The sequence below is a fragment of the Vigna angularis genome, chromosome 4 (assembly GCF_016808095.1).
Source record: "Vigna angularis cultivar LongXiaoDou No.4 chromosome 4, ASM1680809v1, whole genome shotgun sequence".
In the NCBI taxonomy this organism is placed as follows: Eukaryota; Viridiplantae; Streptophyta; class Magnoliopsida; order Fabales; family Fabaceae; genus Vigna; species Vigna angularis.
In genome coordinates, this window is record NC_068973.1 from 1540882 (window position 1) to 1611676 (window position 70795).

A 70795-nucleotide genomic window follows, 5' to 3' on the forward strand; every position below is an offset into this window, starting at 1 on the left:
TTGAAGGGGCAGTTATCATAAATTTGGTTGAATAGATCGCAGAAAGAAAGATAGAAATTATTAACATTGATTGATGGGTTGAAGAGAGAGAAAACAGAGAAGAGGAAGAAGATGGTATATGTGATAATAATAATAATAATAATAATAATAATAATAATAATAATAATAATAATGGAAGCAAAAACATAAACAATCCACATCATGATTGCATCACTTCTCCAGTGCTCATCTCATCATTCACAGCTTGCAATATGCAATTTGCATGCTCACACACTCACAACCTCACTTCACTCTCTCATCTCAATTCAATTCAACTCAACACGACACAGAACAGAACACAACAAACAAAACAACCACTAACTAACACCGCAGACCACCGTCCAATTCTCAATCCGGCAACACTGCTCAACACAATGCGTTCTCGATCTCACCATGGAATTTCGATTACCCAAAATGCCCTCGCCCTGCTTTATTTATTCTGCATCCTCACCAACCCACCTGCGTCCACGGCTCTCAACTTCACCGCGCTGCTCTCCACCGTCCCGGACCTCTCCCAATTCACCGCGCTCCTCGCCTCCGCGACGCCTATAACGGCGGATCTCTCCGACCGCTCCTCCCTCTCCATCCTCGCCGTCCCCAACGCCTTTCTCGCCGCCGATGACCACCTCGCCCGCCACCACCTCTCCCCCGCCGCCCTTGCTGATGTCCTACGCTACCACGTCCTCCTCCAGTTCCTCTCCTGGTCTGACCTCCGCGCCCTCCCCTCCTCCGGGAAACTCGTCACCACGCTCCTCCAGACAACCGGACGCGCTACCGACAACTTCGGCTCCGTGAACCTCACGCGCGACCCCCAATCCGGCCTCGTCTCGATCCGCTCCCCCGCCCCTTACTCCCCCTCAAACGTCACCGTTTTGTCCCTCGTCAAAACCCTACCCTACAATGTCACCATCTTCGCCGTCAATTCCCTCCTCATTCCCTACGGCCTCGACCTCATGGCGTCCGAAACCCGCCCCAACATCGTCCTCAACATCACCAAAGCTCTAATCGACGGCCACAACTTCAACGTCGCCGCCTCAATGCTCGCGGCCTCCGGCGTAGTTCAGGTAGTGTTGGTGATTCAGATACTGAGTTTGAATTTTATTAGCTAGTTTTATGTTACGATGTTACTGATGTGAGGCTCTCTATCATATATACATTATTTAGACTTTGACATTTGACTAACTGTTTAATTTCCAATTTTAGGAATTTGAGGCTGATGAGGGTGGTGCTGGAATCACTCTTTTCGTACCGGTGGATGATGCCTTTGCTGATCTTCCACCCTCTGTGGCCCTTCAGTCTCTACCTGCAGATAAAAAAGGGGTGGTTCTTAAATTCCATGTCCTCCATTCCTATTACCCTCTTGGCTCGCTTGAATCGGTTGTTAACCCCTTCCAACCCACCCTCGCCACTGAGGCCATGGGTGCTGGTAGTTTCACACTCAACATTTCGCGTGTGAATGGCTCTGTTGCCATCAACACCGGCATTGTACAGGCCTCAGTCACGCAGACCGTCTTTGATCAGAACCCTGTTGCCATTTTTGGGGTTTCCAAGGTTCTCTTGCCGAGGGAGATTTTTGGCAGGAATCCTACTGTCACTGCCAAGCCTATTGAAGGTGCTCCTCCGCCAGATGAGGATGCGCTGTCACCAGAGAATTCGCCGGGATTAGATGGACAGCCCTCGCATCTATCATCACCGCCGGGGTTTCGCGAAGATGTGCGGTCACATGGTGGTGGTATAGGATTGTCCTTTGCTGTTGTTTTTTGCTGTATAGGATTGTATCTTGTGGTATAGAATTATTTATTATTATTTTTTTTGTGGGGTTTCGTTTTAATTTTCTCCACCTTCTTCTGTACACGGTTAATTGCATTATTAGGTTGCAAATGCAGCCTTTTTTCATTTCTTTTTCTTGCTTTTTTGTTATCTTCATTTTTACTATTTATTATAAAATTTTCGATTGTGACATTGATCTAATAATTAGTGTAATTAATTTAGGAGGTCAATGTTGTTTTTCTGCTTTTATCGTTTCCTCCCTTGTATTTTGATATACACAGTACACTGCAATTTCAATTTTTGTAAGTTGTAGTTGAATAAGCCTTATCATCTTGTTTTAGACAATCCTCAGGATTTGGTTGACTGCGACTTTTTCTATTGTTATCAAAACCCTTTTACATTCGAGTGATCTTATGCTGATAGGGTGTGCCTTGCAGAGTAGCTAATTTCGTTTGGTACAGGAGTTTGTGGTGGTTGCTTCTTACTGTTATCTTACACCTAGATGACCGTCAGGTAGTTCTTTCTTTTTAAACTACAATTGAGGATTACATGTTCAGTAGTAGCCTTGACCTGCAATCTACGTGCAAATAATACAAAATAGCATCATACAGTGGAAGTTACATCATATTATTATTTGTTAGAAGAGAAATAGTTAATTTGATGTCAACAATTTTGTAATTGTTGGATTTTATCTGCCGAATGCATTGCATTTATTTCTAGCTTTTCAGAATTTAGGGAATTTCTTGCTGTAGCTTTGTGTTATAGTATGAGCTGTGCTTAGCATTTGCTAGTGCTCTGTTTACACTATACAGGAATGACTTTTCTTGTTTTTACGACTTAATGGTTAATCGTAATCTGTTTAAAAATACATAATTGCAATGACCCAGTTTCAAGTAGATTGGTCAATTGTGTATTAGATGCTTGAATAGAATTGACGTGTTATGGCACTCGAAACTGATCACATTTATATTATGCTGCTAGTTTTATCTGTTGTCGTTGAACGCATTACATGTTCTTCTTGACCACTGATTCAATGTTCTGATTGAATTGATTTATGGTCTTCATTGTTTGCTATTTTGCAAGTACTGTAGAACTGGGGCTAATAAACTGGTCTGAGTTAAGACTATAGAATATGAATAAGTTTAGAGAGTTGTGCCGCAAACTTGTTGCTAGTAAAGATCTAAGATTGCTAGATTCATACAATGCAAACACAATTTTGAAGATTCTTAATATGCATGAAGTTACCCTCGTACTTATTTAGATCTCGAGAGCCATTGTGGATGATATAGTCCTGGTGGTGTAAGTTTGGTTTTAAAAGGATCTAAGGAGCATTTTTGACTTAGCCTTTTGTGGGAGAGATTAATCTATTAGGGGTTTCATTTGCCTTCTATAAACCTTTTTAATTTATATTTTTACTCCTGTCATAAAACTTGAATGTAGTTGTCTTATCTGCTCATGCTAAAGCCAAATGTCCTATCACTGTCATTTTATTTGTATCTGGTTAATTTCCACCTAGTTCAAAAATTGAGTGGAGAAATAGTTAAAATGTAGGATTTGATGTGCAAAACCCAGAATGCCAAATGTCCTACCACCCTCGTCTTAGACAGTTGGGATCACCATATGCCTAACGATTCTGTGGGCTATAACTAGTATTGATAGGCCATTTATTTGTATGTCGGTTGGCTTACGCCCAGTACAAAAATAAGGGAGAGAAATAGAAGAAAGACGCAAATGTGAAACATTTTTAGATTACGCTTTTCTATGCCATTGGTGCAAAACTCAATTTAGCTAACCTCACCAAGTTGAAAAGGCTTTAGTTATTGGTGCAAAACCCAATCAAATTCTTCCCTCAATTGTATATTTTTGGTTCTTTTAGACTAGGATTTGCTTCTTTATATTTTGGGTTGCTTCATCTACTGCAAAACAAGGGAAGTATTGTTTGATACTACATATAAAGTGTTGATGATCTTCTGCTCCCTTTCTTTTGTTCTTTGTGTTGTCATGGAAATATGCGGTAATATCACGTGTGTTGGTGGTGGTTTTGGTTAGATCTAGGTCACTTGTCTTAAGATTGATCATTCTTCAATTGATAGGGATGTTCTACATTTTTTGGAGTTTACTTTCCTTGTGAGTGTAACACTACATAAGTCTGTTTCAAATTTCAAACAAAACAAAAATCTACTCGTTCGTCAAGAGTGCATTTGCCACATCATACTCAGGAAGTCAAATTCATAAATGACTCCTAGGATACGGGTGATAATTACTAGTTTGCTTGTTCAAATATCAGTAAGATTAGCTTTGCCTATTGTTAAAAGTAGCTGTATTTGGTGGTTGATATCTAAGCTGGGTACAGCTGGAGTTAGCGTTGTCATTGTCTTAGGACCAGGAACGACACTTTGTGGACTTTATGGTCAGGATAAAGATACTGAAAAGTGACAACTACATAGATCAGATTGAGCAGAACCATGACTTTTAATAAGTTTATATGTACGATTGTATACTGTGATGGATGATAATAGAAGTGGAGTAAATTTTTAAACTAGACTCCAAGACTTTTATAATTTTATTTTCCGACTTTACATTTTGTTTTTTATTTTAGATCTTGATTTTAGGAAGCCAGAAATTAAAGTGATTGATCACATAATCAGTGACCACTATTAAGGATATGATTAGACACAAGAATGAGATACATGATATATAAGGGAAATGCCAAAGTCTAATTGGAGCATCTTAATGATACTAGTAGGTACAAGGATGTTATCATTGTACATCAAGTACGGATTTGGATCTATGTTGTGGAAGTTATCTATTTCAACTTCCTCTGTTTGTTTTAAAGCTAGAAAAATTCAATCACTGTACTTTTTTATTGATCAGTTTTAGATTAATTTAGTCATATATTAATCAAAGTTAAGGAATAAATTAATTTTATGAAATTAAATTCCAACTAGAGGTAATGTATCTTTTAGTTGGCATCCATTGAATAAAGATGTAGCATTATATATCAGTAATGAATGATGGGTCAGCATTGGGCCACTTCCAAAAATCAGAGGAGTGGAGTGCATTTGCACTTGTTTATTCTGATGTCTATTAAAAACTTGAGAATGGTAGTTTTGATATTTAATATATTTTCCAATTCCATTTCCTGGGTTGGCAGTTATTATGGGCCGTATTATATGGTCCTTCTCTTTTTATGGTTATTTACTATGTCTTTCTTTTGGATGTACATGCCCTGTCTGAAGAGAAGGGAGGAAAGCTGACAAAGCAGTTACAGCATTAATTATGTGTGGACTTCAACCCTTTCAATGCAGTTCATACGTGCTCTTCAAGTAAGGAAACCCAGTGGGGCTGCTTCGCGTACTTTCTGCATCCAGCTTTTGCTCCTCCTTTTCAACCTCACCATTTACAAACAAGAACAAATATGTCATCATTTTTTCTTCGTAGACCATGGGTCTTTTTTTTTTTTTAATTGGAGAGAAGGGTCAGTATTTTTGTTTTTAATTTCTTGAAAGGTATGTTTTCAATAAAATAAATAGATTTCTATTTTCTTATTTCTTTAAATGGACAGCTTTATGTTGTTTTAACAAGTTAATCCTATTTCTTAAATAAGAGGTTTTTTTAAAAAAGTACCTTTTAAGTTTAAACAAACTGGTCCAATATCATCGAGTTAACCAAGATTACTATGGATGACACAGCTAAGTGTTTTGTGCAGTTCTACATCCATGATTTAAACTTGAAAGTTCTGTTTAGTTGAAACAATCTTATACCAGTTGAACACGTTCTTGGTAGTAATATGCCATAAATTTAACTGCTACTTCACCTAGATGATCCCATATTGATCCCCTCACATCCACAAAGGTGTGACACAGGATTGTAATTTTGGTTCTTTAAGCAAATGACAAGGTTTGTTCTTTGGTTATGCAAATAGAGTAGCACCTGTAAGTTATATTCTACTTTACCTGGAGATTAGTTCAATAGTTTTCTGCTGTAGAAAATACTGATGGGCCCAATCCTCGATCTAAGAGAAAAATACTGGTCCCCTGGTTGCGGCTTGGAACATGGACGTTCGTGATCAGTAGCTGGACTTGTCTCGGGAGTGCACCTGGGCCCTTGCTGGCTGGCTCGGCTATATGCATTGGTGAGGTAACTGTAAACTCACTCCAGTATCCAAGACAAACCATGCAGTAAGATACAATGTTTAGATTAAAAAGCTAACAAATTACGTGATATCTTGCGGAGAGGGAAGCGATAATGATTGCAACACATGTTCATTGTGCTATGTCTCGATAATAAGGTAATCTAGAATGTGACTTATGGAATTTGGCTTTAAATTTCGTGTTGATCCTCTTTGAAATTCAACTGAGTTGGTTCTAGTCGAAGGTCTGCACAGTCAGCTTTTGAACACAGATCGATCGAGTAAGTTCGTATTAATTGAGTTAGTTTGGTTGAAAATGTAATTTAGTTGATGGTTTGTTGAGTTTGTCTCGAGTCGGCTTCGGATAATTTGTCAAAGTGGACATCAATTAATAGTTCACTAAAGTTAGTCTCAGTTGAATGTTGGATTATGTTGACTCCAATCAAAAGACCAAATTATAATCTAAAATTGAGTCGAATTAATCGTAGCTTAAGGTTAAGTTAAGTTAACCTAAACTAAATGGTTCAATTGAGTTGATATAAGTTGAGTTAACATAACCCATATCTAATTGATTTAATAATTAAGTTTATTGGATTGATCTTATTGAATTTAATTTCATTGATAAAGTAGATTAAATCTAATTTTATTCTAATTTAAATTATATTGAAAAAAAATTCAAATATAGCCTATCTAGTTAAAATAGATATAAATTTTAATCCAAATTTATTTTAACTGCAGCAACTAAATTTAGATTTTAGATCCAAATCATTTTATTGGATTTAGTTGATATTAACAAATTCAATCCATACCCACCTTTAATACTAAGGTGTTGCTTATATATCTAATTATATATTTAAAAAACGATATTTTTCATGTTCAAAAAATAACACAAGGTTGATACTGATCCATATAATATTTTGTGTGGATATTTTAATCCTGGAACTTTTTTTTTATCTCAATCCATGTAAGTTGAGCCAAATTTACAGTTCAAAGTTAGTCTTGATAATAAGGTCTACTTATGGAATTGGGCTCTGAAAAAAACAGAAAACGAAAGAGTAGATGATGGGAGTAGCTAGGCAGATTGGTACTAGCAAGTAGCAAGAACTAGCTTGGTCACATCCAGGTACAGTCCAGCTTGTAAGATGATTCAATGAGAGCGATTGAGAATGACCTCCTTTGTGGTCCTCTACGCTAAACCCAAAACCTGCAAATTGGGTTACCCTTACCTGAATTTTCAGAGTTTGTAGTAGTTTTTCGATTTAGAAATATGTCAAATAAATTCTTGAAATTCATATTTATTAATCATGTTAATTCTTCTCGTAAACTCCGTTGCAAGGGTTAAACCTGTTAATTCGTTGACAGTAATAAATTTGTTTAAATTTAGTAGATAGCATCCAAGTTTATATCTATACAAAATTTGATCCATTAAGTTGGGAAATTTGAATAATGAATATACCTACCTCAAGAAGTATGTTGCCATTGTCAACACGATGGTGTTACAAAAATTAGTCCCTTCTCTAAGTAACGTGATTTTTCACAATCGCTATAATGCCATTTATTTTAGACCACCGTACTATACTTTATTAGCATTCTCTACGATGATATGTCTAGTTTTCAGAATGTTTATCCCCTCTAGAAGAATTATTTCTTATGAACTTGCATTTAATAGGAGTAGAAATGAAAAAAAGAAGATATATGTATAATAAACAATGACCAGTGTGACAGGAACATGTATAGTAACAATATAATTTTTCCCGCGTTTTTATTGTCATTCTAACTTCATGCACTATTAGATTATAGCTGCCACTAATGTTAGATCTTTCTAATTTCAAAAGAAAAAAGAGGTAACTTACATATCATTCTTTTGATTTGATGCTATTTGTTTTTCACCCTTCCTCTGTATATACATGTGGGTGTTGTGTAAGCGTTTGTCTTAGTTTTATTATTATATATATCCTTGTAATACAAGACTCGGACTTTATTATGCTGAACACTGACACATGAACAAGAAAAAAAAAGGGTTAAATTTAAAACTATGAAATAATGTACAGTGATGTTGTTTCTCCGCAAAAAAATCATACACTCCCTTGACGAAAGTACATGTAAAAAAGGAGAAACTCGTGTATGGTTTGTGATGTTAATTGTAGCAGCTTGCTAAGGATAGTCGTATGGAGTGATGAGATTCTGTCGAATGTGACACCTAACCGTCAATATATACTCGAACAACATCCACTATTTTAGCCCGACATATGGGACATTTTCCACTGTTACATTGCAGCTCGATGGCACACTTGAGACACGCACACATGTGTCCACACCTGCAATGAAGTTGGTGATTTTTTCTCCGAAAATGGAAACAAACAAATCATTTTCATTCACAAGCAATTAATTAATTAATTACCTGTACAAAACAGAGTCAACTTTCACCTCATAGCAAATGCAGCAGTTGCCTTTCTTTTTTGGAGTCCTGTTACGGGATTTCTTTTTTTCTTTTTCAACTGTAATGGTATTTTCATTGCATCAATTGTATTAACACACTCACGTTGAGAATTAAAAGATTATAGAAATGAACACAAACCTGAGTTAATCTCTACTTTCATGGTTTGTTGTAATTCCATCTGCATATTCATGCAGCCCTTTATGATTTTCTTCAGGTCAGACATCTCGTGATAGAGTTGCTCCATGTGCCCTCTCAAATCATATATGAGTTCCATTTCCTGTATGCAGAGAAGTTTTTGCATTTAACAAGAGATTTAGGAGCCCGGTTGTATTCACCATATGTATCAAGATCATACCAAATGCAAACTCACCATTGAATGATGGTTGGTGGATGGAGATGCAGATTGCCGACTCTCCTGATAGAAAGATTGAGATTGATAAGGTTGTCGGGATAGTGAAACAACTCTATCAAAATCGTCACCGGCTTCATTGTCCCTGTAACTGCATGATGAGGAACGATTAGAATAACCACCAGCTTCATGATATGGATCGCTTATCAAGCTCTCATCCTCATGCTCATGCTCATCTGCATTTTCCTTCTCTTCTTCTTCCTCAATTGCATCTCTTCCATCTTGAGAAGCTCTTGCAGAATGCAAGCGTTCTTGTAAAAATGCCATCAATTCTTGGCTGTTTTCCTCATAGTCCTGGCTATTGACTAAATGTGCTTGAGTTCCCCTATGAGATTCCATCAATCTATCCATTCTATCCCGAAAGTCACTAGAAAGGAAACTTGACACTGTTCTTCTGCAAAAATAATATACTAATGTTCAGATGAATGAAGTTTATACAAAAAAATAGTTTCACTATAGAACATTATTAAAAATCTTCTTTTGTTGTCCATCTAGTCATTTATGCAACTGACACAAGAGGAATAATTTAATAGAAAATTATGTACCTTTCAAGAAGCCTCCTTATATCCTCATTCTGAGAACCAGTTTCAAGCATCTCTCTATACCAGGCTTGCCTGCGCTCTTCCCAATAGCTCTTAGGCCTAGAAATTTCACTGATCCAGTTATAATTAGTTTCATAGTCACAATTCTGGTCAGTTTCCTCTCCCTCCATCTCATCACCATAACTGCTTTCAGCATAATTCTGATTACTTGCCTCTTCTACTGTCTCCTGGTAACTGGATTCAGCATACTGCTCGTTACTAATATCTTCTTCATTTACTGTCTCATCATTACTACTTTTAGTATTAGCATTCTGTTCGCTACTCGCTTCTGCCCTGTCTGTCATCTCTTTTAGACCTGAATCAGTCATGGACGTCGTTGCCTCACTAGTTTCTTTTGAGTCATTGTGTTGAGCCTTGGCATCTGAACGTGGATTTGTTTCTTGGATCATGACATCTGAACTTGGAGGAGCTTCTTCTGTATTATGATCTATTCTAGTATGTGAAACAGACTTTTGCGGGGATTTTGTGGCATGATTTGCACTACCATGAGCTGTCTGGTTTCTTGTGTCTTTTCTGACTTGATTAGTGGTGGCAGAGTTACCCAATTGAGTGGTTTTGTTAACTGCCTCTCTTTGAGGACTTCTTGGGTTAGCTACTTCTGCATGGACCGGAATTCTAGGTTCAACCCCACTGCAAAATCTTTCCCTGTATGTCATAAAAACATTTCTCATTTAGTATCTTTCAGGAAAACTTAATGACGAGGGATCTCGCTGTGTTCATTTTATTAAAGAACTAAACTTAGATGGCACAAAAATGAACTCTATGTTTAATTAAATGGTCAAAAGCTTACGAAAAATAATTAAAATTGTTTATTCACCAAATTACCAACTTGGGTCAGATTTATAGATAAGAATTTGTGCATATAATGAGTGCAAACTATATGTATCTGGTGCACCTAGTGGCGGTCACTTGATATACTTGATAAATGAAATATTCTTGAAACAAAAAGCCAGCTACAAAAGAAAATGCTAATCCAAATGCATTTACTCTCTTCTCAACTCTCATCACATTTAAAATTATATCCTTCAATGCATTTTTCTACTGCCTTTAAATTCAATAGCTTTCTTTTTTAGACAAGGCAAAATCAATAGGTATGGTTTAATCAAAGGAATTCATCAATCATGAAGTTCTGAAATGGTCAAACCTTAATTGCATAATTGCAGACCCTTGTGAATGTCTGTTGTTTACTTCACATGATGTTGAATTCTGCCGGGAGCGATCATTAGCCACCAGATCACGTTGCAATAATTTAATCCGAAGCAATGCCTGCGTTCATGCATAGAAAAGTAGTCAGAATCAGATCTAGTAAAAAACATAACATAGCAAAAGAAGAAGAACCGCCCTTTGGCTTCTGTTTTACCTGAATGCGACCTCTTTGTGCGAACTTAGACACGGTTCCACGCTCTGACAAGTTGTTGAGCTCCCTGTGCCTGTCATTCTCCATCTGCATAAGCATATCATTGAATGCCTGACGCCCTCTAATTCGCAGGGGACACACCAATTTATGCTCCGAAGGTGGTTGTTGTTGACCACATTCACGCTCTCTACAAGGAGAACCTGTCACACTACTACTAAAATACCCTTCTTGTTCATTCTCATCAACAAAGGAAGCTGTTGGACTCTGATTCTGGCTGGTAGAAGTGAGTTTCTTTATGATGCTAGCAACACTGACACCACTCTCAGACCTGGCTTGTGGCGAAATGGAATGGTCACTCGATTCCCACTCAGGAAATGAGGACTGAAAGGAACTTTCTTCATTCCCTGAGGGTCCATCAAAGCATTCTTCCTCGGGGAATGAAGCATTAGCATTCTCATTCGTGGGAGAAGAGGACGAACCAATCTTCTCAGACGATGTGTTCGTTTTGGAGACACCTGATTGTTTCAGTCTCTTCTCCCATATCTGAACAAGAGAAGAGGCAGCCATATTAGGGATCTCCAAGGAGCACGATTCTTCCTCAGATGTCGAACTGGGTGTCCTTGGGAAAATGTCAACGTCATCCATTGACAACAGTTCAGCCCCATTTTCCAAATTCGACACCATCTCCCGAGCCTGTCTCGCTGCCCATCGATCGAGAAGCTGTGAGTGTCTGGGGCTGATCAACATGGACAAAGAGGTCTCCTTTTTGTTGTTGTTGTTGCTGCTGCCGTTGTCATTGAAGGAGTTGGCTCGTGTGAAACGAAGTTTCTCCAAGCGACTGTTTTTGGGAGCCTTACGCTGGTTAACGCCTTTGTTCGTGCTGCCGCCGCTGTTGTTTTCGTTTGTTGCGGAATCAGAAGACACCCCCCGGCACGTGTTAATGTCCGTGACAAAGTTCTTGTTGTTTCTTTGTAACTTGGCATGATGATTATGCGTGCCCTTGGCGTTGCTTTCCCTGCATTCTTCGCGGTGGTTGCGGTCTCTCAGAACGGAACCGAAGGGCGAGGAAGAAGCAATCTCAACCTCGGAAGATGCCATGTGTCCGTTGTTGTTTTGTCTTGGTTTGTGGAAACCTTTACGAAGGAGCGTGTGAACGTTGAAACAAGGTAACCCATTTGAGGGAAACGGGTGGAGATATTGGAGACATTGCAACCTTACAAGTCTCTTCTCGTTTTGCTGAAACACAGAAAAAGACAGAAAATAAAAGAAAACAGGGGAGAGTGAAACAGAGGAGGGAGTGAAGGAGGGAGAATACGAAGGAGAAACGAGTTGTGGAACGGAAAATAGGGAGGCTTTTATGGCTTATTAATGCTCCAAATCATCTTAACCTCATTCCCGTTTTCTTTGCCTCTATTTAGAGCTCTTTCGTAACGAAAGTAGAGAAATAAAAAAACAAAAAATAACGTTGGCTGATAATGTTTGTTTCCTGGTACCTAGGAACGTGTCTTTTGGTTGAGAGGGGTGTGGCTAAAAATGGAAGAAGGCTTGTCGTCGTTGAGGTTTGTTTTGGTTGATGTGAGAAGAATAAGGAAACAGAGTGTCGGAAAAGTGCAACAGAACTTAGAAAACTTAGAATTGTTATAGACGAATATAACAGTATGGTGTAGTGAGAGAGAGACGTTGAGTTTGAACCGTTGAGATTGTGGGGTAAAGAAAAAGAGAAAAAAATAGAGAAAGAGAGCGTCCTATTTATTTCTATTTGCAGATCACTCTCTACTTTTTCATTCTGTTGACCAAATTAACTTCACAAGCAACTCTGATTTTGTGCTTTCATTCACTCACTTTACACTTTCCTTTCACACTTTCATCTTCTTTTCATTTTGTTTTCCTAAACAATCTCATCAGTTTTGCAAAATTTTTGTACCAAATTTCATCACTAATAATACTGAAATAGTATATTTAGATATAAAAAAAAATGCTAAATATAATAGTTACAGGAAGGAATCAAACTGTTTTCTGGTACTGAGTTTTTCCTTCTGTTTTCCTTTATGTTTCTTTTATCACACTTAATTACTTTTTAACTGAATGACTGAAATAAAAAAGATATTCACACTTAATTATTTACTTCTACCATTTTTAAATTTAAAAAAATAATTAATTTGTGATATTATTAAAATAAAAATTCCAGTACGATTTGATATATGTATTATTATATTATTTAATAAGTTAATAAGAGATAAGTTGTTGACATGATGGCAGAAATACTGTTTAAATAAAAAATATAAAGATTATAAAGTTCAAAATGAAATTTGATTCGTAAGATTTTACGGTTTTACATTGTCTTTCTTAGAATCATAGATTAAAATTGCGTGATTGTATTTTTTTTTTAAATTGTTCATTGCATATCAGTTTTATCTTTTTAGTGATTTTAGTTCAAGTAAAATCAAAACCGGATTAAAATTTAATACAATAATATGTATATATAATACTTTTGCGAAAAGTAAAATCTTAAGACTTTAGAATCTTAGAGTTTAGGTATATTACAATTTCACTATTTACAATTTTGAGAGTCTTTTACTGTCCTAATCATAATATCAATTTTAAATATCTTGCTTAGATTTATAATATGTTACTTGTCCTGTGATTTAATTAGAATATTCATTTTTTTTTACTAAAATGGCTTCCTTTTTCATTTTAGAATACTAATAAATGTGTATTGATGGGCATTACTTTTGAAAGAATCATTTAAATTTTATTTTAAGTAGGGATGAATTTGAAACGATTTTGATTTGAATTTGTAGCTTATTATAGACGTGTCCGATTTAATTGTGCAATTATATTATTTGAATTTTAATTTGTAGCTACTTTGGTGGGTGTATGTCTTCATTTATGTGTATCATTTTATTAAGCAATTATAGCTTGAATTTTAATTTGTAGTTTCTTTTATTGAAATGTGGGAATAATTTAAATTTGAATTTGAATTTCGTATATTAATTAGAAGCAATAGTTAGGTTATGATATATGCTGTACATAACATCATTTTTTTCAGTTGAAATGTTAACTAGCTAGACGTGATTTTATATAGTTGAGACTCAAGTAAATTATCACAATAAAAATAAAATATAATTCAAGATAAAATTTGTCCTACCTTTTCAAATTTTAAGATATTTTTAGAATGATTCATGTGATTTCATATGCAAATCATAACGAAACCACATTTAATATAAGATTCTTCCGCTTAATATACTAGTTTTTAAGGTATTTAATATAATTTCTTAAACTTTCATATGAGAAATAAGTAATATTATATGTTGATAAATTTATATACTTAAAAAATTGTCAAGATTAATCACATTTGAGAAATAGAGTCAAAATTTTAAAGGTCAACCGAAATTATTCCACAAATATTTTGTATCGCATGTAAATGTAAATGAAGATTTTGCATAAAAGTTTAAGTTCAATAATGTTTGGATTGTAAAATCATATCAATTTTTGAATCTTAGTGATTTTTTTTTTCATTTTAAATATTTTTAGTAATCATCCTTAAAAAGATAACCTATGTCACCGTTACATGATTTATCTATCATAATGTACTTTAGATAAACATATTAGCATTTAGTTAAAAGAACAAAAAACTGAGTTATTCTATTTTTTTCCTCTCACTTATACAACATAGATTTAGTTTAACATTGTTCTCTACTCTCACATTAATATTATTTCAATTACCATATTCTTTATTAATTTTGCAATTTTATAATGTGTCATTTTTGTATTATTCATTAAAGATTTCATATACACCCACACACAAACAAAATGACTGTTAATACTATACTATCTTTTTATCTTACATTTTTAATTTAAAATAAATTGTTTATATTAAAAAAAATAGTGTAACTTAGATATTTTACTGATAAATTAAATGACAATTGTATTGTTTTATTTTTGGATAAAGAAAACTCAGGGATTATTTACTTTCTATATCTTAGCATGGTATACTGCATTTACTTTTCTTTTATATTTTTATAACTGATTTTGATTCCTGTGTTATATTATATATATATATATAAACATTTTATTATTACTTTTATCAATTAAACGACAAGAGATTTCTGTAAAAGAAACTTAACAATATATATAAGAAATATTTATATATTGACACTAAATATTAAAAAGAAGACACCTGCATTGCCAATGATACATTCCAAACACGAAATAATCTTAATATATAGGATAAGTTTTGGAAGAAGCAATGCAGAAACATATGCTAACCTTACACACAGCAACATTAGCAAACATGTCTTCCTTCATCTTGAATATGTCGGAAAGAAAATCACCAGTAACGATCCATGTTTTTCTTCTCAAAATCCACAATTTTGTTGTTGGATACGTGAAGGAGATGATTGCATACTTGCCTTGATGTTGGCCTCTCTTGTGGTGCAGTTTTTGTGCAGTGTATGGCTATCTCGAGCACCTGCAATGCAGCAAACTCTTCACAAGGCAAAAGGGGTTTCAGCTTAGGATCTATCACTGCTTCAACCGCAATGCCTTCCTTCTCAAGCTGCATCTTCACCCATCTCACCATGTCCATCTCTGCTCCGAAAGCTGCATCTGTTGGCACTTTTCCAGTAACAAGTTCCATAAACACCACTCCCATGCTGTACACATCAGTTTTCTCTGTGCCCTTCAGTGAGTATGCATACTCTAAAAATATAGAAATGTCAATCAATGGTTAACAATTGGACAAGATACTTAGATGTTTCTGGAACGAGATTCTGATTAGATTAAATTAAAGTTTCATCAGGGTATTAAAAGTTTGCATTAAAAAGACAAAACTTCAGTTCTAATCGTATCTATGTTTCGTAAAAGAATGAGATAAAGAACAATTCAAGTCAATGGTGTGATCAACTATTACCTGGGGCTATGTATCCATAAGATCCAGCAAAGCAAGAATTAGATTCTGCAGTAGATTCTGGATTCTCAACAAGTGATTTTGCTAGTCCAAAGTCTCCCAGGTGTGCCTCCATGTCGGAATCTAGTAATATGTTGCTGGATTTGATGTCCCTGTGAATGATCTTTGGCACACAATCATGATGGAGGTACTCCACTCCGTGAGCTAATCCCATTGCAATTTTGAACCTTGTGTCCCAATCAAGGATCCTCTTTGCTTTGAGAGGCACCCCATGTAACCAATCCCAAACACTCCCATTCTCCATATACTCATATATCAATAGGTTCCAACCTGTTCCTTTGATTCTGTTGCTACAACAACCCATCAGTTTTACCAGATGCCTATGTTTGACCCTCCCCAAAGTTTTGATTTCTCTTATAAAGCTTTTGTTCAACAGATAATCATCTTTTCCTGAAATCTTCTTCACAGCCACGATCTCTCCAGAGGGCAATTCGACTCTGTACACTGTCCCGGAACCTCCACAACCAACTACGAACTCGTCGCTTAGATTGTTTGTGGAACCCATGATATCGTGCCACCTGAAATCTCTCTTTGCAGGCACGTTTAGAGGGATCAACGATCGTTTATGTGCTCGTGATGAAGAGGAGAAAACAAAACTCACTTCACTGCCTCTCCTGAAAAATTCTTGCTTGGTTTTAAAGAAGACGATCACTACAAGTGCAAGTAAAGCAATTGCAGCTAAAGCTGAAAGTGTAGAGACTATAACCACTGATGTGCTGCTGAAGACTGATCGCTTATTGCCGGAACCATCACCACTTTTGCATCTTTCAAGAGAGGCTCCACAAAGATGAAGGTTCCCTTCAAATGACTCTCGAGGCCAGCGGGAGAATTGCTTATCCAATGCTCCTTGAAGGTTATTGTAAGAGATGTCAAGCTTCTGCAGGCTAGTCAATTCACCAACTGCTGAAGGCACTTCTCCAGTGAGTGCATTGTGAGAAAGATTAAGTACTTCCAATTTTGACAGCATGCTAAGTGAAGATGGGATATGACCAGAGAGATTATTGTAACTTAAGTCCAAAATGCTTTGGATATTTTGGAGACTTCCAATCTCAATTGGTATTTCCCCACTAAAGGCATTCCTAGATAGCTGCAGCTCATAAAGATTGCTCAATTTTCCTATTTCTTGAGGGATTGGTCCAGAGAAGTTATTATGGTCCAGCCTGAGGGTGTTAAGAGATACAAGATCACCAATATCACCTGGGAGACTTCCATTGAGAGAATTGTTATTCAAGGAAAGAACAATCAAATTGGGCTGTTTGAGTAGGCCTAGTGGAATAGACCCAGAAAATTGATTGAAGGAGAGCTTAACCTCTCCCAATTGAGACAAACTTCCAAGCCATGGTGGTATGTGTCCAGTTAGAAGATTGTTGTTTAAATCAACGTGTGTCAGGTTATTACACAAAGAAAGCTCGTCTGGTATTCCACCTGTGACTGAATTTCCTGAGACGTCTAACAATGACAATGCGGTGATTTTTCCCAATGTCCTTGGAATTTCACCAGAAAACTTGTTGTTACCTAATCTCAGCCTGTCAAGGGAAGGTGAATTTCCCAGGACAAAGGGTATTTCACCGTCAAATTCATTATCTGTGACATCAAAAGAAAGAAAGGAACTAGAGCTACATAATGGAACCAAACTACCATTCAGTCTGTTATTTGAAAGATTCACTCTGGTCAGGTTTGCTACATTTACAAATTGGTGAGGAAGACTACCTTCAAGAGAATTGTTGTAGAGCATGAACAGCTTCAACTCTCTGAGGAATCCGAATGTTGCAGGAATGCCACCTGAGAGCCGATTATCTGCCAAATCCAGCACAGTCAGTTTATGACAGTTCCCAAGTGTGGGGGGAATCACACCCACAAGCTCATTCTCCCTAAGGTGCAAAAAGTTCAACTCTTTCAGCCTCCCTATAGTGAAGGGAATTTCACCACTGAAATGGTTTCCAAAAAAATCAACCATTTCCAAGCTTGAACAGTTACCAATCTCGAAAGGAATCTTCCCTGATAACTGATTATCATAAAGATACATTATCTCCAATTTCCCAAGCCTCCCAATCTCTCTCGGCAGATTACCCCGCAAGTTGTTATGAAACAATGCAAGAATCTGCATGTTAGTGAGGTTTCCTATGAAGGGAGAGATTGAACCATCCAAAGTGTTGTTGTGAAGCAAGAGATCAGTTAGCCCCATCAACCCATAAACCTCAATAGGTATTGACCCATTGAGATCATTGCCTGATAAATCAAGTTGTTTCAGGGATTGGCACTGACCCAACTCAGCTGGTATCTCACCATGAAGTCCACAATCTGACATCAGCAAGTTCTCCAAACTTGTTGCATTGGAACATATGGTTCTTGGAATGGTTCCATGGAGTTTGTTCCCAGAGAGAACCAAATATTGTAACTGACCCATGTTCCCTAACTCCTTTGGAATTTCCCCAGTGAGCGTATTATTTGACAAGTCAAGATTTTGAAGTTTACCCAATTGAGCCAGAGACGGTGGAATACGACCCTCGAGTTCGTTACCCATTAAATTCAGATATGTAAGCTGACTCAGCTGCCCGAGTTGACTCGGAATTGACCCGGTTAAGCTGTTGTTGGCGAGGTTCAGAATTTGAAGTTTCCTTAGTAGACTCAGTTCACTCGGAACCGAGCCATTGAGTCTGTTCCCAGCGGCGCTGAAGACTTCAAGGCTCCAGCAGTACCCCACTTCGTACGGAATCGACCCAGTCAACTCGTTTTCCTGCAGAGTCAAATATTGCAACTCACTGAGTCGACCTAGCTGGGCCGGGATCTGACCGCTGAGTCTGCATGAGGCCAAACCAAGGTACTCAAGGCTGGGCATATACCCAAGTGTCTCGGGAATCGGGCCATTGAGTTGGTTGTTACCGATTCGCAATACTCGGAGATGCATTAGCGAGTCTAACTCGGTGGGGATATGACCGGTGAGTTGGTTAGAGTGGAGAAGGAGAGATTCCAACGAAGTTAAGTTGGAGAGGGCAGATGGAATAGGACCCTCGAGGCGGTTAGAAGAGAGATCAAGGTGGAGTAGGTTTTGCAAACGACCGAGTGAAGGTGAAATGGACCCACCGAGTGACGAATCGGAAAGGTTGAATCCCACCACTTGCACCGAGTCGTCGTCATCATCCAAAGCATTGAGCTTCTTTGATCCACATGACACTCCTCTCCAGCTACAGTAATCGGTGTTGTTCTCTGACCAATCACTTAAAACATTTTCTGGGTCTTGAGTGAACGATGATTTCACCTCCAAAAGCACTCTCATGGTGCTCTCATTTCCACGGCAAAGGAGTGCAGAATAAAAACACAAGAGCACAATGCCAAGGGTTGAAATCCTCATTGATGCTTCTCTCATTTTGGGATTGAACGAGTGAAGGAGTTAGTGAGGGAAGCGGTGGTGGGTTGTTCTTTAGCTCAAATAGTTGCTCTTATTAACAGAAAGACACATGAAGACAAGTGAAATTTAATGGTGTAGTTGTGGGTTGGGAAGCGGTAGTGGTTGTTCTTGGATTGTGAGCATGTATTATTGGCAGAAGATAGAAGTCCCAAGCTTCATGGTAATGGTGCATGCTTTCACATGTTCTCTTGAAGTGTGTATATGTGTAAGAAAACTGAGAGGTTTGATTATGATGCGTCTGCATGACATGCATTGGAGATATATAGATGAGTTGGTAGCAGCTGAGACTATGTTGATAAAGCATGCCTATCATCCATGAATGACTATAAATGAGCATGCAACTGTGTCAGTCACCTGCAACAGTGACCAATTACCATTTATGGCAATAACGCTTATTCATTAAATGTGAAAGAGCTCAAAGCTAAGAAGGTCAAACTAAGGGTTAAAAGAGCGCATTGGAAATAGTATCAAAAGAAAAGGTGGTAACAAATGATCCAATAGTAAATATCTCATTAAGAATTTGTGATGTGATACAACAGAAAAAGAAAAAAAAAAAAAGGTGAAGTCATGAAGATTTGAGGTTAGAGTTGTGAAAATATAGAGTGGTTGGGTGAACAAACAGGGAAATATCATTTGTTGGATTTTACAAGGTTTGAAGAAGAAGAAAACCCCATTGAAAGAAAGTGAACAGGTAAATTTCCCTTCAAAATCATTTTGTGTCTGCATCTGTAGTTTGTCTGTTCTACTAAGTCAATGGAGTCCCCACAAAGTGTTTGTCATATTATACGTAAGCCACGTAAGGGGTTCAATCAATGGTTAACATTTGTGTTGTGCAGTTCTTCAAGTAACGCGCATCACCAACAAATAAAACAGAAAGTAAAAATATTGCAGTAAATTGAAGAAAAGTTGTGTATTTTATGCATGGAAATTGTTATTGTTGATGTTATATTGTTGTTGTTCTTCTTGGGAAGCTTAAAATGGGTTGATGTACCAAACCAAGACGCGGTTTTGTAGAGCTTTCGTCTTTTTGATTGATTCGTCACACTCTGCATGCACTGAACCCTCTTGGCTGATCTAACTGGTCTTGTCTTTTTTTTCCGATTTGTCCACCAACAAGGTTACTGTTGTAACTGTAGCATTACTTAATAAACTAGTAATAGTATATTTTAAGTTTAATTAAACTTTAAGTCTATCATAAATTTCGAAAATTTTAATTAAGTCTTTATTCAACTTTGGTAATATATTGATTTCTAAAATGTTTTCTTTTAAATGAGTATATGTTGTTAGATTCTTTGACTGTGTATTAATTATTTTGTTGAATTGACAGAAAAGGTTTGCATTGGTAGTTGTAAATTTGTACATTAACACAGATTCAAATGGATGTGAACACATGATAACAATTATAATCGTATCCAGCACATTCATTAAAGAACTTTCTTGTCTCTCTTCATAAATCTTTCAAACTCTTATTTTGAGTTATCATCCTTAAAGCCATATATCAACCAATAAAGGCAATGAGAATTTGTTCTAGCCTTGGTGATACAAGCTAAAGCACTAGAAATCCATTTTGATTTCAAATCTGTGTTGAACTCTGCTGCAGAATTTCAATTCTGTTTTAAATCATGAATCTGTTTTCCAGTTGATTTCTTTTGATTCTGGTGCTTTATACAAACTTGGTTGATGTTGTTGAAGGTTGCTAAAAGTGTAGCAGACCATTACAAGCAATGAAATGCAATTTGCATAGCTTGGTTGCTCACAATTAATAGCATCTCACTGTTCAGTTTTTAATTCCAGCTATTCACCGTGCTAATATTATTTGTTTGGTCTATTCTGAGTTTGGTCATACTAAGCATTCTAATTCTAGCTTAGTTCAGTGCATTCATACTTCTTTGAGTCATTTTCACTGTTGCTTAAACCTTTTGATTCTTGGAAACCTGATTTTGGTGGTGTGATGGAATTTTTTACTGCATAATTGGCCATAGCAAGGTGTGATTTCGGTTTATGTTGTTTCTGTGCTGTTGGAAAGCTTGAACAAGTTTAATTTGATGTTTGAAACTTGCTAGCACAGTTCATTTAATCATATCCTGGCCTATGTGCAAATTTGCTTTCTAAACCATCACTTTTTGGGTTAAAAAATGGAAGTGGAGTAGTGATTTTGAGTTGCAAGCGATTTATAACTCATTTCAGAGTTTAGACACATTTAAAATCATTAAAGAAAGTTGCTTAAACAGTCAGTTGTGCTTTTGAATCACTTCCATACGAAATTGAGTGTTAAACCACCAAACCAGGGACATTTTTCTGGTGCAGAATAGCTATTCCAGCCACTGTTTTGGTATTTCTTCTTCAAATTCATTTCTGGATTGTGGAAAAAGCTGGTTCAGTGTTTAGATCGAAATTAAATGATCAAAAGAAGTATAATCAAGTGATAGAAAGCGTATAGAACCTTGCAATCCAGATTAGAGGCCCTAAAACTCAAAAATTCAAAATCTGAAATTCATTTGGGCATTTTATCAAACACTTTGCAAAATATCAAACAGTTTGATTCTGGATGTGTTTTGATCTGCGATTTTGATTTCTTTGCTTGTTTAATCCATTCTAGTACCTTTCTTAGGTTCCTTTTGTGTCCCTACTGTTGTTCAACTCCTAGCATCATTTGATTTTGCATTTCTTGACCTCTAGAATGTCCATTCCAAATCTGTTATGCTGAGAACTTTGGTGCCGTGAATTTACTTCTGTTTGGTGTTTGTGTTGGCTGAATTCATTGGTGCTGTGACGTCATATTGGAGTTTCAAAGCCTCAGTAACCATCCCTACCAAGGTAGCATTTTAGGGAGTGGAGAGGGGGTTGAATGGTAGCATGAGAGTGCTGACCAGCAAGTGAAATTGCCACTGTTCCAGCAACATTTCAGCAAGAAAAACAGTGAAAATTTTGGCAACTTCACTAGCCAAATTTTGAGATACAAGCCAAACAGTTGAGTGATGGTGAGATTGAGTATCTATCATTTAAAAGAAAGTTGCTAGTGGAGATAAAACACCTGAAACAGTACAGGAAGTGAGATTTGAGTGAATGCACATGAAGCCAAATAGCTTTGGGCCGAGAGAAACTCTGCACTATATTTCAATTGCTGAAAAAGTTCTTTCCTAAATCTGAATTGTGCTAATTACTTAGATTTGTGCAGCCTTTGATTAAATTGACATTCACAGGGGTAAATGCTGATCAGATGGAAAATTGAAACTAACCACATCTGACCATTTCAGATTTCTTAAGCCTTTTAGTTATCTGGTTTTGGATAGTTGTGCAATCTGTTTTGAACAGTTTGGTTCATTAATTGTGATTAATTAGGCAAACAATCCTTATATTACACGCTGTTTGATACTATTGAACTGTCGATCTTGCTGCTTGTGCAAAAAAACTTGTTTTTGAAAGCTGATACAGCAAAGTAATATACGGCAGTGATACAGCATCAAATTCAGTTTTAGAACATGAGTTGCTGCACTTAGGCTCATATACTCATTTTTGCTGAATTGAAACTTGTTACTTTTTTGTATAATTTCATAATAAGATATCTAGTATTAATTTAGACATAGAAAAAAAAAACATTGTAAGTTCTTTGATTGATTGTCCATTTATTTGCTACATAGAAAAAATATAGCATTAATGTTATAAATTAATTACTGTCTATTAATTTGTAACATTTATTCATAGGATTGATTTGTTACAATTATTTATATTATTGATTATTTTTAATGAAATTTAAATATTTGTATTAACTTTTTGATTTATATCATTTTTGGATTACATTTTATATAAATAAGACTTTTCTTATTAATATATACACATAAATTAGTCTTCATTCTCTGTAATACTTTTCTCTTCATTTTTTTCTCTTATCTCTATTATTTGTTTTATTTTGTCACACATTATGTACACGATACTCTAACCTATATTGGGGTATTTTCTCTCTAGATACGGCTTTGCGTGTGTCAACCCATGTTCTTTCTAATTTTTTATTTATTTATAATTTTATCTTATATATATTCTTATTTTTGTGATAATAATTATTTGATTTTGTCAATTTTCATCTGCCTTACTATTATTATAGTTATTATTTATATTTAATTAGTTTTTCTGATATTTAATATTGTTATATTAATCTTATAGTTTTATACATCAAAAGAGATTATTATTATTAATATTTTATAAGCTAATTTTATACATGTCAAATCTTGAAAATTTTAAATTTGTGACCATTGATATTTTAAAGAAAAATTACTTATCTACTAAAAAATTTAGATACAATAAATATTAGTGATTAGTGATGTCATTAAAAATATAATAAAGCATTTCAGCAATTAATTTTATCCTTGAATACTTTTGGAAAATTATATGGAAGTTGTGCTACTAGTATTTTTTAATGAATTATTCAGTCATGTCCTAGCTATATAGAAGTATCATTTTTCATCATAATAATAGGAGAGAGATAAAGTATGGAAGAGTTGTGCTAGATTTTGAGGTGAACAATAACAGAAAACAAGGGAACATGCTAACATGTCATGTGTTGCTCCATTTTGTGCTTGGCACGTTTGTCTCAGCCTTAAAATAATCCCAAGATCATCTTCTCTGTATAAATCACTCACCTATCACCCATGTCACACCTATCATATATACCTTATTTTAGTTCATTTGTGGTGTCTATAACCCAAAAAAGAGAGAATATGTGTAACTCTTCGCTCCCATTGTTTCTTCTTTTGGTTCTCTGCATCGTTTTAGCCTCAGCTGATCCTTATTACGGAAACTCTGACTATAAACCTTCATCATCTTCATACACAACCACAACAAGTGACACTGTCTTCTCTCTTAAAGTACCAACGTTAGATGAAACCACATTCGATAATCTTCTATCCTTTGGTTACTACCGTAAAAGCTGCCCCCAGTTTGAGTCCATTCTACACAACAAAGTGAAAGAATGGATCAAGAAGGACTACAGTTTAGGAGCTAGTCTCATGAGGCTCCACTTCCATGATTGCTCTGTCAGGGTACATAACATGCATTATCATTATCTGAGAGTGAAAAAGTGTTTTACTCAAACAATAACACAGTATATCAATATTATTTGAAACAATGCAGGGATGTGACGGGTCTATTCTGTTGAAGCATGATGGAAGTGAGAGGACAGCAGAAGCTAGCAAGACACTGAGAGGGTTTGAAGTGGTGGATGATATCAAGACAGAATTAGAGAAACAATGTCCCAAGACTGTGTCTTGTGCTGACATTCTCACTGCTGCTGCACGGGATGCCACAGTTGAGGTAGGTGGACCTTATTGGGCCGTCCCTTATGGTAGGAAAGATGGTAAGGTCTCCATTGCTGAGGAAGCAGCTTTGGTGCCTATGGGCCATGAAAACATCACTTCCATGATTGAGTTTTTCCAGTCCAGAGGCATGTCTGTGCTTGACTTGGTCGTTCTCTCAGGTAAATAAACTAAATGAACCATTCTTACGTTTATTGTCTTAAACAACAATTGACCATCAAACAACAACTTTTGTATACCATGTTAAAAAACAGATTTTAACTCTAACATCCTTAGATAATCCATTTATAAGTTTCAGTTTAAGTCCACCTATCAGAAACTATTGTAACGAAGTTTATATGATCATTCTCTTGAGTCTGTTATCATAGTATGTAAGATTATTTGTGTTGGTGAATGGAAAATACTAATATATTTTGCTTATTCAAGTTGTATAGTTTGATGTAGCAACTTATTTCAAAATGCTCCTCTGATTGCTATGGTTTTATGTATGTGATGATGATTATGTTAGGGGCTCATACTATTGGAAGAACTTCATGTGGGTCCATTCAACATAGGCTATACAATTACCAAGGAACAGGAAAACCAGACCCAACAATAGATGGTAAGTATCTGAATTTCTTGCAAAGGAAGTGCAGATGGGCCTCAGAGTATGTGGATCTTGATGCTACAACACCAAAGATCTTTGACAATGTTTACTACATAAATCTGAAGAAGAAAATGGGGTTGTTATCTACTGATCAGTTGCTGTACTCAGATCCAAGGACTGCACCTCTTGTTTCAGCATTGACTGCTACACATTCTGTCTTTGAACACCAATTCGCAGTGTCCATGGGAAAGCTTGGCATTGTTGATGTTCTCACTGACCAAGATGAAGGAGAAATCAGGACCAATTGCAATTTTGTTAATGCTTATTGATTTAATCTATAATTGCTTCCCATGATTTTTTATTTTTTTTTTGTACTTGGGATTTGTTTATTCCCACTTTCTTCTTTTCTGCATGCCAATGCTTTCAAATTGTTACATCTTTTTTCTTTTTGTTTGTTTTCTCTTCCTTTCATTCTATCTCTCGTTGACTGTTTTTGGTTTTAATAACGTAACTCCTATATTAATTATATATATACATATACTAATAACGAAAATAAGCATTGCAACCATTATATTGAAAAATAAGAATTAAATAAAGTAATTTTATACATAATCAGTTATAATGTATAAGATAATTTAAGATCTCTATGTTGTTCCTTCCTACTTAGTAATAGTTTAAGATCTCTATCAGATTAATAGTGAATATAAGAGATATATGAGTGAGTCTGATGATTTATGGTTGATTATTGAGTCTTGAGTAAGTAATCTATATGATGAGATATTGTATTTATGGATTTTTTAGGTTATAAATAAACATATATATTAAATTCATTTTTTTATTTGAAATTAATAATTATATATATATATATATATATAGATATTAAAAAATCAATTATTATAAATATTTTAGAAATAAAATCAAATAATTAATTATTATATTATAAAATATTATTTATAAAATATTTTGAAAGTATTTCATAATATTTTTGGATATATATATATATATATGTATATAATATTACTTTTTCTTCTTCACAAACACCACATCCTATTGCAAATTTTATTATTTAAGTGGGTTTAGATGTAGTTTAAAAATTGTGTGCAAATTATTCAATCACAAATTGGTGTATATAGTTGAATTTGTTCTGTTTAATTTAAAAGTCATATAATTATAAAAATTTTACAGCATAGAAAATTAAAAAATAAATTAAGGAAGGAGACAGTGGATTTGATATTTATAAATAAACAGAGAAAGACTGAACTTCTAATTGTTTGCATCAGTTTTGAAAGAAGGAGACAATTGGTACCATGCGAGTTGCAGAGAAAATGATATCATATTTTCAGAAATTCACAATTAATGACATTCACCCTCGTTTTTCCTTTGATAAAATGGATGTGACACTTCAAAAAAAATCTGATAACATATGTAAATTTTATTCAATAAACTATTTTTCAAAGAAAAATTCAGTAAGCTTTTTACCATTGATTTGATTTTTTAAAATTTAATTAAATTTTAATTATCGTATAAAATTTCAGATTTTCCTTATTGTTCAGATTTCAAATACTAACATTATTACATACTACTTCTCTTGCCTCTGTTCCAATTTTCTGACCAACCTTTTACATATACAGATAATTCTCCAAACTAATTATGCATAAAAAAATACTATCAAATCTATATTATTTTCTGTTTTTAAATATTTATACAAGAGATGTAAAGAAAATATTGTTTTATCTTTATATAAATATTTAGAAACAGAAAACAGAAAATAGACGAAAAAAATAAAAAAAAAATAAAAAAGCAAAACACAGTTAAACTATTCCTTGAAACCTCTATATATACATTGCAATATGTTAAGTGTTTTACTTTGGATTGGAGCAGTACGTTCATCAGGTGTCCTTAACAGACAAAGAAATAACCAACTCATATAATTATTTAAATTAATTTGATCATGTTAAAATCTAATTAAAGCCTGTAGTAGGAGGACCACTACCTTTTTAAGGACTAAAATTTATTAACAGCTTATATTCTTAGAACATCTCTGCAATGATGAGTAAAGTATTGGTTATGTTCAAATTTCTTTAGTGTGAGTGTATAGGTATTATTATAATATCCATATTTATAATAATATCCATTCCAGAAAAATTGCTTTGCATACAGAAACTTATGAGAAAACATAATAGTATATTAATATCAATATACTTTAAACATATCAAACACAAAAAGTTAAATATTGATAAAATTTACCAAATATCGACACAAAAAATATGAAAAATATTACGTAACTGAAAATAAAATAAATTTATAATATATAAATCTTAATTTATAAATTGATTTTATCATATTAAGGTAAAAGTTTTATTTTTCAAATAGTAAACAACTACACCAACTTAAATAATATTATATATATATATATATACACATATATTAGATAAAAAAAACTCATTAATAAAATGGTGAGTTGGAAGAAACAAAACCACGTATGCATGATTCATCGATGGATAGAAAGGGGCACAATAATATGATGGCGATTCTGAAAAGAAGCAATTATATATCTAAACATAATCATTACTTGAAGTAGAATCTCACATACAAAATATATCTTCGTGATGAATGTACATGATCAAGTTTTGAGCGTCAAACAAAAATATGAATAGACACTTGTGAACTAATCCACTTTGATTTGAAACCCTAGCACTCCAAACTAACCCTTTGTAAATAGCTCACAACAGAAGGAAGAAAAAAATAGTTATTTTTTTTAAAAAAAAAATCTAAATATTAGTGTTTTTTTTTGCTAGTTAAACTAATTAATATAATGGTGGGAATGAGCGTGGTTTGGACCAAACTTAATGCACACGAACATTGAAGATGGTGTTTGATGATTACGACAGTGGTTTATGATTATAGCATTCTATACTTAGAGCTTGCAGTTGATGAGGGAAATATGCATGAAAGGTTGCGACAGTTTCTTCTCGTGTCATATCTGTCTTTGTAGTTTGTGCAAATTGGCTTTTCTAGCCGAAGCAGATATGCATCATGATGTTCCTCGTTTTGATACCATCTCATGATGTTTTGGGAAGGCCATACATATATAGTTAAGTGTAATGCAGAAGAACATGTTCATGTAAAAGGGAATGCAGCACCAACAACCATGCAAAATGTGCAAATCATGTGAAAAAACCTAAGTGTCTTATATCATATGGTGAGAAAAAGTTGAGTTGAATATTTGAATGTTGTGATCATGATATGTTTTAGAGCTGAAGATCACAATAAGGTAAACAAGTTTTGTACTCAAGAGGAAGGTAGGAAAATAATTTTATTTTTAAAAAAATTATAAAAAACGAAAAAAAAAAGTGTGTACTCAAGACTCATAATATTCTCTAGACACATGTGGGCAGAAGTAGTCATGAATAGTATTAAGGGGACGATGGAGAACCCCACAAAAAAAATGAAAATTGTTCAAAAACTATATATATATATATATATATATATATATATATATATATATATATATATATATATATATATATATATATATATATATATATATATATATATATATATATATATATATATATATATATTAATAATTGTAATTTCTTGGAGTAGTTCATTAATATAGTAACGTAGATATTTGTAAGGATAGGTTTGTGCTGCATCCTTTCATCTAGTATCATTTATAATACTAACAAAAATATATTTTTAATCTTTTATTCATCAATCTAGAAAATATATATAAACTAAAAGGAAATTAGAAGGAAAACAAAAACAAAAACCCGAAACAGGCTTTAATGATATCCACTGCAGAAATAAAATAAAACCTCACATTTTTTAAGATAACACTATTGACATAGATTTATTGTAATTATTGGGTCTGCATGTTTAGAAGATGAGCAGTATTTTAATTTTGGAAACTATTAGCTGCTGCCTTTGATCATGATTTCAAATTTTGGACCAAAGCTGCCAAGATTACAAACTTGTTATCATAACTTGTTGTCTTTTTGTTCTGTGAGATGAAACACGTTTGCAGTTCTTTTCTTCAAACATAACTTCCAATAAACCTATCATCTCACCGTATTATTGGCTTCTCAAGCCAAATGCTGCTTAAAACACCATTTTATTAGTGAAATTGCTCAACCTATTACCCAACTTATAAGGTAGACAAAAAAAATTCAATAAAAAAACTGGAAATACTTTTTTTTTCCTTATAAAAAATTAGTAAAAAAATTACATCAAAATATACAAAATTCTAATAATATACATATATAACCTAAGTAAAAAAAAAGTATATATAAATAGAGTATTGTTCCATAGAAACTTGATTGGAAACCATGAACTAATCTATGACACTAGTAAAAAATATTGAAAATTTAGTTGTCAAAGTTACTAGTATAATTAGTTGTAGAATTGAAATCTAACTATGTAACCTCGAACTTCACTACGATAGACAAGATTAAAAACCACGAAAAATGAATGTAAGAAAAAAGTAAATTTATATAAATTTCGATATATATATATATATATATATATATATATATATATATATATATATATATATATATATATATATATATGTAGTAGAAGAAGAAAACAAAGAAAGTAAAATATATTGAACTATAAAGTAAGATAAACTTATATTAATATTTAAAAAAAAAACTATAAACATAGTATATAAATTGATGTTAGCTTAATTTAATGTTTTTTTATTTGTTTCTTTTCCTTTTATAACAACAATTTATCTAAGAAAATTTTATTGGGAATGATGATATCAATCATTTATATGAATTGAGTTTAGATCTCACCAGAATTGAAGTTTCACTATTAACTCTCCTTGACAAAGACCCATCAGACTTTTATAATTGCAATGGGAAAGAAACAGATCAAGGAGTAAGCAACCATGGTTACTAATATAGATGGGGTGTTCAATAATATATTAAATGGAGATTTACTAATCGATATTAAAGGCTTCATTAAGGGGAGAACAAGCAGTTTAATTGCCTGCAATTCAAGAAGAAAAGGTGGTATAAATAGCAGCAGATACTGTGTATAACTTTCAGTCCTTCAGTTCAGATTTTCTTTTTTTTGTTGATAACTAATCTATGTATATATATAATATATGTAGGAGTTAGATGAAAGAGGTAATTAAAGAGAAGGCAGGAAGATGGTGAAACATGATTTTGCCTTAACTTTTGGTTTTAAGGGGTCTCATAATCGCTTTATGAATTCATTCAAACCAAACAATGCTTTGTGACTATACCGGTCGAGAATGTTTGTCAAACCAAAAAGATAACTAAAGAACTGCTTCTCCGCTTTCACAAAAGCTATCCAAAGTGCTTTCACAGCTTTCCTTTTACCCACTGTTTACTTTATTCTCTTATTCATTATTATTATCATACACATATATATCTGTACCACAAAAGCACCAAAACCTTCATCACAGTTTTTCTATGATGCAGTATAAAATCTAACCCTAACCAAGTAAACTACCACCCAAATAGAATCTCATTATACCATTTGTTTAGCAGGTCAAAAATTCAAACATAACTGCTAAATTAAAAACAATACAATGTATTACTTTGTCAAAAAGTAAGACGTAACATTCAGCATTATTCACATGTATGAACTGTTAATGTTCACAACATGCATGTCTCAAAGTCATTAAAATCGTTTTTATGGTTGATTCCGTGCTCTGGTTTCTAAGTTCTCTTATACCACAGGAATGGTATATGCATAATGCATATATCTCTCTCTCAAAAGCATGATAATTTGATAAATATACATTTTACTTTTCTAAATGAGCTTCACTTTTGGCGTTCTTTTTCATGCACGTATTACTTTTTCACACCCTTTTTCTACCCTTTTCAAATTTATTAGCCAAATGGGTAACAACAGAAGGTCGAAATGAGATGTTTTTCTTTTTCCAACCCTTCCAAGCTGACAATGTAAAACTCTAAATGCTGGGAACTAACACAGCCATCTAAAGTTCCCTTCTTATAACAGTTCTATCTGCTATACCAAAAAAAAAAAAAACAAGTTCAACGCAATAGTTTATGCTCTTTATTCAACGTTTATTTCACCACTAATACTCAGCAAGAGACAAATTCCTATACATTAAAACACTGTTAAATTTCCCACCGAACTTGTTAGGAAAAATTACTTTTTCCATTATTAAATTTAGACTTAAAAATCTATATATGTCTTAATTTTGATAAACTCTGCTTATAAAATGAAGAATGTGAAAGTGTTATAAACACTTCTATATGTTTGTAATTAAGATAGCTTAATACACACCTTACCAAGCTCGGTCAAGTTTTAGAAATACATATATATTTAGTTAATGTAAAATTGTAAATTAAAAGTTCTAACTTAATTATTTGGATACGGTGCATAAATTGTTATAAATATATATCATGATCAATTCTTATTTGTACAAAAAAATCCTTCTGTGAAATTATAGATTACAAGTTCTAACTCCATTAATTTAGGTTCATAAACTTTTATAAATATATAACGTGCTCAATTCCTTTTTACAAAAAAAAAAAAAAAAGATCCCTTGACACCTATATTAAAGCCATAAGTTATCGTAGAATTAATAAAATGCTTACATTTCGCACTCCCAAATATATGCATATAAAATCCCGACATTTTTAAACGTATTTTCCTAACAGAGAGGAGATAAGGTGTACTTATGGATACTTATAAAAAAAAAATACTTAAATATCCTTAATTTACACATAATACTTTAACTTAAAGTAAAATAAAAAGAAATTACACACGAACTCTTTGTAATTTATTAATACGGTACAATTTTATTTAGACGTAAGCCTTTAAATTATTTTTAAAAAAGCTAAAAAAAACATAAAATTAACAAAACATAAGTTAACTACATTCTATAATACATTTATTTAATTATTTCACAAAATTTGTGTATATCTATGAGCATCTAATGTTGTCCATCATTCACCATAAACATTGATATTACTTGTTTCTGTGGTGTTTTCTGTGTGTGTCTTTTCCCACAATGTGTGGGGGCTATCTTTGCTTCTGACCGCGCGCTCCCTCTCTTACAGATCGTGATTCGTGACCAAGTTTTCTCCCTTTAGAGTCTTGTGTTTCACACACACTTTTTTCTCAATCAAAAAAGTTACACTATATATGGATCCCACTTTTTCCTCAACCTTCCTAATCTTAACATTAATATTCCTCTCAGTTAATTGCTCCACTTATCACATCTATTACCAATTATTTTTCTCAAGAAAGCTACCTCATCTATAGATTAGTCTCTTTCAACCATAAAAAAGTCACCAAAGTATACATCATTTGTCTTAATCGATTTTTCTTTACACACCACTCATATGTATGTATTCAACTTATAAATCTTCATTTGTATTTTAGTTTTCCTTGCTCAATAAGACAGAACATATTGATAAAGCTATGTACCTAACAATCAATTAACACACCGTCAAAGGAGAAGCTCACCAATCTCCCCTTTCCTCTTTTCATATTTCATGACTCTCTTTCTCTTTCTCTTTCTCTCAGTTGAACTTCTTTATCATTACAATACAACAAAACCCTACAACCTAGATATCTTCTCCAGAAAAATTATCTTCTAGCTTTAAAAACATTCAAATACGTTATACTCTCAACCCTTGTCTGTCCCTCTTGATTTCTTGTTTGCCAACCTAATATGCTGTGTACACTTCTTGGATGATTTGTAGAAGGCACTTCGTTTTGCATGGCTGGTGATGCAGCTTTTCCCTCTACCACTTCCATGGTCACCCTCTTGTTCTCTTTGCTCTTGGCATTTCACTTTGCTATGGCCGTCCCAGATCGCAGCTTATCCACTTTAGCTTCCATAAAAGATGGTTTAAAGAAGAGAAACACCATGGTCGCAGCTTCATCTAGGGAAGGAAGCTCGCAAAATCTCAACACGGAAATCGCACCAAAACAAACTACCAAACAAGATCTCTTGAAGGGCCCTGAAAGAGGAAGCTCTCGAGCTCCACGCCCTCCATTGAAATGGAAAAACAAGATCTTCAATGCTAATAAGCATGAAGTGCCTAGTGGTCCAAACCCCATTTCAAACAGGTAAATATTCAACATCAGGGTAGAACCCCCGACATAAAAATTAAGATTACCAACCTAGAGGTTCGCTGTTTTCAGGTTGTTTATGTTGTCTTCCTTGTTATTTATCATCATTTTATTATTTTGTTGTTCATTTTTGTCTAAGAATTGAATTGGGGTGTTAGCTAGCTAAGGATTAAAAACATGCAGTTTGATATGTGAGTGCAGTTCTGTTCATATTGTTGTCATGAAACTGAACCACACGTACCAATCATTTAATCATGAGGATATGTGTACATGAGATTCTATTTCTAGTCATCATGATGTTCATATATGTATATATAAGGTTGCTTCTTCTCTTAATGATCATCATATTTTTTCCCTCTTTATCTTACTAAAAACAACGTTCTTTACTAGAGATTTTCTCAATCACTAACATTTTTAACCAATACAGTCAAACTTATCTTCACTAGATCCTCCAGTTAGTAGTCTTTACAAGGCTAAACTAGGCTTGCTGAATTAGCAAATTGAGCCCACGATAAAGTAAATAATGCGACGCCCTATACAACTCTGCCGGTAACGTGTAAGAATCGCATCTTCCTCAAAGACAAACTGCAATTTTATTGAGTGGCTTTTATAAATTGAAATAGGAAGATTGGAAGAATAAAAGTGAGTACTTTTTAGAACTGCATTTGTTTAATAGGAAGGCTAGTTTTTGACATCTTATATTTGAAAAAGGGTATCCAACCTTTTCTGTTTTTAGGTCCGTGGATGTGTATTAATATACGTAACAAAACAATAAGGAAAAACATACTATACCCTTTACTGGTTACAAAGGTTTTCTATCAATCTGCCTATTGGACACTAATAATCCAAAAGAATAAAAGCGGACATAATGATTCAAGTTACAATGAATGTGGCTTTTGTTTACGACGAGGAGTTGCTTATTGCACACAATAATGAAAGGGGAATTGGGGTTAAAAAAAGTATGCAGAAACATCCCTCATTCAGCATTGTTTTGCGTGAAAAAGTTACACGGATTTGTCATGCAAAGCAGTGTTTGAAGGGTCAATATCTTTCATCCTCAATTACCTAAAATGTCCTCATCATTTTCTCTACACTTCCATGGTATCCTTTGTCCCCTTCCTTTAAAAAATAAACCATTACAGGCCGACTCAGTTTTTATATGTATAAATCACTGTCTGTTTCCTCTTGATAGTACCTTCTTGTTTTGTTTATCAGATGAAACTGCCAAACTGATTTGGACAATTGAACTAGCTAATAATCTGTTTACTGAATTTTTGGAAGCTCAATTGTAGCTATATGCTCTGATCATGATTTCAAATTTTGGGATATAGCTACCGAGATTCCTTACTGCTAATTAATTAATCATCATAAATTATCTTTTAGCAGTTTATGGAATGAAAAGCATTGACATTGGAAGCATGTGATGGAGTACCATTTACCAAGTTCATTGGTGAATTTAATTGGTGTGACGCATTGGACATTTTTCACTGCATTGCTGTCCCATCACATTTAATCTTTTGTTTTATCTTAAAAACACTGAACATGCACGAAGGTACATGTTAGAGAAGCAAGCTAAAAGAGATATGGGTAGGCTCTGGACATGATTTTGCCTTCACTTTTGTTTTGAAGGGGTCTTGTCGCTTTAAGTTGTTAGCAAGACTCAACTCAAAAAGCTTTGTGGTAAGCATACATGGCTACTGGTTTGAGAATGTTTGTCAAACAGAAAGATATCAAAAGAACTGTTATCTTGCTTTGACAAAAGCTATCAAAGTGCCTTGACAGCTTTCTCTTTTCATGACTGTTTTCTTTATTTGGTTACTTAGATTTCCTTTTTAATTCTTCCTCATCTTCATTCAAGATTTTATCTCCCTTTCTTTTTCTTTTCTGTTCTCACTTCTGCAAAGGGTAAATCTTGTGTAGTTTGATTCTTCTTCTAAAAGTAAATTACTTACTGACATGTCAATTTTTTGTTATATGATGTGATGCCTATTATATTCTTGTTATCAGTTTTGAGACATCAATAAATAAAGCAACGTTGTAAACATTCCTATAATCAACATTGTAACTTCACCTAAAAAAGTTATGTAACTCGATTCTTGCTTAAACTATATTTTAGCCAAAATTTTAGTTTTAAAGTATTGACTAACTTTTTCATTTAAGTTCAGACAATAGTTGTGTTGAATTATATATATGTAAAAGTATGCATAATGGATCAAAAAATACTGAAACGTAAACTCAGTCGTTCTTTCATTTACTGTGTAAGCATAAAATGGATTAAAGAAGGAGTTGTGTTAGGATTTGAGATGAAGTGCTAAATCTAGCCCCAGACAAAGCTTAGTACGTGCAAAGCTGCATGCATCACAGATAACTGACATTATAGTTGAATCCAAAAGGAGCAAAACTTACCAACAGAAGGATAAAAGAAGAGATACAAAATTAACAGCTGATTAATTTGTCATGAACAAGTTCTTCGGAGTGATTAATATGGACTAGATTTTCAAATTATATTAATTCGAGTTACTCTTTTTTACTAATGAATGTTAATGCTTTTAATCAGTAAAAATTAAACACGTGTGAGGAGTTTATAATAATTTATAATTCTATCTAATAAATGCACTAAAAACTAATTAAATAATAATTAGTTTTAAAAACTAAAATAATTAATATTATATTATATTGATTAATTTAGATACTATTTTACAAACTAAAAATATTAATATTTAAAATAGTTTCTATTATAAATAAAAAAATTATAGTTAATTTTATGAATTAGAGGATTAATTTCTAACATTAAGTATCATCGAATTAATGTTTAAATTAATATGTCATTTAAAATTAAAAATTATTTAATTTATAATTAAGAAAATAATAATAAATAATTAAAATATATGTAAAAGACCAATTTACATTTTAATTCATAAATTAATTATAATTTTTTATTTATAATAAGGATTTATTTAAATATAAATAATTTTTAAAAATTATTTAAATTCAGTTAATAATTATTTTTTTAAATTAGTTATTATGTAATGATTTTCTTACAAGATACTAATATGATTTTAAAGTAGTGAATTTGAAATTCACTAGTCATGCGATGGTAGGATTAGAGTGGGTAATAGAGCGATTTTTCCGTATAAAGCCTATGTCTAAAACTATTTTAAACTCTACGTTTTTCTATTCATAAATATAAAGATAAAGATAAAATCTGATTTAAATATACTTTTTACATAAATACTTTTTAAATTTAAAATTGATCTTTTGTTCCTTAAATTTTTAAAATTCAACTTTTCAGTTTCTGAAATTTGAAAGAAAAAGAAAAATATGTTTTAATCCTTTTGTCCACATAAAATAACTAGAAGATTATAAATTACTTTTACGACAATCTAAATTAATTTTGTACTTTTACTAAACAAACAACCTACCACGTACATGTATTCCTTCCAAACATGGGTGTTATTCCATCCACAATTTTAAGTGCTTATGCATTTTTTCACTATTTTTTTTTTATTTCAAAAATATTCTACACCTTCTAACTATTTTTTTTTATTCTAAAAATACTTTCCACTATCCTCAACAATCTTTTTCTTTTTCTTTCTATATTAATGGAACATTCATATTATATTTAAACTTGTGATATATTGCAAAATATAAAATTCAAAGAAAACTTCAATATTAATGTTTCTATCACTTCCATTTTACAAACTTAAAAGTTAGATGCAAATACAAAATAATAAACATAATAATATTAATAGTAAATAATATATTATTATTATTATATACTAACTTTATAATGACGAAAAAACTAAATAAATTCTAAATTTTTAACAAATAACTTTTCTTTCATATTTTAAGTATTTAATAATATTTTTATATTATTTATCTAATAAACTAAATATTTTATTCAAGTTATTTAAGTCAAACATGTCGGTAAGTTAAAACATAATATAATGTTAAAAATTATAGATATTAAATGTAAAAAAAAAACATATATATAAACATTTTTCTAAAAATTTAGAATAAAATTTTACCATTTATTAAGTAATTTGAAGAAAAGAAAATATTAAACAATGAAAATAAGATTGAATCAAACTTATTTAAGAGAAAGTATAAATAAAATTTTACAATATATCATAAGTTTAAATCTAAACCATGTAAATGCTCCATTAATGTTGAGAGAGAAAGAGAAAGATTATTAAATATAGTAGAAAGATGTAGGATATTTTTGGAATAAAAGAAAATAATAAAGAGATGTAGAGCATTTTTGAAATAAAAGAAAATAGTAGAGAAATACATGAGCACTTGGGGTAATGGAGGGAGCAACACCCTTCAAACATTTATTTTATTGGTATTTAGACAAACAAACGAAAACATTTTTTTTAATTACACAGATTAAAAATCAATTTTAAATTTGAAGAAAAAATACTTACAACAAATTTTAGAAATTAAACGTATTTAAGCCTATAAAAAATATACTGTTTGCTTGATTACAGTTTAAATATTGAAAATTGCTTGTGAATTTGTTTACGTAGTCAGTTAAAAACAAATAACATCGTTATTACATTTTATTTCAATAAAGTTTGCAGAATTTATTGAAGCCATTTGATTTCAATTTCTAAAAGCAAAATAAATATTGAAAGTTTTTAACCACTAATTAACAAAACCATGTTGGCCACTAACTCTACTAAGGCTGGCCTGCATATGATGGTTCTCAAAGTAGAGGCACAACGTCAACTAGAAACTTTTGGTGCTAAAAAGCCATTAGCAGCACAATGCTTTTCTTTTTCTTTTTGGCCTATCTTTCCTAGTGTGTTCTACAAAGCATTGGCCATCTCTGCTATGTGATTGCTCCTGCTAGTATCAGCTTTAATTCCCAAAGAGCCTTTAACAGGAATTTTTTCCATGTAAGCACATATCTACGAGTTATCGGTTATCATCTTAAACTCTAAATTCTAAACCCTATATCAGATCTTCTCGGAAATAACCTATTTACCATTTTCCATAGACTAAAACCTTTTTATCACGTGTTTTCGGTCACGTGAGCATAGGGTAGCTCAGCAACAGCTTGAGGTTCTGTACCTGCAGATGCAGAACCATTCACACTCATCACCAGCGCATATAAAACAGTCCTTCATGTGATCCAAGCCATGCACCCTGAGAGGAGTCAAGCTTGTATTGGTTTCCCTCTTCTGCTTTACAACCTAAGCAACCAACTTTAAAATTAACAACCAGCTGACAAACAAAATATGGTACAATTTATAAAACTTAAAGCAGAAAGGCTGAGAGCTTATCGTCCTCACTACTGTATGTTTTATAGCACATAGTTGAGATAATTGAATCAGAGAACTTCTCCTCAAAAATCAATTCACCAGACTTGAGACTCCATAACCGTAGTTTGCAATCCTCTCCACCTGAAATGTCAGACAATATTTAGACCTAGAATGCAAAATAGAGAAAGTCACTGAAACAACACCCACCTGACGTAACAAATCTCTCAGTTGGGTCGACACCAAGTTGTATACGAGTATGAGAATTCACATGCCCTTCATAACTTTGAACAGCACCCCTCTGAAGTAGACGATGATCATATAGCCTAATCTGTAAAGGAAAAGAATATTTATGGTTTAGTAATTTCTCGTGATATGCAGACTGCAAGAAATGGTGGCAACCAAGATAACATAAATCAACAGTTTCACCCATTGTCTTGTAAGCTCTGATAACAATAGAGTTCAGGTCAGTAAGATAACGTAGTGGAAATGGAGTGCTTAAATTGGTTTTGTCGTTGCAAGGAGAAGAGTTTTACTGTGGTAATGGGATAATATAGTTGGAAACTATACTACTCAAGAGTGTAAATCAGTAAAGTAATATGAAGTCTTCAAAATGTGTATGGTTGAAGATGATCAAGAGCATAACAGTTGGTGGATTAATCAGAAGTGGTAATGATAAAGTCAGTGGTATGGTGGTTCTTAGAAGAAGCAAGAGGTGGTAAAAGAGTGTCAGTTAAGGGTCAATTTGAAGTCAAGACCAGTAGGGGTTTTAGAATAGTTTTACAAGAAGTGGCGAAGGATAGAGGAGAGGTTGGCGGTGTGGCAGATACAATGCGATTGGTTAGGTGAAAGAAAGATTCTCCACAACTAAAGTTTAAGAGTTCAGATATGTTTCGAGGATAATGGCTAAATCAATCTACACTATTAAACACTAGAGCATTTTAACACAGAGGCATGTGATGAGAGTAGGTTGTTCCTCTATCTGTTAAGCGAATTTTCGAGGTCGAAAATTTTTTATGTGTGGGAGAATGTAAGGCCCTGGAAACTATATGGGCTATTGGGCCTTATTTTCTGAGGCAGCCAGACACAAAGGGCCAAAGGCACCATGACTTTAGAAGGGGTTCCTTCATTTTTCCAACTCTGAGCCACTTTTCAGTTCTTCTCTCCTTCTCTCTCTAAACTCAGTTTTCCTTCTTCCTTCTCTGCCTTCTCTCTACCCTTACACTCATTTGAACCGTTGAAATTTCGATTAGGTGGTGTTCTTTCGCTCACGGAGTTGAGGGCTTCCTATCCATCCGATTAGTTTTCGATTTGAACGGGTAAGTCAACTTTTCCTCTTTTCTTGAACCTAGGGCATGCAACTTTACTGGTTGCATGCAGCTGGATAGTATTTCCTTTCGATTTCCTATCTGTCCTAGCTCTAAGAGCTATGTTCTATCACCAATTTGGTGATCTGTAGGTTCTGTCAAGTTTCGCTCTGTGTGAAGGGGACGGTTAGGGCACTCCAATAGGATATACTGCTCGACTTCAAGGTAAGGGGAGCTGGGGGTTTTGTGCTGTTATGTGAAATTCTTGAATTTGTATGAGTTAGATTTAGTAGATATAGTGATAGAGTGCATGTAAAGTTTATGGGTTGGATTTTATTTAAGGATAATCTGAAAACTTGTGATTTTGCCTATTTGATCGTGTACTGCTGGTTGATGTTGATATGAACTGTGAATTGGATGATTAGGAACTGGTATTGATACAATGTTGTGATAATTTTGAATGCTTAGAAGAAATGAATTCTGTTAAATAATTTATTAGGAAATAACCAGGTGAATCATTGAAGTTTATAACCGATGAAGAGAACTAAGGTAGTCAAAATCTGAATTTTGTATTCCAGGCTGTTAGGATCAATTTAGGTAACTTGGGTAAGTTAATTGTGACTCATTAGGAGTGTTAAAAGTGTTAAAAATAATTTATAAGTGGTAGATTCAGAATTGAGTACCTAGGTAGATGAAATTGAGGGTTTAGAGTTTAAATCAATGTTAAATCACTAGATAATAAGATTAGGAAGTATTAGAATCAGTTGTACAAGTTTATTTCGTCATATAGATCAAGTTTGGAGTGTTAGGAACTCATTAAAGTGTCTAAGATGCACCAAAACCAGAAAAATCACCGTTGCTGCCAAAAACTGATAAGCATAATCGATTATCTCACTTGATAATCGATTATTTTAGTCAGAGAGTTGTATCCTCTTCAAAGCTCTCGCAAATAATCGATTATCACATACGATAATCGATTATTGTCGTCAGAAAATCATTCAGGACAGTTTTGGGTGGTTTTCGGGGTTCCGGACGTCCGTTTTGGATGTTCTTTAGGTCGTTTTGGGGGTTTTGGACCTTTTCGGAACTGTTGGTCATGGTTTCAAAGTTGTTTTCCTTGTCTAAGTATGAGTTTAAGGGGTTTTGTGTTGTTTAGTGGTTCTTCTTGGACTGTTATTGCCTATTAATGTACAGGGAATGGTTTCATGTGATTTTTGATGACTTATTAAGTTGTTTGTGGTCTTTTGAAGTATAATTAGTATTATATCTATGTTTGTATGCAATGTAAAAGTGAAAGTATGTGGTTTTTGAAAAGTATGATGGATTGACGTAATTCCATGATCTTCAAGGAGAAGATTCATGGTGGTGCAGTAGTGTTTAGAATGATCTACAGGGAAGCTCAGTCTTGGGGGTTATCCTGATGTTCCAATGGTCTTTCATTCTCAAGTAGAGAGAATTGAACCATGTGGTGAGGAGTAGCAGGAGGTCTTAGTCTTGGGGGCTTCCAGTATGCCTCAAGGCCCGGAACAGGCTAACCTCGTAAGTGTGGTAGGGTGGGGAACCCAAGTTTCATAATCCACCACAAGTGCATGACCCGCCATAGCTCGGTAATCATTCTAAGTCCGGACGAGTCAGGTCTAGTTCATGACATGTTTCTTGGTATGAGTTAACTTGCTTGGCTTAAAGTATGTATGTGATGGATTGTTTAATGATTATAGTATGCTTGTTTGTAAAAATTAGCTCACCCTTGCTTGTTTGTGTGCTTGTTGTATGTGTTTTCTTTTGCAATGATCATCCACTTGGATGTGAGCAGATGAAGAGGAGGTATCTGTGGAACAAGCGCTGGAAGATGGTGATGTTGCAGCTTAGTATGCTTAGGATTTGGATTAGTACAACTATTCTGTCTTTAGAAAATTTCCAGTGATCCTTTGTGTTTAAGAGACCAACTCTGATCTTATTTTGGATGACTGTAACTCATATAGTCTACCTTATGTCTGTAAATGCTTTCCAATATTATGACTGCATGACGTCTTTATCATATATGCGTGTCGTATATTTTGGGGATGTCACACTTATGCATTGATCATTGTATATCAAGGTGACGCTAGATCTAGAGGATAAAGTAAATAAAATGTCCCATGAAAAAGAAAATTCAATTAAACAGGATTTGTTACAATCTGTAAACTAAGGATTTGGTTGGACAAACTTCTCCTATAAAACTTTTACGAATTAAAAGAAAAACAATGATATTTTCCATAAACTAAAATTACATTATTTCGATTAGGAATTGTACTTTAAGCCTAACTCAATCTTAAAAAACTGACTTGGAAAGTGAGTTTTCCAGTCACAAATATACTTTACTTCCAACCATTTCAAAGTTAATTCATAAAAGTTCTCTCATGATTTCTCCGAGTTCTTTTATTCAACTTGTATATAAACTAATTTTAACTCCTGGAGAAACTTATATTTTTGTATTCTTTTTCTCCTAGAAGTGTTTATGAAGAAGTTTGTCCAAATATAACCTAAATGTAAATAATTTTTCTCCAATTTAAATGAGGAATAAATACATGCAACTGCTAATCATGAGATACAGCTGCAACATTTTGGTATTATATGAAACGTAACATCAAACATGAATGTTATAGGTAACAATTTTCCCGGAAAGTGTACTAACCGATCCATCCATTGCGCTAGCTAGAAAGTACTGCTCATCAAACTGAAGTGACACCAAACTAGCGTCAAACCCAAAATAAATTACAGAAAATAGTCAAAAATCAATATTATTCAAATGAAGATACATGAAAAGTAGACAAATGCAGGGAAAAAGGATGACTAACGAAGATATAGATGAAGGCATCCTAATTGTGTGGGAAGGAAATATGTCTCCTTTGAGCTGCAATTAGGTTGAAACATAAGCATGTCAACAATAGATAAAGCTAATAGTAACGAGAATCATGAAGTGAATCATTAGACATAAAAGAACAAATTTTGAACACAATACAAGAAATTATTAGTACACATAAAAATTAAATTTGCACAGGAACTTAAACGGTTTCGCATAAAACAGAGGGAACTACTAACAGGCAATAATAACTAAATAATGAAAAAAAAAAGTTCAATTTTTAAACAAGTAAATGGGGAAACTACTAAAACATGTAAAAGTCATTCAAGAACTTGTTTACAAAGATATAGTTCATCCAATCTTTTACCCAAATTGTAACCAAGCCTATAATGCTTTTAATTTCTACTGTTAAGTTTATTATTCCTCCTTTTTTAAGGTTTTATCAACAGAATTGCTCAAATTTGAGTAAAACATTCATTTGAGCCATGGCAACCATCAATTAATTAGTTTGCTTTAATGGTACCACGAGGGCGAATATTGTTCCTGATATAATGAAAGAGAAAGTAATGTACCGTGACAACCATAAATTAATTAGTTTGCTTTAGGTTAATGATGCAATTGCCACATGAAACATGTCCTTACTGGTCAAGAAAGTAAATTTTAAATAAACTCTTCAACTTCTAATACAAAAGAGTCAATAACAATTCCCTGTAGAGATAATGTTCAAATTGGGTGCCTTCAAACTACTACTCTCTATAAGGATGAATTCAAGTTTGAAATTTTATATTGATACTACTAGTATGCATTACTAAATACAATTTATGGGATTATTTTTTCAATCAGCAAGCATGCATCATTTGGCACACAATGAGAAATCTTAGTTTTCAACTTTTTTTTTAATAGATTGTTACAGTTTTTACCCCATAATTTTTAAATCAATATTTACATTATATATTTTGACATCTCTACAATATTCTATTACGCTATATTTTGCTTTTGCTCTATCTCTCCTCACTTCTAATTTCATAGCAAAAAAAATACCTTCAACCATTCCTTTTTACACCCTCCAATGCTTGAACTATATGGTATCCGATGGCTAATAAGTCTATCAGAAAGACTTTCTCTTTTCTCACGAAAATCTGCAGTGACAATGGCCCCATTTCTAAGCCCACATAAAATCACATTTCCCTGCAACAACAATAAGAAAATATATTATTAACCACATAATATGCACAAAGATATGTCAGTGATTTTTTAAGAAATTATAAAACATAAAATATGACAGCATTATATCACATTTCATTTTACATAAAATAATTTTTTTGGGGAAGGAATAAAGGTAAACCAGGGGATAAGATATTTTCCTAAACAATAAAAATAAAAAAGAACACAAGCAGACAAATAAATAAGATCCTCAATGTAATAAAACTCCCAAATCCCTCTGCAAAACTAACTCTAAAGAAAATTAAAGACAGGAAAGAAGGAATAGAACTAAATCAGAGGATAAGATATTTCTGAGAGCAAAAATATTAGAAGAGAACACACACAAATAAATAAATAGGACCGTCAGTGTAATAAAACGTGTAACTTATTCAAACTAACTCCCAGATGTTCAATTACTGACTGCTGTTACAATCATTATTCCTACAACAAACAACTGTTACCTAGACTCTTACTTGCCCTTCTATTTTACCTAACATTTACCATTTTAACTAATGGACGTCAATTAGTTATAGACACTGTAAAAAAAAGTTACAGGATGAAGCATAATATGTAAACTCTTGACAGCTAATTAAATTGAATGCTGCTCTCATACAGATCTCATTGTGCTAGTCTCTGTATTTCTGATCTAGATATAAGACCAAACAAAATACAAAAACAAGTGGACTCGTACTCCCCGTAAACATCTGATGGAAAGGACATCACCTTTTACCTAAATGTGGTATCTAGTTGCTAAAAATAGATTCCTTTTTCCAAACATCAAGCATAGCATTTCCTTGTGAACCTTATCACTATTATGTCTTTTGCAAAATCAGCAAAAAACAATTAAATAACTCTGATTTAATTCAAGTGTTTAATAAGAATAGTGTAAGTGATATGGAATAGTAGTACAAGTTCCAGCAGTTATGTACACTAGGTAAATTTTTGGTTCATATTCATGAATGTGATACTTAAATTTACAAGAACATTTTCATTTACAAAGGACATGATGAAAATTTCATCTTTTCTTCAATTTAATTATATATTTGATTGAAAGAAAATGTCCCGGGCAGAAATTTAAAAAGAGTAACTTGCAAACTTATTAAAATAAAAAGGGATAACTTACAGAATTAATAATTTGTTGTGCAAAAACATCACTTTTGCAACGTAAAAACCATGTTTCCATCCTGGTTTCCAGATCCACTGAAGCACCTCCTAAACTTGTACCTAATAAAGATATAGAACACCAATAAATATCTTGCAAAAAAATTAGACAAAAATTACAAGGGGGAAATTGTAATGTCTAAAAGTTTGTTCAGATATTCTCATGGAAGATGGCATATATCACAAGTTCTGTTCGTGAATTACCAAGAATTAACATACCATTCCCTATGCCACATATTTCATCCTCATAATGTGACAAAAACAGACACAAATTGAAGGCAAGAGAGAACTAAAACACAAAACAAAAGAAAACCAACCACCCACAGCCATATCGATACTGGCTAGACAACATCATCCTATGTAGCAAAATTTTCTAAGCTGAAAATCAAACAGTGAAGAGACTTAACATATTACAAATTCGCATGGGATGAAAAATACCAAAACATTGTAAATCTGTGCAGTAAACATAAGCAAATATAGTCCCTCAACAATCCAATGTGTGTCAGAAAATATGAAGAGCAATATGTCACTTACCAATTACAGCCCGGTGTCTATTATAATCATATTCTGCTGTCCAAAGGGTACATCTGAAAGAAGCAATTTCCTCAAGTCCACTCCACGTGTTCAGTATACCTGGTCCAAGATTTAACGGTTCAACAAGACCAAGAGTATAAACGGATCCACCTGACGTTTCTGATCCCAGTGTAGTAAATCTATTTTCATGTTAAGATCTTTCAATTCAAGATCAATTTTAATAAAATAAATGAAACACATTGTTCCAATAATCATGATAGAATGAGGAGTCCAAATAAGCTCTCTTAGGTGCGTGATTAACCTAATAGCAGGCGAAAGGTGCTAGGGAAGGCCATTTGTCCTTCAATTAGCCTTAAGGCAATAAACCCCTTCTGAAAGGGACTTTATTTCCTATAGCTGTAGTTTAGAATAGTACTCCCACTTACTTCTCTCTTTCTAAGGTATCTTAATCACTCTATACTCATATCCCTTTCGCCCCCTATCTTTCTTTACTCGCTGGGATAAGAGAGCTTTATGCTCAGGGGCTCCCTTTTTGTGGATTCTTTCCCAGTTCTTTCTTTGATATCTTATCAGGATGGCATAGCAGCCAAGGGTAAAATAGGATGAGCAGTGAGAGCATACGAGGGAAGGGAATCTCCGATTTTCATTTGAAGTTGGCCAGAGATAAGACGAACCTTATAGAAAATCTTGGTAATACAATGTCACATGGATGATCAAGATTAGAAGTTACTTGAAGGTCATAGGACTAAATGTTCTAATTTTGACCATATATATTTACATTACTATATAATGCTTACTGAAGAATAACCAAAAAAGGATACAAAACACGTCCTGCAACAGAACCATCATTCTCTGCCTGAGGAGAGCACTTTGGACCCAACCTTATACAAGATATTCTGGAGGGCATAAGCAATGCAGCTCGATTAGGTCTGAAAACTGGCTTACGCACTTCATCACGCTCAAATGTTTTCCCTTTAACAAAATTCCTCACACAATCTGCTATCCATTTTGTCCCGTCATCAAAATATTGCCCAACCCCTCCAACTTCAGAAAAACTGCAAATAAAAATTTCAAAATCAAATAGAAAACAGTAATCCACATTATGCATCAATGTCAACAAGAACCAAACAAAGAACAACCAACATCCAGGTTCAAATGCAACCAGTGTCGCTCTATTAGTAAGCAGGATCATCAGAGTACAGATAAAATATTCAGGGAAGTTTATATCAGTATCAATTAGAGTAATAGGGCAATGTTGCAAAATAATATTAAAGCAAAATGAAAAAAATAATGAATAATTTGATGTGAAGAGAAAAGATACACACCAATTGATTAAGGCAAGCTAGTGGTACACAGGATAGCTTCTATTTCAAAAACTATATATAGCATGTTACATTATAAATTATTAAAAATGATAAAAATAAAATACTGAAAATTAATGACATTCATAATGAACATTAAAAAGACATGTGTCTTAAACAAATCATACAAGCAATACCAACAAAAGGCAAAAAGAAGTTTATTAGATGGGAATCAACAATTATCATCCTTTAAATCCAAGGTAACTTCTTAATCATTTTCACTACTAGCTGACATTTCATTTATTAAAAATATCAGAAATAACCCCTAAAGAGCCCTAATGTCTCTGTTCAGAGGAATTTTTTAGACTTAAAACATTGCACTATATCAGCACTATTTAAAACGAAGTGAAAGAGGATATTTAACTTGGATAATAGTTAGAAACAACTGATAAAACGTATTTACATTCATTTAACAATGATTAAATCAGAAAAGTTAAAAAATAGAGATTTTTCCAATCAAATAATTACATTACAAAATGCAAAACAAACACAACAAGAAACTAGAAAATGAAAATGCATGCACACAATCGAAACAAGTTACCTCAAGGAGCCATTTATGCTGCCCGTCAATAAAACATCAGTTTCAATTTGCCCCTGCAAAGTCTGCACATCAACGCGCAAGTGTTTCAAAGCACAAACACCCATCTTATCTGTTCCCCGGTATCTCCAGACCTACAAATTCCATCTTTAGATTAGATTCAAAACTCGAAAGACTGAACCGCAGAAAAAATGAAGCAAAAGTCATTCCCACCACAGGTTTAGATGCTTGAATTTTCTCATATTCATCGGCAAAGTTACATCTGCAATAATGAGGATAAATGACATGGCGACCCTCCAACTCTCTAGCCTGAAGCAGCTTCGGCAAGGTTCTGTTTCTGAGCTTCCTGCAAGAACTCCTACCACTCTGTAACTAAAATCATTCCAATTTTGAGTTGAATTTTCAAGCACTCAAATATAACCCTAATATGACATATAATACAATATTATGGTTTCACAAACATTATAAATACCTGATTGGAAGGGGTTTGAGGACCTTTGGGAGTAGGGTTCTTGGGTTTAGAAGAAGAGCCCGGAATGGGGCCTTTGATGGGGAAATACCTGTTCTTCTCAGGATCATAGTAAAAGCCCTGAAGCTCTGTCACAAAAATAGACAATTACTACATTCTCATCAATAATTAACCATGAATTTGAATAAACAAACATAAGGATGAATACAATTGGAACGAATTGATTAACCTCGGGGCGGTGCCATATATCCGTCGGAATAGCGCGAGGTTCGCTCGTCGGAATAGCGTGAGGTTCGCTCGTCGGAAGAGGAAACACTTTGCCGGCAATTAGGTTTGGGAATTAGGAAAATAACGGTACCACAGATTTTAAGCGGCGAATAAGTTTGCAGCTTTCACTTCTCTGAATCCCTTTAGAACTTACGTTTAAATTTTCAAATATAATAATCAATTATTATTTAGTTATTTTTTATAAGATTATAATTTTAATATATTCTTTTGAGATTTTAAATATTTTTAGATTTCAGTTCTCATTAAAAAAATCCAGTCAAATTATTTAACTTGGTGTTTTTATTTTAAAATATTTAATGTTATTCTTTTGTCTAATTTCATAATGAGATATATAGTATTAATTTAGAGATAGAAAAAATATTACAAGATTGATTGTCGATTGATTTGTTACATAGAAAAAATTATACTATTAATGTTATAAATTAATAATTTTTCATTAATTTCTTATATTTATTCATATGATTGCTTTGCTACAATTATTCACACACATTCTTGATTATTTTTTGATAAAATTTAAATATTTATATTAACTACTTTATTTATATCATTTTTGGCTTGCGTTTTATATATATAAATAAAACTTTTTCTATTATATACAGATAAATTAGTTTTCATTGTTAAGCTCTTTTCTTCCTTATTTTTCCTAGAGCTATCAAAATAGGTCACAATCCGTAGGTTAATCCGGCCCACCACAGGTTTGGGTCGGGTTGGGTTTACAAAAGTTATATTTTTTTTTATGCAAGTCAGATTTCAACCTGGCTGGGTTAAATCCGGCTCATGCGGGTTGAATCTGTGGTGGATCGGATTGACCCACCTACCTAATTTTATTTTATTAAAATTTAATTTTAATTTTATAAATAAATATTTATTATTTTTTTTGCTTGAAAAAATTATTTAAGTTCCCTATTTTCAAAATTAATTAAACACAGAGAGTGAAATTTGGGAGTAAAATTTGTTTAGATTTAAATTATAAAGTTTGTAATTTTTCTTTTTAAATTGTAATTAGGAAAATCAGTGAACCAACCTGTTTACCCACCAACCCGTGATGGATCGAGCCGAGTAGCCCATTTTGACAGTACTACTTTTTCCTTTTCTCTCTATCAGTTTTATTTTATAACATATTATCATCATAATGCTCTAATCTAATGGGATATTTTCTCTCTATCGGCTTCCTACGTGTCTCAATTTAGATTCTTTTTATTTAATTTTTTCATTTACAAATTTATCTTATATTTTTATTTTTCTAATAGTAATTTTTTGACCTAATCAATTTTTATGTGTTATTATTATTATTATTATTATTATTATTATTATTATTATTATTATTATTATTATTATGATTATTAATTAGATTTGATTTTTTTTCCAATATTTAATATTGTTGTATATTATTATTGAAAGTAATTATTATTTAATATTTATAGTTTCATACATTAAAAGTAATTATTATTAATATTTTATATGCTGGTTCTACACATGTTAAATCTTGGAAATTTTGAATTTGTGACCATTATAAGGAAGAATTACTTATTTTGGATATTATATGCTAAAATACATTTAGATGCAATGAGTATTGATAATCCCATTAAAGAAAGAAATAAAGCATTTGAGTAATTAATTTTCTCCTGTAACAACAATATCATGAGACCTGCCTAACTAGTTTTGCTCTAGTCCTACAAGTGAGTACAACAATATCTTTGATTCGTATTTTCATGGTCATAGTTGTGGCTTTGGTCGTGGTCGTGGTTGTACTAGTGATCATAGTTATGGACATGGTGGCAAAACAAATTTCAAAAAGACATTCAATCACCAGAAGTGGACATGTTCAATGTGATCCTCATTTTTTGTGTGCATTCAATTAGGTCCCTATTTTGATAAATGTTGTTTAATTTGATCATTTTTCATGACCACATTTAAATTGTTAACCAAAGAGTGTACAAGGTGGCATTATTTAAATGGATTATGTTGTTTTTGCTTAGTTGACACGTTAGGCAATGTGTGACATGGAATTAGTTTTTTTTAATTGAAGGCTTATTCCAACAAAATCATTTGCATTGGGGTTTAGAAATTTTGTCAACATTGAGTGGTGGTGAGCGTGGTATGGTAGATTCTAAACATCGTTTGTTGAATTTTGAAAGGGTTTATCATTGACCAAGTGAGTTTCACTTCTTAATTTGTGTTCGTCATCCATACTGTGGTTGGTATTTTGTTGTGGGGTTTAGGGCTTTTGTCGCACTGTTATTTTTTGTTTGTTGTCCATTTTGGTGTGCTGATATTTTTTGGCATGATGTGGATTGAGTAAATGATGTTGTCTATGTGAATGGACTACGCTTTGGTGTCCCAAAATTTTAAGATATTTATGTGTCAATTGTCGATCTTAGGATTGATCTTACATAAGCTTTCTGAATGTGTAAATGGTCCCTATGAAGTTAAAGTACGTTTTAATTTTACAGGCTTGCAAACACTATTGTTGTGGAATGTCTGATGAGAGATTCAAAGTTATGATCCACCATGTTGGGACCTTGAAAAAGGATGTATCATTTAAATATTGGTGGGAAAACGATTTAATGGTCATGTGACCTTGATAAATGAAGTTAATTTGAAGTTATTGGTCCACTTAGGGAATTTGGGTTTATTGAAGTTAAAGAATTGTCTTATGTTATTTAAAATATGTTGCACTAATTGTTTGATAAAAAGAGTGCAATTAATATGGTCAATGTGACCAAATATTATGGAAAATAGTGTTTGCAATATGGTCATGATGTGGAATTGTTAGAGGTCGCAGAGAATGAATTAAACAAATTTCTTAACCTTTGTCGTGGACCTTAGAAAGTAGAGATAGTAATCATGTTAGCGACTTTCCAGAAGTTCCCAAAGAGGACAATGAAGATGACCATCACAATAGCGAGGTTAAGAGACAAATTGTGACTAAAAATGAACATGGGGTGTGAGGTGAGGGTGATTAAGTGAAGGTTATGGGTGATGATAAAGTGAAAGTTCATGAGGATAAAGTGATAGTGTAATTTTCTTTTAAATTAATAAAATGGATAGGTTTAACTCAATTTATCATCAGATATTATAGTTTTATGAAAAAAATAATGAAAGAAGAAAAAAGTAGGCTTAAATGCTTACTTCGTCCTCATGTTAAGAGGTGAATTTTTGTTTAGTACCCGGTTTCAAAAATGAAGACATTGGGTCCCTATGTTATGAAAAGTGTATGAATAAGGTCATGTCCGTTAAGTTGACAGCAAGGGCATTAAGTCCATGCTGATGTGGCCGTACTTTTTCTCTTTTCTCTTCTGCTGTCCAGCTTTTTCTATCTTTTGTTCAGCTTTTTCTTTGATGATTTGTTGAACTTGTTCTTTCTTTGTGGACCTTATTCATATATTTTTCATAATATAGGGACCCAATGTCTTCATTTTTAAAATCGGGTACTAAACAGAAATTCACCTCTTAACATGAAGACGAAGTAAACATTTAAGCCAAAAAAAGTAATATATGTATAGTTGCATAGAAAAGTATATTATATTATGAAAAAAAAAATAAGATACTAAACATAAAAAAAGGAAAGAAAACATCTCTTATAAATATTGGTTATGAAATTTGATAATATATGACACATTCGACCAGACAAAATATCATAAAGAAAAAAGTTTGTTTGACACAGATTAAAAAACATTCATTTAACATTATTTTTAATAATATAATATATTATAGTGCTGTCAAAATAGATTGTAATTCGCGGGTCAACCCGGCTCACCATGGGTTTGAACCAGGTTGGGTTTGAAAAAATATAATTTGTTTATGTGAGCCAGTTTTCAACCCGGCTCACCGGGTTGAACCCGTTGGCTCACCAACCCACCTAATTTAATTTAATTATTTATTATTTTGTGTTTCAATATTATTAGTTAACATTTTTTTATTATACTGTAGATAGTAATAAAGAAGATGTTTCTAAGAGAGAAAAATATTATAGATTTATTTATTCAAGACTCTAATATTATAAATGGACAAGTGATACAAAAATTATCAATATTAAAAATTTATTTGTTCGCCTTTTGTACATGTTGGATTACACTTGAATTGTATGATACTTTTTTATTTTGAATTGTTTTTAGAGTTTAACATCATTTTAGAGTGACATTTATTTAGATTTGAATTAAAAAAAATTACAATTTTTTTATTTAGAAAAAACTTATAATAAATGAGTCAGTGAGTTAATAAGTGAAGTGGGTTGGATTAACTCAAAGTGACCAATATGATTTTAAATTAAAAATATAATATAATTATAATTAAAATATTATTATTTAATCATGTAATTAGTTTATTGTTTTCTTGTGTCAAAGTCCCACCGCTCTATCATAGATAATTTGACAACAATTCAATTATAGTTTCACACTGATTCGACAATATAAACAACTTGAGAATAACTCAATACATTAGCCAATAACTAAGCAAGATAATGATAATATAATTTATATTATAATGCATTAAAAGAAATTGTATCAAATTAATACAATTAATTTATAATAAAATCATATCAAATTCACGTTTATTTTCGTAATTTTTTTTGGATGTGTCCATTTCAATAATTTAAATAGAAAAAAGAAAAATTTTTCTAAAGTCAAATCGTCTAAAAGTTAGACAAAGAAGTATTTCAAATTACCATTTTCCTTAAATACTAACTCATAAATATTCCTCCAACGTAGATTTTTTTTCTCTTATATTTGCAGATTCTGTTACTCTTCGCACCACCTACCACGTGCCCATTTCTGACCTAATTATTTTCTTTTTCACTAAATTTTTTTTATCTTATATTTCTTTTCTGTTTGGCAAATGCAGACAGAAAAAATAACCTAAAATCTAACTAAAGAAACCCTTTTATTTCAGCTGGTTTGAATTTTATTATAAAGCGATGACTTTTCAATGGGCACTTTGAATTTTACATTATCATATTTTGAATTTTAATACATATTACACTGCCTTCAGACGTTGAAAATATTTTATTCAAATTTTATTCACCTGTCTCAATCGTATATTTTTTCTTAAAAAAATGTTATAATTAATAAAATCTAACAGTAGATTTTGTAATTTTTAAACACTACTGTACTAATTAAAAAGAATCTAGCAATATACTTGTAACTTTTAAACACCACTGTACTAATAAAAAGAACCACAGTTTTTTTAAAAAAAATTATACAATTATCTACTCTCTTTTTTCATTTTTTTTAAACTGGTATCTTAAAATAATAACTAATTGATTAGTCTTTTCTTTTTAAATATTATAATTGCCTTTTACTGAAGACAATCTTATTCAAATTAAATAAATTGATGAAACAATAATGATTTTTTTTAAATATTCAATAATCGTAATCAAATTTTATTTTTTTCTTTCAAAATATATTCCAATCAAGACACCATCTCACACTCTATTAATTAAGTGTTTATAATAATGTTGTCTGCGGATACATATGCTACCTACATATATCTTCTTCATAATTAATGTAAGAACATTCAAAAGAAAACTTGAAAATTAAAAGGAGAGAGGGTGTTATTCAGAAAAGGGAGATAATAAACAAATTGGAGAAAGAATACGCAAGAGGAAGAAAGAAAAAGGAGGTTTTGATGAGACCAAAACATCAAAATAAATTTAATATGAAATAAATTATGTTCTTGAAGGAAAAAAAATTATGTAACTAATCTTAGATTACATGTATAAATGGTGTGGTATTACTCTTTACTCTTATTCTACGATCTTTTTAGAAACTATTTAGGATCACCTAAATTTATATTTAGTTGGTTCTCATATTTTAGTTCCTTTTATCACATGGATTTATTATGTAACTATTCTTTTTCTTTAATTTACATGAATTTTTTTATTCATTTGACGGCTACGTATTCTCAGAGGATAATTTAGAAAATTAAAAATAATATATTAGCGTGAAAATTGATAAGAAAATATATTGCTTCCAGAAGTCACATTCATTTAATTTCCTCGCACCTAAAACCAAGGCAAGTTGCCAGCAACAGTGGTTTCAAAATGACAAATTCCTTTAATTAATTTGACTAAAATATGAAGGCAAATTCATTCATGTTAGAATTTGAATCTTCTTCACTTTCAAGACTGCGCAGGTGTCTTGACTATGATCTATCTACTTATTATTTTAAGTCGAATCAAACCTTATTAAGATTATTTATATTTTCTAAAAAATATTTTATTAGAGTAAAACAATAGAAAAAACTTCTTCATACAATATTCAATAATTTCGTATCATTTATTCAATAATCTCGTATTATTTAAAAATAAAAAAATTATACTTAAAATATAATTTAAATGTTTTTTTTAAAGATAATATATAATGGAGTTCCAATAATGATGATTGCAATTATCAGTGTTACTTGATAAATTTGAAATTAAAATATTAACACACACAATAAGATAAATGACGAAGTTTAAGATAAATTATCAATTTTTAAAAAATTTTATGATATATTTTTTAAAGACAAAACCATAATACTACCGTAATAGAGTTTTAAATTCTAAACCAAATAATATGTTTGATGAGAAATGAGAAATGATTTATATAGCATAAGAAGAAAAACCAAAATGATTTGTGTAAAAAAAAATTAAAAGTAATACATTTTTTTATAAATAAAAACCTAAAGTCTCCACTTAAAAATATAAAAAAGAAACAGAAATGTTATGTAGTTAAAGCAATTCCTCAACCCAAATTGCTGTATAAAAGTTGCTTCACATGGAAACATTAGGCAGTATGTTCTCTGCAAACTCAAGCTTTCACCATAATATCCACCACGAACTGCAGTAACCAGCCATGGAAACACTTCCCTTGTTCACATACTGTCTCTTCTTCCTCCTTTCTCTTCTCATCATTTTCAAACTTTTCTTCCAAACAAAGCACAAAAACCTTCCACCAGGCCCACCACCTCTTCCAATAATCGGCAACCTTAACCTCCTCGAATGCCCCCTCCACCGTTTCCTCCAACGCATGTCCCAAACACACGGCCACGTCTTCTCCCTCTGGTTCGGTTCCCGACTCGCCGTCATCGTTTCATCGCCCTCCGCCTTCCAAGAATGTTTCACCAAAAACGACGTCGCCTTGGCCAACCGACCTCGCTCCCTCTCCGGAAAGCACATCTTCTACAACTACACTACCGTGGGGTCGTGCTCCTACGGCGAGCTCTGGCGCAACCTCCGCCGCATCACCTCCCTCGACGTTCTCTCCACGCAGCGCATCCATTCCTTCGCGGGAATCCGCAAGGACGAAACCGAGAGGGTGATCCACGCCCTGGCCAAGGCCTCGCGCATGGAGTACGCGCACGTGGAGATGAGTTCCATGTTCCACGACATGACTTATAACAGCATGATGAGAATGCTGTCGGGGAAGAGATACTACGGGAAGGAGATTCAGGCGCAGGATTTGGTGAAGGCGAAGGAGTTCAGAGAGACGGTGGAGGAGTTGCTGCAACTGGCGGGAGTGTCAAACAAGGCAGATTATTTGCCCTTCCTTCGGTGGTTCGATTTTCAGAACCTGGAGAAGAAGCTGAAGAGTATTAACAAGAGATTCGATACGTTCTTGGATGAACTCATTCACGAGCAACGCAACAAGAAGGAGAGGGAGAATACCATGATAGATCATCTTCTCACTCTGCAGGAATCACAGCCTCAATATTACAGTGATCATATCATCAAAGGCCTTGTTCTGGTAATGCTTTTATAAAATTTTGTCTTAATTTAATTTTGATAATTGCATAATAATTTCAATATTATACTTTCCATAAGATTTAATTAACCAATTCTCTATGACTAAAAAATTAGCTAGTTAATATATATAGTTTACATAATACAATTTTTAAATATAGTCATACTTTGTAAATTCAAAGCTTTTATTATATTAAATATATATATATATAATATAATCAGAAAAAAAAACTATTGGATTATGATTTTTTTAATTAGTCATGATGTTGCACTTTTAATTGTCATTCAAAGTTGAAGATTATAACAAAGAATATGTTGATAATAAATAATTGAACGATTTGAAAAGGTATTGGTTTTGATTTGTAGGCAATGCTGTTCGCGGGCACAGATTCTTCTGCTGTGACGTTAGAATGGTCACTGTCAAATTTATTAAACCACCCAGAAATGTTGAAAAAAGCAAGAGATGAATTGAACTTTCACGTCGGAAAAGATCGCTTGGTAAACGAGTCAGACCTTCCAAAACTGACATACCTTAAGAAGATAATACTCGAAACACTGAGATTGCACCCTCCTGCTCCACTGGCAATACCACACGTGTCCTCGGAAGACGTCATCATTGAGGGATTCAACGTTCCACGAGACACCCTAGTGATGGCTAACATCTGGGCCATGCACAGAGACCCAGCGACGTGGACTGAAGCGACAAGTTTCAAACCGGAGAGGTTTGATGAAGAGGGATTGGAGAAAAAGGTGGTTGCGTTTGGAATGGGAAGAAGGGCTTGCCCAGGAGAAGGTTTGGCTCTGCAAAACGTTGGATTAACTTTGGGATTGTTGATTCAGTGCTTTGATTGGAAACGAGTGAATGAGGATGAGATCGATATGAGAGAGGCAAACTGGTTCACCTTGTCGAGATTAACTCCATTGAATGCCATGTGTAAAGCTCGACCACTTGTTAACGAGATTAGCTTCAACTAATGATGTTCATCAGTGGATGTTCTATCATTCTCTGTATTTTTGTGTCAACTTCATAATAACTGTCATGTACGAGCGTAAGACCTGTCATATATATCACAAATACGTGTGTGTCAGGTTTTGTCGGATATAGAATAAAAAATCTGGAATTTTAGTTAACTTCAACTTAGATTAATTAATTACAGCGACATTTTCATTCGTAACTGATGTAAGGAAATGCAAAAACTTTTTGTTATTTTATGAAATCTAATTTAGATAAATGGTACAGAATTACTTTCTTTTAAAACTAAAGTTATTGCTTTACCGTACAGAATTGGGTAGTCTAATAATGACTTTCATTTTTCATAAACTAAAGTTCACTTAATCATTTTCTTTTTGGTAATTTTACATAGAAGTTGTCTGTTATAAGACGATTTTTATATATTTAATTTTTTATTGATATTCAAGTCTCATTTTTATTTTTATTACTAATTGTGTTTTTTAATTAAATAAGTATATTTTTAAAAATAATGCTTAGTTTTTTTAAGTTGGAAAATGTATTTTTTTATTTATCATGATAAAAATTCTATGAATTTTTTAACTTAGACTTAAGTTTATTGTGATTAAAGTTAGTTTTATCATGTAAATGAACAAAAAGTAAATTATAGTAAATTTAAATCAATTCCAGAAAATAAATATTAGAAATTCTACACTTGATATAAATGATATTTTACTTATCTTCCATGTAAAATTATACTTTAAATTTACCAAATATATTTAAATTTTAATTTATATGTCAAAATCAACTTTAAGAACAAATTTATCATCACAAACAAAAACAGGCAATTATATTTTAATATAAAAAATAATTCCATAAATATTTATTTAAAATATCACTAATATAATTAAAAATACGGTACATAAAATATAAAAAATAAAATATAAATTAAATAAAATTATATAAAAACAGTCTTACAACTTATCACTCCACATATAAAACTTAAAAACAAAAAAAAAATTATGTAAAATTATCATTTAAGGGACAACTTAAATAAAGCCCGAAATTGCTACTTGAGTCAGTATTCCTCCCTAGAAATTTCTTGACATATAGCTTACTCAACTTTAACTTTTAAATAATCATTCTGTAATTTTTTTATTTGCATCAAATTGATCAAAAAGTACGCATTCATATTCTTGGAATAACGATACGTTAACACAACTTTTTTACAAGTATTTTAATACAATACAGGTGTATTTTTTTTTATTGAATTTAGAGTAAATCAGTACATTAATAAATCAATAACAAACCAATCAAAAAATAATAAATGTATTTTATGTTAAAATATTATAAAAAAATTTGTATTAAAATATCTTCTTTCCATTCCTTTTCCCCTCATTCTTGTATCTTGTATTCCCATGGAGTCTCTCACTCGCAGTCACCAAGTTCTCTGTATGTATAACATATATATATATATATATATATATATATATATATATATATATATATATATATATATATATATATATATGTATACGTGTGTGTGTTTTGCCATTTCGTGAATCTTGGCTTTTTGTTGGTAGACTAATATTTTCTCCTTCTTGGTACAGTGAATCTTGGCTTTTTGAAGTGTTGACTTGAATTTTCCTGAATTAATTGATCTAAAAAGAATTCCTGAACCCTACTTCACTATTTAATCATTGCTTCGGAAGTTGCATAACCTGAATTCATGCATCTTGATTCCTAAACTCCACCTTCTTCACAAGCTTTGATGGCTCTCTGTAATCTCCATCACTGAAACAACAATCCATGGAAACACTTCCCCTGTTACCACACTTTCTCTTCTTCCTCCTTTCTCTTCTCATCACGTTCAACCTTCTCTTCCAAAAAACAAAGCACAAAAACCTTCCACCAGGTCCACCACCTCTTCCCATAATCGGCAACCTTAACCTCCTCCAACGCCCCCTCCACCCTTTCCTCCAACGCATGTCCCAAACACACGGCCACGTCTTCTCCCTCTGGTTCGGTTCCCGTCTCGCCGTCGTCGTTTCGTCGCCCACCGCGTTCCAACAATGCTTCATAAAAAACGACGTCGCCTTGGCCAACCGACCTCGCTCCCTCTCCGGAAAGCACATCTTCTACAACTACACCACCGTGGGGTCCTGCTCCTACGGCGAGCACTGGCGCAACCTCCGCCGCATCATCGCACTCGACGTTCTCTCAACTCAACGCATCCACTCCTTCGCGGGAATCCGCAAAGACGAAACAGAGAGGCTGCTGCGTACCCTGGCCAAGGCCTCGCGAATGGAGTATGCGCAGGTGGAGCTAGGTTCCATGTTCCATGACATGACGTATAACAACATGATGAGGATGATATCGGGGAAAAGGTACTACGGAAATGAGATTCAGGCGAAGGATTTGGAGGAGGCGAAGGAGTTCAGAGAGACGGTGGAACAGATGCTGCAACTGGCGGGAGTTTCCAACAAGGCTGATTATTTGCCCTTCCTTCGGTGGTTCGATTTTCAGAACCTGGAGAAGAAGCTGAAGAGTATTAACAAGAGATTCGATACGTTCTTGGATGCACTCATTCACGAGCAACACAACAAGAAGGAGAGAGAGAACACTATGATGGATCATCTTCTGTATCTGCAAGAGTCTCAGCCGGAGTACTATACTGATCAAATCATCAAAGGTCTTGTTTTGGTAAATGATTCTCAGTACTACAATTATAAATTTTCCTTAATAATGAATTTGAATTTTTTTTCTGATTTCACTCAAAGATAACCATGATAGTTTATACAAATGTTTATAGTTCAAGAGATGAATATATTATATATGGATTTCATTAGAATACCCGTATAATACAACTAAATACATGTATGCCAGAAGTATATCTAGCCTTAGTCACATGTATGCCAGAAGTATATCTAGCCTTAGTGACATGTATTTTCACCTAGTATTGTGAAATTAATACATGTTTATACTTTGGTTAACTTATATTGTAGGCTATGCTCTTCGCCGGAACAGATTCATCAGCCGTAACTTTGGAATGGTCACTGTCAAATTTATTGAACCAGCCAGAGGTGTTGAAGAAAGCAAGAGATGAATTGGATAGCAAAGTAGGGCAAGAGCGTTTGGTAAATGAATCAGACCTTCCAAATCTGCCTTACCTTAGAAAGATAATCCTTGAGACACTTAGGTTATACCCTCATGCACCACTGGCAATACCACATGTTTCCTCAGAAGACATAACCATTGAAGAGTTCAACGTTCCACGAAACACGATAATAATTGCTAATATTTGGGCCATGCAAAGAGACCCTGTATTGTGGGATGAAGCAACATGTTTCAAACCGGAGAGGTTTGATGAAGAGGGATTGGAGAAGAAGTTGGTGTCATTTGGAATGGGAAGAAGGGCTTGTCCGGGAGAAACTTTGGCTATGCAGAATGTTGGGTTGACTTTGGGATTATTAATTCAATGCTTTGACTGGAAGCGAGTAAATGAGGATCCCATTGATATGAGAGAGGCAGATCGGTTCACTTCATCCAGGTTAACTCCATTGAAGGCCATGTGTAAAACCCGCTCACTCATTCACAACCTTAATTTCAAATAACTTAGCTTTACTCACCTGGCTTATTTTGGATCTTTGATTAAGTGTAACATTTTATTTTGGGTGTTTAGTTAGTGGAATAGTATCCACAAGTTTATATTTGCGATGTACAACTCATCAATTATATACAACTACCTAACTTAGAAAAGTTCTAGTTTTATTTTTTTTATCATCGATGTATAAATGTTGTAGCTATAAGAAATACATAAACCCTTATACATTATAAATTTAAAATGTAACACATAATTTATCACCAAAATCCACAAAATAAGTTAGAATCCTTTAATATATATAACATCTTCTAGTCAAATAATGGCCACATGACGCCTTGTTTCATGTTCTCTTTTTTACCAGACTTTAAATGCAACAATGATATACTTATTTAGTTAAACAAAGAAGAAGGTAATTTAAAGAACACTAGAGATATGTAAGTATTTTAGAATCACGATCCACCCTAATTGAAATGCAGAAAATGAAGACCATAAAAGTTGTAGTTTTGATATAAGAATAACAACATTTGAGAACTTCTTTGACATTTTTACTACATGGTGAATTTGATAAGCAACGCGAATCATTATAAATTTTAATGATATAAGCAGACCTAGTTCTACATTTGGACATATATAGGAGGATGAGCAGCAGTTCCGGACTGGACCATAAAAGTTGTAGTTTGATATAAGAATAAGAAAGAATACATTGAAGATTATTGGAAATTCATAACCGACAGTAGCAGAGTGGAAGGATGGAGTATAATTTGAGGAAAGAAAAAGAAATAAAAAAGAACTAAATTGAGGAAAGCTGAGCGTAGAGTGGGCGGGTCTTGCACATGGCTTGAAGAGGAATTAACCTTGACAAAGTGATCCAATTATTCTCTCTCATATCAACTTTTTCATCATTCACTCGTCTCCAATCGAAGCATTGAATCAACAAACCCAAAGTATAGCTAACGCTTTGCATGGCCATGGCTTCTCCTGGGCAAGCCCTTCTTCCCATCCCAAAAGCAACCAACTTTTTCTCTTCTCCTTCAACATCAAACCTCTCTGGTTTAAAGCATGTCGCTTCATCCCAAATCTCAGGATCTCTCTGCATCGCCCACCCATTGATGATAACTGCTGTGTCCCGAGGCACATCGAATCCTCCCACACTTATATCCTCCGAAGTAACGTGTGGTATGAGCACTGGAGCTGGCGGATACAACCTAAGTGTCTCAAGAATTATTTTCCTAAGATAACAAAGTTTTGGAAGGTCTGTCTCATTCAACAACCGATCTTCCCCCACCACTCTCTTCAACTCCTCTCTCGCCTTCTCCATCACTTCTGCCTTATTCAACAAATTCGACAACGACCACTCCAGAGTTCCCGTCGACGAGTCCGTTCCTCCAAATAGCATCGCCTGTTGAACCAATGCACACAGAGTTAACACATGAAAGAGAGAGTCTTTAGGAGAGTAAAACGATGACTTCGTTACCAGAGCAAGGCCTTTGATTATCTGATCGGTGTAATACTGAGGCTGAGTCTCTTGGAGTTTCAGGAGATGGTCGATCATGGAGTTCTCACGATTATCCTTGTTGCTGCGGTTCTCGTCGATGATCTTGTTCAAGATGGCATCGTACCTCTTGCTGATACTCTTCAAGCGCTTCTCCACATTCTGAAAATCGAACCACCTCAGGAAAGGCAGGTAATCGGCCTTGTTAGCCAAGCCCATGAGTTGCAGCATCTCCGCCACGGTCTCTCTGAACTCCCTGGCTTCCTCCGCGTTCTTCATGTCGGCCTCCTCTCCGTAAAACCTCTTCCCGGATATCATCCTCATCACGTTGTTGTAGGTCAAGTCGTTGAACATGGAAGTTATCTCCACGCGAGCAAAACCCTTGCGCGAGTTCCTGGCCAGCCTGTGAATCAAGCGCCTGGTCTCGTCGCTTCGGATTCCGGAGAAAGAGTGGACTCGCTGGGTGGAGAGAACGTCGAGGGCGGTGATGCGGCGGAGGTTGCGCCAGTGGTCACCGTGGGAACAGGAGCCGACGGTGGTGTTGTCGTAGAAAATGTATTTTCCGGAGAGAGAGGGAAGGCGGTTGGCCAAGGCAAGGTCGTGTTTGGTGAAACATTCTTGGAATGCCGAGTGTGAAGAGATTACGACGGCGAGACGGGAACCGAACCAGAGGGAGATGACTTTGCCGTAATGCTCGGAAGTTCGTTGAAAGAAGCGGTGGATGGGTTGTTCGATGAGGTTGAGGTTTCCTATTATGGGCAGAGGAGAAGGCCCCGGTGGCAGATTCCTCACTCTTCTGCTTCCCAACAGGAACTTGAGACTGAAAAGTATGAATAGGAGGGAAAGGAGAAAGTAAGAGAAGAGCAACAGCAAAGAAGGCACTCCCATGGTTGATGTTGTTATGGAAGATATAGAGAAGTAAGTGTGGGTGTGCTTCTGCAGTTGAATTGAGTGATGAATGAAGAAGGTGACATGAGCTTTATATAGCATGCATGTGATATGAGAAGAAGAAGACAACATATATTATAATATGTTGTTGATGTTCATTTTTAAGACAAAATATGGCTGCTGAGATCTGAGAGTAGTTTGACCTGGACTGATTGGTGTGCCCATATGATTTGCATTAAATTTCTATATTGTTGTGCTTTCTGTAATAATTTAATCTTCTGGCTAGCTATGATGGAAATGAAGTAGCCACCCTCCGTACAGCTATATTTGACTCTCATTCATTCAATCTGCTTTGAAGATGCTCCCATGATATTTCAATTTTGATCATATATGTTGTCGCCATGAATTTTTAGTTATTTAATGTTTTAATCAACCATGATTCATAAATGTTCTAAATTTAATGAAAATTTAATGACTTAATCAGTCATTAAATAAATAAAAAAAACAATCATTCATTCTGTCACTGATTATATATATTTTTTAGTTATTGAATTTGATCAACATTTTTGTTTCTAATAATAATGACTTATAATTTCAACCAGTTACTAAAAACCATATTCGTGTATGTCATTGTGGAATGAGATGGCCCTCATCATATCATGCATGAACATGAATAATTTCAAATCGAAATTAATATAAAAATAAAATTCTAGATTGTCATGCCATAACTCAATCTTTTTTCTCTAGATTAGTTGGAAATAAATCTCCATGCATACTACACATCTAACTCCGTCAACTTTAAATTAATTAGAGGTAATAGGAATTGTAATCATATAATATTAGTAACATAACATTGAAACTGGACTGAATTTAATATTATATTGTTTCCATGTTTAGTTTGAATGAGTTATTGCACACAAATAAAGAAAAGTAACCGTCTCAAAGGAATAGATTTAGTACACACCACTCCAAATTCAAAGTCAAACATCCGTGCTCTGTTTCAACCTTATTTTCAATCTTTAACATGCAAATAATCAAACCACCACGAAAAATCATTTCGGGCAAAATAACAATAATAATAATTATATCACTCAGTATTTTGACACTTTTTTTTAAATATGTTTCATATTACATAATATAGGTACCTTTGTACATTTATTTCTATTTAAAATTAATAAAATAAGGAAGATAAGTGTAATTTTCAAGTAAAAAATATGGGTAAGCCCTCCTTTTGATTTTAGAATTATTTTTTTGGTTCTTTTTATAATTATGATAATTAGTTACCTATCATCAAAATTATTATTGCGCAATATAATTTGTTTTATCAGAGGACACTTATAATTACAATAATAACCTATGAAAATAATGAATAAATTAAATTAAATAATATATTTAAAATAATGAAATTAATGAAATTTAATATTTTTATGGAATTATTTTTGTAAGTTTACTCATTTTGTTCGTCATACATATGTATTAATTAAAACTTCATTATTTCCAAACTAAATTTGTTAATCAATTATACATATACAAAATATCAATATCGGTTTTTAATTATATATTGTTATGAAAATATCTTATTGTATAGGAAGATGTCACTGTGACACCAATCACTCTTTTCCACACCAAATATGCAAATGACTTTTTATTTATTTTTAATTCCTAGACATGTTACTTTAGCCCACGGGTCTTGACCCGATTCACATCTACTAGAGTTAAGAAAATTCATAAGTTCAAAAAAATACATACAAGAAAAAGTCTACACATACTATAAGAAGTTCTATAAGTCAAGGTCAACTACTAAACTATTTTCTTAGATATGAAAAATATATTAACTTGTGATATTTATACTCAACATAATCTAATTTAAGTGGTTAATATCGACATTTTACTTTCATTAATTAGATTATAAATCTCAAAATTATAAAAAAAAATATATTTATGTAAAGAACAAAAAAATATAAATATGCTAACATTTATGTAATGATCACAATAATTAAGAAAAGAAGTGGTAGTGAAAATATCATTTACAGTTTCCTCTAAATCACATGACCGATTGAAACACAATTAGATAATTAATCTAGAATTAATTATTTAAGATAGAATAATTTTAAATATGTGAATAACTTTTTATTTATTTTTAATTCATAACAAATGCTTATAGTAATTAATTGAATTGAATGTTGATGGAATTATATCTCTTTTTGTTTTGAGGAGGAAGGATAACACATTCAAAATTCAAAATATCAGTCCCTACCATAGACAACTCAATTTGTAAGATATTTCAAGGAAGCTGACTTAATAAGCCAAAACTATCGCCTTCCTATCGCAACAAACCCAAATAATAATAATCTCCAGAATATTTGCACGCATGCCACTTCATCTATTTTAATTATTATTTTCAGCATATTTGAGGTAATCAAATAACACATATAAGTAAAATAAAATTAAACATAATACTAAAGTAATAATATTTTTAATCTGGTATATTTTCTTAATGTAAAATAATTAAAACTTTCTTTTATTACATGGATTACTGTATTATTAACTATAATACAATTATTAAATCTAAATAGCATAATGATAAAATATGCATATTAAACTTATAATTTTATATTTTATATATACGTATTTAAATTTTCAATAAATAAATTTTAATTTTTAAAATTTTTAAAATTCGTAGTGTTTTGAAATGACTAATTTATGGATATTGTATACTACTAAAAGTAACAGCAAAACAACTATTTTTTGAAATAGTTTTATCAAATAATCTTACTCATAAATACATGAAATTAAGGAAATACTTCACTAAATGTGAAAACATAAGTTGTTTTTGAAACTATTTGATATGACTAAAACTAATATTACTTTGAAACGGGTTGTATTATTATATTGAAGAACCAAACCTCTTAGAAAATATAAATTTTCATTTGTAAACGTAAGAATAGGGTAATAATACATACGAATTAGTATATTTAAGTGAGTAAGTTGTTGTGAAATATTATAAAATGTAGGATTATAATTCAGGAGTAACTTTGTTATATTTTTCATTAGATTATAATTTATCTCTCTTTGTATAATCATTGTAATAAAATAGGTTTTTTATATTAGGTATATATGACTTTTTATCATAGATAATCGTCCTGTGTGGATATAGATTATGTAAATTTGCGTCAAATAAAATATCCAATATAAATTCGCATTGAAGTTCATGAATCTAAACTAAAAATTTTGTATTTATTTTCTAAATTTAATTGGTCTTAGATTAAATCATGAAAAAAGAAATCAAAGTTTTTGTATATAATAAACTATATAGTTACGAGAATGATAATCTAAATTACATATAAAAACATAGAATACAGAAAGTAAAACGGTAAACAACAACAAATTACACACTTCAACAAAATACACAATTTTTTATAAAATTTTATTGATGAAAAAAATTGTAAATAAAAAAGAATTTATGAAAGAATTTTATTGATGAATAGAATTTTAATTACTAATGGAAATATTTGTATCCATTAGTAAAATTTACTGATAAAATATATTGGTAAATTAAAATGTTAATTATCCACAAATACTTTCATTATTAAATTTTGTCGGTAAAATCAACATTAAAGATTTCGTTTTAAGTTTTGACCATGTATTGATAACAAAATTTGTCAAAATAATTTTTTTTATAATTTATCGATAAATCTATTGATAATGGAGTAACGAGAATCTTTGTATGTATAATGTTTTTATGTTTAATAATGAAGTATTATGTGTTAAATGTTGAAAGGATAAATGATTTCATATGGATTAACATTTAAATTTTATAAATGATTTTATAATTAATAGCGTTAATTTGCTAAATTGAGAATTTACAAAACGTGTAACATATGTGTGTGTGTGTGTATATATATATATATATATATATATATATATATATATATATATATATATATATATATATATATATATATATATATTATTTTTTATTTTTTTTGAAGTATTTCATGTTATATTTCATTCAAATATAGTATAATTTAATAATATGAAAATTTACTCATATAATAAAAGAAAAACTTAAAATATATAGTAGGATTGGGTGTAAACATAACAAATATAAATTTTTATTGTTTTTGTCTTATCAATAGTATAGATATGTTAGATTAGATTAATTAATTTATATTTTAAATTTATTTGTGGTATCATTGACTATAATAATTAACATCACTCACACCTAACCACTACAATACATTTACGTGAAACTACTTGTCCGTTTACGTGGTCTGTTACAATTATGCTTGCTAAGTTTGTTGGATGAATCTCAGTTTTTGTAATTATGTAACATATATATAATCTCAGTTAAATATATATTTTTTGGGTTGCGTAAAAGTTAGTAAGGAAAAGAATACTGTTTTAAACACTAATTTTGGAGTCAATAACTTTTAGCAATAGATTTTCAAACTTTATTCTTATAATAATCTATCACCTGTTTTAATTTTTCCAGGAATAATGGAAATATATATAAATGGAAAATTTTTCAACAATTATATCACATACATCAAATTGAAGCTTAATGAAGTTTAGGGTTGAGGCAATTAAATTCTGCTTTTAATTGAAAAGAATCATTGACATAGAAGCTAAGGCAATGATGATATTTCACAAACTGGACTCAATCACCAAACAAATAGAGGACACAACAAACCAAGCACGGTTGCTATAAACAAGTAAAAAAAAAGCTTAATAATTGGCCTAATAATAAGATTAGCACAAGAAATTTTAGTTTCCAAACAAAAGAAGAGTGAAATTAAATATTACAAGTGATGCACAACAAACCAAAACCTGCAAAACTAAAACAGCGGTGTAACAAACGAATCATAGTAATAGAATAACAAGGTATCAGAATCTTTATAAAGAAATTGTCAAATAGTTGATAGTCCAAGTGTTCTGAGACATACACCGATTGAAAATAGAAGCATTGGTAACTCTTTCTGACAACCAATGCAAAAGCTCATCACTGAAATATGTGTCTGTTTAATTATTTGTCATACTAGTGATTATTACATTAACCTGATTGATTTATTATAATAAAACTTCACTAATCCCGGGAACCGAGTTTAACACAAGATTAGTTAAATTATTATATATTAATCCAGGAACTATGACAGTATTTCATATGTGAGTTTCTGTTCATGTCAAGGAGTAATGAATAAGACAGTAAATAAGAAAGAAGACTCTAAAACTCAGATTTGATTTTATATATGTCTGCACATGATTATCAATGTTGTTGTTCTGCCTCTAAAGAGCCAACAGTGCCGAGGAGGAGATTGTTAAATCACTATCAAAAACATTATTGAGGCTTTGTTTTATATTGAACCACTGAAAATGGAGACAAGAAAGCTTACGGAACACCACTCAGAGCCACCTTTTACTTTATTTAATGACAGCTAAGGAGCACTTCCATCAAAACAAAATCAACACTTGATAACGTCATGATCGGTTCTTGCAAAACATGAGAAATCAAAAAACATTGAGAATCATAATCAAAGAAAATAGAGAAATTTATTGAAGAAAACTGGGGTTGTATACAATATTGATACTGTATATGCTAAAATGCACACCCAGTTGTACAATAGGACAGTACAATACAACAAACTTTATTAGTTTTGACATGTATACGACCACCACTTGCAGGCTGAAACTGTAAGCAGAAGAAGATCCTCATGAAACTAAAACCAAATAAGATATAATTAAAAGCTTCCAATTTTTTTAGCGAGAGGGCGAGCTTTACACATGGCCTCCAGTGGAATTAGCCTTGACAATGTGATCCAATTGTTCTCTGTCATGTCAAGCTTTTCATCATTAACTCGTTTCCAGTCAAAACATTGAACCAACAATCCAATGGTATAGCTCACGCTCTGCATAGCCATGGGTTCTCCAGGGCAAGCCCTTCTTCCCATTCCAAAAGCTACTAACTTTTTCTCCTCTCCTTCTTCATCAAACCTCTCAGGTTTAAAGCTTGTAGCATCCTTCCAATGATCAGGGTCTCTCTGCATGCCCCAACCATTGACAATCACTATTGAGTCTTTCGGGATATTGTATCCTTCGACAGTGATATCTTCTGAAGCCACGTGTGGAATTAGAATTGGAGCTGGGGGATACAGCCTGAGTGTCTCAAGAATGATCTTCCTAAGATAAGGAAGTTTTGGAAGGTCTGATTCATTCAACAATCTATCTTGTCCAACTTGAGCGTCCAATTCTTCTCTCGCCTTCTTCAACACCTCTGGGTGATTCAACAAATTAGATAAAGCCCACTCCAAAGTTCCAGTTGATGAGTCTGTTCCGCCAAAAAGCATAGCCTACAGTGGAAAATTCACCATATGAAGTCAGAAACACTGGTTTACGTGTATCGCTGCAGCATAAGGCATCTCTTTCTCTTTACAAGACGAGACACCATGCAATCAATGAACAATTATATATAAACATAGATTCATTACCAAAGCAAGGCCTTTGATGATTTGGTCAGTGTAATACTCAGGCTGAGTCTCTTGCAGTTTGAGGAGATGGTCGATCATGGAATTCTCACGATCCTTGCTGTTACGGTTCTCATCCAAGATCTTGTTCAAGATGGTATCGTACCTGTCGCTAATGTTCTTCAGCCGCTTCTCGACGTTCTGGAAATCGAACCACCTCAGGAAAGGCAAGTAGTCACCCTTGTTAGATAAGCCCATGAGTTTGAGCATCTCCGACACGCAATCTCTGAACTCCCGGGCTTCCTCCACGTTCTGCATGTCAGTCTCCTCCCCGTAAAACCTCTTCCCCGATATCATTCTCATGATGTTGTTGTAGGTCAAGTCGTTGAACATGGAAGTTATCTCCATGTGCGCATAATCCACACTGGAGTTCCTGGCCAACCTGTTAATCAGGCGCTTGGTTTCGTCGCTTCGGATTCCGGAGAAGGAGTGGACGCGCTGCGTGGAGAGGACGTCGAGGGAAGTGATGCGGCGGAGGTTACGCCAGTGCTCGCCGTGGGAGCAGGACCCTACGGTGGTACAGTCGTAGAAGATGTACTGCCCGGAGAGGGAGCGCACGCGGTTGGCCAAGGTAACGTCGTGTTTGGTGAAGCATTCTTGGTATGCTGAGGGTGAGGAAACAACAACCACGAGACGAGAGCCGAACCAGAGGGAAATGATTTTGCCATATTTTTGGGACACGCGCTGAAAAAAGCGGTGGATTGGTTGTTCGACGAGGTTAAGGTTGCCTATTATGGGAAGAGCATTGGGACCCGGTGGAAGGTTTCTGAACTTTCTGTTTCTTTGGAAAAGGAACTTGAGAGTGACGATTAGGACCAAGGCAAGGAGGGAGCAAGATAAGAAGAGAGACATGGTTCCTGGTTTTTTGCACCAGAAAGCTTGTTACTGCTATGTCTGTATATCAGTAGTTGCTTATACTGATGCGATATGCAGCATGGGAAGTCTCCTTTATATAATGCCCATTCATGGAGTCTTAAATTTGCAAAAACATGATGACAACGCCATTTTAGCACAATATTTTATTAAACTTTGTCTTGGTCATCATGGAATTAATCATCGTATTTCCCTGTAAATATATTTTTTCTTGTTGAATTTTAACACAAGACAAGGACTTTTGGTCCATGAAATAATTAAAGGTGATTTAAAAAATATTCTTAAAATCATTGTTAGCAGAACTAGGAGGTAGCTGAGGTTTCCGTGGTAGAGCCCTCGCTGGTCGTCACCTACCACTTCTCCTTTCCTCCATAATCATCTAACATCTCACAAGTCCACAGTTTCTTATAGATCCATAGATTTTTCTGCATGAACAAAAAAAAAACACTGTCATCATATAAAAAGGTTTAAAATGTCTAACTCTATAAATTTAATACGTTTTATTTTTTTATCTCTTTTATTTCTTTTAACTTTTTACGTTCATTTAATAATGATGATAAAAAGAAAAACTATTACAAAAATATTAAGGTGTTAATTATGTGTATCAACTTGGACTCATGTATCGTCATGGTGATTGTGATGAAGGAGGAGGATGGCGGCTTCAAACA

General features: G+C 33.0%; 9 protein-coding genes across 16 annotated transcripts; 4 read left to right on the forward strand and 5 right to left on the reverse strand.

Moving 5' to 3' along the window:
* The first annotated feature begins 212 nt into the window (after positions 1–212).
* Positions 213–6199, forward strand: LOC108321047 (fasciclin-like arabinogalactan protein 4). Of its 6 annotated transcripts, XR_008248490.1 has the most exons (5): positions 213–1103; positions 1243–1771; positions 2271–2322; positions 5049–5135; positions 5798–6199. XR_008248490.1 is itself a non-coding variant. In XM_017552687.2 (4 exons), exons 1-3 carry the CDS (start codon positions 252–254, stop codon positions 2309–2311), a joined length of 1422 nt encoding a protein of 473 aa, XP_017408176.1. In that variant the 5' UTR covers positions 213–251; the 3' UTR covers positions 2312–2322; positions 5049–5357. The 6 variants fall into 6 exon arrangements, 3 of the variants coding, with proteins under 3 accessions (XP_017408176.1, XP_052732733.1, XP_017408175.1); XR_008248491.1 differs by lacking the exon at positions 5798–6199 and having other exon boundaries at positions 2247–2322; positions 5049–5357; XR_008248492.1 differs by lacking the exon at positions 5798–6199 and having other exon boundaries at positions 2247–2322; positions 5054–5357.
* Positions 6200–7629: 1430 nt separating this feature from the next.
* On the reverse strand, positions 7630–12495 carry LOC108321050 (uncharacterized). The gene is made up of 7 exons (XM_017552694.2): positions 10753–12495; positions 10537–10658; positions 9336–10037; positions 8752–9184; positions 8520–8658; positions 8343–8439; positions 7630–8259 (listed from the first exon to the last, which is right to left on the reverse strand). The coding sequence occupies exons 1-7, from the start codon at positions 11845–11847 to the stop codon at positions 8142–8144; spliced, it is 2706 nt and encodes a 901-aa protein (XP_017408183.1). The 5' UTR covers positions 11848–12495; the 3' UTR covers positions 7630–8141.
* A 2419-nt stretch (positions 12496–14914) lies between these two features.
* On the reverse strand, positions 14915–19359 carry LOC108321036 (LRR receptor-like serine/threonine-protein kinase GSO1). The gene is made up of 2 exons (XM_017552664.2): positions 15662–19359; positions 14915–15450 (listed from the first exon to the last, which is right to left on the reverse strand). The coding sequence occupies exons 1-2, from the start codon at positions 19083–19085 to the stop codon at positions 15080–15082; spliced, it is 3795 nt and encodes a 1264-aa protein (XP_017408153.2). The 5' UTR covers positions 19086–19359; the 3' UTR covers positions 14915–15079.
* Positions 19360–23512: 4153 nt separating this feature from the next.
* On the forward strand, positions 23513–25458 carry LOC108321112 (peroxidase 7). Its single transcript, XM_017552761.2, has 3 exons — positions 23513–24163; positions 24255–24597; positions 24945–25458. The coding sequence occupies exons 1-3, from the start codon at positions 23774–23776 to the stop codon at positions 25349–25351; spliced, it is 1140 nt and encodes a 379-aa protein (XP_017408250.2). The 5' UTR covers positions 23513–23773; the 3' UTR covers positions 25352–25458.
* A 12188-nt stretch (positions 25459–37646) lies between these two features.
* Positions 37647–48201, reverse strand: LOC108321039 (uncharacterized). 3 transcript variants are annotated; one of them, XM_017552672.2, is made up of 13 exons: positions 48022–48201; positions 47796–47920; positions 47537–47695; positions 47327–47457; positions 46246–46479; positions 45425–45603; positions 44853–44953; positions 43568–43714; positions 42522–42577; positions 42359–42416; positions 38588–38708; positions 38411–38521; positions 37647–38311 (listed from the first exon to the last, which is right to left on the reverse strand). In XM_017552672.2, exons 1-13 carry the CDS (start codon positions 48035–48037, stop codon positions 38217–38219), a joined length of 1533 nt encoding a protein of 510 aa, XP_017408161.1. In that variant the 5' UTR covers positions 48038–48201; the 3' UTR covers positions 37647–38216. The 3 variants fall into 3 exon arrangements, with proteins under 3 accessions (XP_017408161.1, XP_017408163.1, XP_017408162.1); XM_017552674.2 differs by having other exon boundaries at positions 47537–47669; positions 48022–48188; XM_017552673.2 differs by having other exon boundaries at positions 47537–47689; positions 48022–48188.
* Positions 48202–54800: 6599 nt separating this feature from the next.
* On the forward strand, positions 54801–56935 carry LOC108321100 (isoflavone 2'-hydroxylase). Its single transcript, XM_017552748.2, has 2 exons — positions 54801–55804; positions 56167–56935. The coding sequence occupies exons 1-2, from the start codon at positions 54914–54916 to the stop codon at positions 56773–56775; spliced, it is 1500 nt and encodes a 499-aa protein (XP_017408237.1). The 5' UTR covers positions 54801–54913; the 3' UTR covers positions 56776–56935.
* A 1574-nt stretch (positions 56936–58509) lies between these two features.
* On the forward strand, positions 58510–60447 carry LOC108321122 (isoflavone 2'-hydroxylase). Its single transcript, XM_017552769.2, has 2 exons — positions 58510–59452; positions 59755–60447. The coding sequence occupies exons 1-2, from the start codon at positions 58559–58561 to the stop codon at positions 60361–60363; spliced, it is 1503 nt and encodes a 500-aa protein (XP_017408258.1). The 5' UTR covers positions 58510–58558; the 3' UTR covers positions 60364–60447.
* Positions 60448–61010: 563 nt separating this feature from the next.
* On the reverse strand, positions 61011–62814 carry LOC108321119 (isoflavone 2'-hydroxylase). The gene is made up of 2 exons (XM_017552767.2): positions 61828–62814; positions 61011–61752 (listed from the first exon to the last, which is right to left on the reverse strand). The coding sequence occupies exons 1-2, from the start codon at positions 62731–62733 to the stop codon at positions 61144–61146; spliced, it is 1515 nt and encodes a 504-aa protein (XP_017408256.1). The 5' UTR covers positions 62734–62814; the 3' UTR covers positions 61011–61143.
* Positions 62815–68264: 5450 nt separating this feature from the next.
* LOC108321087 (isoflavone 2'-hydroxylase) lies at positions 68265–70197 on the reverse strand. Its single transcript, XM_017552730.2, has 2 exons — positions 69219–70197; positions 68265–69080 (listed from the first exon to the last, which is right to left on the reverse strand). The coding sequence occupies exons 1-2, from the start codon at positions 70104–70106 to the stop codon at positions 68472–68474; spliced, it is 1497 nt and encodes a 498-aa protein (XP_017408219.1). The 5' UTR covers positions 70107–70197; the 3' UTR covers positions 68265–68471.
* Between the last annotated feature and the right edge of the window lie 598 nt (positions 70198–70795).

Excerpts from the sequence above, each read along its gene's own strand:
- LOC108321047 (XM_017552686.2), top strand. The coding sequence starts at position 252 with ATGCAATTTGCATGCTCACACACTCACAACCTCACTTCACTCTCTCAT. Across the intron at positions 1,104-1,242 it reads CGGCCTCCGGCGTAGTTCAG|GAATTTGAGGCTGATGAGGG; the intron begins GTAGTGTTGGTG and ends TTCCAATTTTAG.
- LOC108321050 (XM_017552694.2), bottom strand. The coding sequence starts at position 11,847 with ATGGCATCTTCCGAGGTTGAGATTGCTTCTTCCTCGCCCTTCGGTTCC. Across the intron at positions 10,038-10,536 it reads TCTGCAATTATGCAATTAAG|GGAAAGATTTTGCAGTGGGG; the intron begins GTTTGACCATTT and ends TATGACATACAG. Across the intron at positions 8,440-8,519 it reads GAAAGTAGAGATTAACTCAG|TTGAAAAAGAAAAAAAGAAA; the intron begins GTTTGTGTTCAT and ends ATACCATTACAG.
- LOC108321036 (XM_017552664.2), bottom strand. The coding sequence starts at position 19,085 with ATGAGAGAAGCATCAATGAGGATTTCAACCCTTGGCATTGTGCTCTTG. Across the intron at positions 15,451-15,661 it reads TTATGGATACATAGCCCCAG|AGTATGCATACTCACTGAAG; the intron begins GTAATAGTTGAT and ends CTATATTTTTAG.
- LOC108321112 (XM_017552761.2), top strand. The coding sequence starts at position 23,774 with ATGTCACACCTATCATATATACCTTATTTTAGTTCATTTGTGGTGTCT. Across the intron at positions 24,164-24,254 it reads TCCATGATTGCTCTGTCAGG|GGATGTGACGGGTCTATTCT; the intron begins GTACATAACATG and ends GAAACAATGCAG. Across the intron at positions 24,598-24,944 it reads TGACTTGGTCGTTCTCTCAG|GGGCTCATACTATTGGAAGA; the intron begins GTAAATAAACTA and ends TGATTATGTTAG.
- LOC108321039 (XM_017552672.2), bottom strand. Across the intron at positions 47,696-47,795 it reads CTCAAACCCCTTCCAATCAG|TTACAGAGTGGTAGGAGTTC; the intron begins GTATTTATAATG and ends GAATGATTTTAG. Across the intron at positions 43,715-44,852 it reads CACAACAAATTATTAATTCT|GGAAATGTGATTTTATGTGG; the intron begins GTAAGTTATCCC and ends TTGTTGTTGCAG.
- LOC108321100 (XM_017552748.2), top strand. The coding sequence starts at position 54,914 with ATGGAAACACTTCCCTTGTTCACATACTGTCTCTTCTTCCTCCTTTCT. Across the intron at positions 55,805-56,166 it reads TCATCAAAGGCCTTGTTCTG|GCAATGCTGTTCGCGGGCAC; the intron begins GTAATGCTTTTA and ends TTTGATTTGTAG.
- LOC108321122 (XM_017552769.2), top strand. The coding sequence starts at position 58,559 with ATGGAAACACTTCCCCTGTTACCACACTTTCTCTTCTTCCTCCTTTCT. Across the intron at positions 59,453-59,754 it reads TCATCAAAGGTCTTGTTTTG|GCTATGCTCTTCGCCGGAAC; the intron begins GTAAATGATTCT and ends CTTATATTGTAG.
- LOC108321119 (XM_017552767.2), bottom strand. The coding sequence starts at position 62,733 with ATGGGAGTGCCTTCTTTGCTGTTGCTCTTCTCTTACTTTCTCCTTTCC. Across the intron at positions 61,753-61,827 it reads TAATCAAAGGCCTTGCTCTG|GCGATGCTATTTGGAGGAAC; the intron begins GTAACGAAGTCA and ends TTGGTTCAACAG.
- LOC108321087 (XM_017552730.2), bottom strand. The coding sequence starts at position 70,106 with ATGTCTCTCTTCTTATCTTGCTCCCTCCTTGCCTTGGTCCTAATCGTC. Across the intron at positions 69,081-69,218 it reads TCATCAAAGGCCTTGCTTTG|GCTATGCTTTTTGGCGGAAC; the intron begins GTAATGAATCTA and ends TTTCCACTGTAG.